Source organism: Pan paniscus, chromosome 18 (assembly GCF_029289425.2).
Source record: "Pan paniscus chromosome 18, NHGRI_mPanPan1-v2.0_pri, whole genome shotgun sequence".
NCBI classification, from domain to species: domain Eukaryota; kingdom Metazoa; phylum Chordata; class Mammalia; order Primates; family Hominidae; genus Pan; species Pan paniscus.
In genome coordinates this window covers 56,332,565-56,403,549 of record NC_073267.2, presented here as the reverse complement: position 1 = coordinate 56,403,549, position 70,985 = coordinate 56,332,565, and the positions used below count along the sequence as shown (strand labels likewise).

Here is a 70,985-nt window from a genome sequence, read left to right as displayed (position 1 = left end):
GTGTACATCTTCTCTTATAAAGTGTCTGTTCAAACCTTTCCCCTATTTTTTTTAAACTGTTTTGTTTTGTTTTTCTAAGTGATAAGGTTTCACTCTGTTGCCCAGGCTGGAGTTTAGTGGCACGATCACAGCTCACTGCAGCCTCGAACTCTTGGACTCAAGTGATTCTCCCGCCTCAGCCTCCCGAGTAGCTGGGACTGTAGGTGCACAACACTGTCAGGGGAGTTCAAACTAGAGCGACTCCATCTTGAATGGGGGCTGGGTAACAGGAGGCTGAGACTTGCTGGCTGCATTCCCAAGAGGTTAGGCATTCTTAGTTGCAGGACGAGACAGGAGGTCGGCAAGACTGGTATCACAAGACATAGGTCATAAGGGCTCTACTGATAAGACAGCATGCGGGGAAGAAGCCGGCCAAAACCCACCAAAACCAAGATGGTGACAGAAGTGGCCTCTGGTCATCCTCACTGCTCATTATACCCTAATTATAATACATTAGCATGTAAGAGGCGCTTCCACCAGTGCCGTGACAGTTTATAAAAGCCATAGCAACAACAGGAAGTTACCCTATATGGTAACTAACAGGAAGTTACCCTATAAAAAGGGGAGGAACCCCCAGCTCTGGGAAATCCCCACTCCTTTCCTGGAAAACTCATGAATAATCGACCCCTTGTCTAGCATGTAATCAAGAAATAGGCCAGGCGCAGTGGCTCATGCCTGTAATCCCAGCAGTTTGGGAGGTCAAGGCAGGTGGATCACTTCAGGACAGAAGTTCAAGACCAGACTGGGCAACATGGTGGAACCCCGTCTTTACTAAAAATACAAAAATTAGCCTGGCATGGTGGTGTGCACCTGTAATCCCAGCTACTCAGGAGGCTGAGGCACAAGAATCATTTTAACCTGAGAGGTGGAGGCTACCAGTGAGCTGATATTGCACCACTGCCCTAGAGCCTAGGAGACGGAGCGAGACACTGACTCAAAAAAAAAAAAAAATCAAGAAATAACCATAAAAATAGCCAACCTGCAGCTCTCTGGGCTGCATTACCCGTGGAGTAGCCATTCATTTGTTTCCTTACTTCTCTAATAACCTTGCTTTCACTTTACTCTGTGGACTTGCCCTGAATTCTTTCTTGCATGAGATCTAAGAACCCTCTCTCAGGGTCTGCATTGGAACCCATTTGGTAAGATCACCACCACACCTGGTTAATCTTTAAAGTTTTCTCTAGAGATGAGGTCTTGCTATATTGCTCAGGCTGGTCTTGAACTCCTGGGTTCAAGCAATCCTCCTGCCTTGGCCTCTGAAAGTGCTGGGATTACAGGTTTGCAACACTGCGCCTGGCTCTACAGTTGTTTTTCTTATTGTTACAGAGTTGTTGAAGTTCTTTATGTATTCTGTATACAAGTTCTTTATCAAATTGATGTTCTAAATATGTTTTCTCCCAGTCCGTGGCTTGTCTTTTCATTTTCTTGGTGTCTTTTAAAGATCAGAAATTCCTTTTTTTTTTTTAAGATGGAGTTTCGCTCTCGTCACCCAGGCTGGAGTGCGATGGCCTGATCTCGCCTCACTGCAACCTCCGCCTCCCAGGCTCAAGTGATTCTCCTGCCTCAGCCTCCCGAGTGGCTGGGATTACAGGCATCTGCCACCACACCCAGCTAATTTTTATATTTTTAGTAGAGATGGGGTTTCACCACATTGGCTAGGCTAGTCTCTTGAACTGCTGATCTCAAGTGATCTGCCCTCCTTGACCTCCCAAAGTGCTGGGATTACAGGCGTAAGCCACTGTGCCTGGCCAGAAATTCTTAATTTTGATAAACTTGTGAATGCTGTCAGAATCAAAATGGAGTCACTAATGTTTGGGAAAAAAAAAAATCCCTGAGAAACAGGGCATGGTGGCTCCTGCCTATTACTCCAGCTACTCAGGAGGCTGAGGTAGAGGATTATTTGAGGCTAGTAATTCAAGAGCAGCCTGGGCAGGATAGCAAGACCCTTGTTTCTGAAAAAAATTTAAAAAATATTTTTAAGTAAAAAAGAAAAACCCTGACAAATGGAGCTAGGGAAAGTCACAAAGAGAGGGTTTTATGTTGGTATGCCTGATAACAAAAACTATCACAGAAGACAGCAAAAACCACAACCTTGCACAAAAGCCATCACGTTTTACACAAAAAATACTTCTGCAAGGATGTCTACCTAGCAGCTGCCTGTCCAACCTCAGACTGGCATCACCCTTGTTATTGATATTTGTAGCCAGGGATAATTATTTCAAAACAAGTAATCCTCCACATTTTTTCCTTTAAAAGCTTTTGACTTTCTTTACCTTCCTGCATAGGTACATAGTTTACTGTGGCCTGTGTATTCCTATGGCAATGCTCTATTCCCAGACCAGTATCTTTTCGTTCAGAGAGCCTCTCTCTGTTTGTCGTTTTGGTTAAGTCCAATTTATTGATGTTTTCATTTATGATTTGTGCCTTTTTTTTTTTTTGAGACAGAGTCTCACTCTGTCACCCAGGCTGGAGTGCAGTGGCACAATCTCAGCACACTGCAACCTCCACCTCCCAGGTTCAAGCAATTCTCCTTCCTCAGCTGAGATTACAGGTGCACGCTACCACGCCTGGCTAATTTTTGCATTTTTGGTAGAAACAGGGTTTCATCATATCGGCCAGGCTGGTCTCAAACTCCTGACCTCGCGATCCACCCGCCTTGGCCTCCCAAAGTGCTAGTATGACAGGCGTGAGTCACCGAGCCCAGCCAATTTGTGCCTTTTTATCCTAAAAAATATTTGCATGTCTCTGGCTGGGCATGGTGGCTCACGCCTATAATCCCAGCACTTTGGGAGGCCAAGGCAGGTGGGTCTCTCGAGGTCAGGAGTTCAAGACCAGCCTGGCCAACATGGTGAAACCCCATCTCTACTAAAAATATAAAAATTAACCAGACATGGTGGCTCACACCTGTAATCCCAGCTACTTGGGAGGCTGAAACAGAAGAATCACTTGAACCCAGGCAGCAGAAGTTGCAGTGAGCTGAGATGGTGCCACTGCACTCCAGCCTGGGCGACAGAGTGATTCTGTCTCAAAAAAAAAAGAAAGAAATATTTGTGGATCTCAAAGTTGCAAAGATATTCTCTTAGGTTTTCTTCTAGAAGCTTTACAATTTTAGCTCTTAAATTTTAGGTCTGCAATCCATCTAAAATATAGCATATATAGAGGTAGGCATTGAGGCTTATTTTTTCCCCATATGGATGCTTTAGCATCCAAGTGTTTTAGCACCATTTATTGAAGAGACTTTCCTTCTCCATTGTGTTTACTTTGGCATACTCGTCAATATAAGTGTGTGAAAGATATATGCGTGTGTGTGATTGCATGCAACACATGTATGTGGTCTATTTTATGCCAAAGTGATAAATGCATGGGAGTCTATTTCTGGACTCTATTCTGTTCCATTATTTGTCTGCCCTTTCAGCAGTACCAGACTGTCTTGATTACTATGGTTTTATTTATTTTATTTTTGAGACAGGGTCTCACTCTGTCACCCAGGCTGGAGTGCTGTAGCACGATCTCAGCTCATTGCAGCCTCTGCCTCCCAGACTAAAGTGATCCTCTCACCTCAGTCTCCCAAGTAGCTGGGGCTACAGGCGCATGCTACCACACCTGGCTAATTTTTCTGTCTTTTGTAGAGACGGGGGTTTCGCTATGTTGCCCAGGCTGGTCTCAAACTGCTGGGCTCAAAGGATTCACCAGCCTTGGCGTTCCAAAGTGCTGGGGTTACAGGCATGACCCACCAAGCCTGGCTGATGATTACTATAGTTTTAGAACAGGCATATGGTTTTTTGTTTGTTTGTTTGTTTTTGTTTTTGAGACGGAGTCTTGCTGTGTCACCCAGGCTGGAGTGCAGTGGCATGATCTCAGCTCACTGCAACCTCCGCCCCTAGGTTCAAGTGATTCTCACGCCTCAGCCTCCCAAGTAGCTGAGATTACAAGCACCCACCACCAGGCCTGGCTAATTTTCATACTTTTAGTAGAGACAGACTTTCGCCATGTTGTCCAGACTGGTCTCAAACTTCTGACCTCAGGTGATCAACTCACCTTGGCCTCCCAAAGTGCTGGAATTACAGCAATGAGCCACCGCACCTGGCCTAGAACAGGCATATGTATATTGAATGCTGACGATACCAAAATGCTCTCTCAAAAAGTTGTATAAATTTGGCCGGGCATGGTGGCTCACATCTGTAATCCCAGCACTTTGGGAGGCCAAGGTGTGTGGATCACCTGAGGTCAGGAGTTCGTGACCAGCCTTGCCAACATGATGAAACCCTGTAAATTAGCCAGGTGTGGTGGTGGGCACCTGTAATCCCAGTTACTTGGGAGGATGAGGCAGGAGAACCGCTTGAACCTGGGAGGTGGAGGCTGCAGTACCTGGGAGGTGGAGGTTGCAGTGAGCCGAGACTGCGCCATCACACTCCAGCCTGGCCAACAAGAGTGAAACTGTCTCAAAAAAAAAAAAAAAAAAAAAGTTGTATAAAGTCACACTACTACTAACAGTGTATCAGTGTTGGCTTCCCCTCTCTTACCAGCATGGGGTATTATCAACCTTATAAATCATGGGACCAGGTCTTAGTCACTGCTATGTCCCCATCACTTAACCCTGTGCCTGGTGCACAGCTGCTAAGCCAGTGTTTGATGAATGAATAACATGAGGCTTTAGCATATCTATAAATATGCCAACACTCATTCAGATGCCCTGGTAGGTAACAAAGATAAGGCCATTAAATTAAACTCCAGGCAGCCAGGTGCAGTGGTTCACGTGCCCAGCCGCTCACACTTATATACCATATTTCCTCGAATGAGTGGGGTTTTGACACCCAATGTATATCATGATGCTGGCCCGAAAGACTGGGGGCATTTTGCTTTAAAGCTTTAGTTTAGAAATGGCAAACAGCAGCTTAACTTAACCATAAAAGGACAAAGCCCCATAAAGGTCTTTTGGGGGAGGACTTTACCTTGTGTAAATGCCAAGGAGTCCAAATGGTCCTAGTTCCTAACTGGAGCCAACATGTCAATATAGATCTGCACCAAAAACAAATGTCCATGGCACCAGTCTTCATTAGGTAGGCCCAATTAATTTATTTTTGGGTTTCTTTTTTCATTTGGTTTAAAGATGTGGTCTTGCTCTGTTACCCAGGCTAGAGTACAGTGGTGTGATCATAGCTTACTGCAGCCTTCAACTCTTGGGCTCAAACCATCTTCCTGCCTCAGGAAGTAGTCTCTGGTAGCTAGGACTACAAGTATGCACCACCATGCCCGGCTAATTATTTTATTTTTGTAGAGACTTGGTCTCACTATGTTGCCCAGTCTTGTCTCAAACTCCTGGCCTCGAGTGATCCTCCCACCTCAGTCACCCAAAGCATTGAGATTACAGGCATGAGCCACTGCGTATGGCCAGTAGGTTCAATTTAAGAACACGATTTTTGCTATTATAGTGTAACTGGATCCAATGCACTTTTCATTTCAGGAACTGTGACCAAAAAAAAAAAAAAGGCAGACCGGGCAAGATGGCTCATGCTTGAATCCTAGCACTTTGGAAGACACAGGCAGGAGGATTGCTTGAGCCCAGGAGTTCAAGACTAGCCTGGGCAACATGGTGACACCCTGTCTCTACAGAAAATTTAAAAATTAGCCAAGCGTGGTGACATGAGCCTGTAGACCCAGATACTCGGAAGGCTGAGGTGGGTTAGTTACTTAAGCCCAGGAAGTCAAGGCTGCAGTGAGCTATGATTGCAGCCTGGGGGACACAGCAAGATCCTGTCTCCAAAAAAAATAAAAAATAACTAAATAACTAAATAAAAAAAATAACTAACCTGTGTACTTGTCTTACCGGAAAGGGGTCCCTCCCGATCCAGGCCTCAAGAGAGGGTTCTTGAATCTCCTGCAAGAAAGAATTAAAGGTGAATCCACAGAGTAATGTGAAAGCAAGTTTATTAGGAAAGTAAAAAATAAGAGAATGGCTACTCCATAGTCAGAGCAGCCCCAGGGCTGCTGGTTGGCTATTTTTATGAATATTTCTTGATTACATGCTAGACAAAGGGTGGATTATTCAAGAGTTTTCTGGGAAAGGGGTGACAATTCCCAGAACTGAGGGTTGTTCCCCATTTTAGACTGTATAGGGTCACTTCTTGATGTTGCCATGGCATTTGTAACTGTCACGGCACTGGTGGGAGTGTTAGCATGTTAATACATTATAATTAGCATATAATGAGCAGCAAGGACCACCAGAAGTCATTTTCATGGCCATGTTGGTTTTGGTGGGTTTTAGCCATTTTTTTCTTTTTTTTTCAGACAGAGTCTTGCTCTATCACCCAGACTAGAGTGAAGTGGCATGATCTCTGCTCATTGCATCCTCCGCCTCCTGGGTTCAAGCGATTTTCCTGCCTCAGCCTCCTGAGTAGCTGGGATTACAGGTGCCCGCCACCACACCCGGCTAATTTTTTTTTTTTTTTTTTTTTTGTATTTTTAGTAGAGATGGGGTTTCACCATGTTGCCCAGGCTGGTTTTGAACTCCTGATCTCAAGTGATCTGCCCGCCTTGGCCTCCCAAACTGCTAGGATTACAGGTGTAAGTCACCGCACTCGGCCCTTAGCCACTTCTTTATTGCATCCTGTTTTATCAGCGGGGTCTTTGTGTCCTGTACCTTGTGCTGACCTCCTATCTCATCCTGTGACTTAGAATGCCTCACCTCCTGGGAACTCAGCCCAGTAGGTCTCAGCCTTCTTCTACCCAGTCCCTATTCAAGATAGAGTCACTCTGCTTCAAATGCCTCTGACACTCTGGCTAGCAGAATACGTTCATGTGTTGGAAATGTTGGGAAATGGCCCTAGCTGCCTCTAAATGTCATTTTCACAATGTATTTGGCATACTAAGGGCATATTTTTTCCTTCAATTCGAACATATATTGAACACTTATATCAGCACTGCTCTAAACCAAAGATAATCAGCTAAAGTGCTCAACAAACATATTTGCTTGCTAGGAACTATGCTAAGTTACACACACACACACACACACACACACACACACACACACACACGCATTTTTTTCTCCCATTTAATTCTCATATTTATTCTATTTGTGTTTCTTTATGTTGAGACAGAGTCTTGCTCTGTCCCCCAGACTGGAGTGCATGCAGTGGCACCATCTTGTCTCACTGCAACCTCTGCTTCCCCGGCTTAAAGGATCCTCCCACCTCAGCCTCCCAAGTAGCTGGGACTATAGGCATGTGCCACCATGCCTGGATAATTTTTGTATTTTTTGGAGAGACAGGGTCTCACTATGTTGCCCAGGTTGGTCTCAAACTCCTGGACTCAAACAGTCTTCCCGCCTTAGCTTCCTAAAGTGCTGGGATTACAGGCATGAGCCACGTGCCCAGCCACTCACACTTATTCTATTACCCAATGAGTGGGTATTAGCCCCGTTTTACAGTGTTAACACTGAGTAATCCTACAGCTGGTAAGGGGTAGAGCCAAGGTGCATGCCATGGTCCACCTACCCTGGACGCTGCTCTCGGGACAGTCCCTTTGGTGTTCTGCCTCCCAGACCATATTGAAGAAGAGGTGTCATGCCCTGGTAGGGAACACTGGCCTGGAAGAGTTCATGGTGTTACAGGTAGTTAGGGCTGAGTGGCGCAGCAGAGGGCTCTCTCCCACCCATTAGGAATGTCGAGTGATAACATTGCCTCTCTAAAAGGGATAAACTGGGAGCCCATGCCAGGGAGAGGCCATTTCCTGATGATCCACACCTGTTGCCCTAAAGTGTTAATTGAATGCAGGCACCAGGGAGAGGCAACTTCCCGGGCACATGCATTAAGATGCACCGCATTAAGTGGCGGGCGGGGCACAGTGGCTCACGTCTATAATCCCAGCACTTTGGGAGGCCAAGGCAGACGGATCACGAGGTCAAAAGATCGAGACCATCCTGGCCAACATAGTAAGACCCCGTCTCTACTAAAAATACAAAAATTAGCTGGGCGTGCTGGCACCTTCCACCACTAACAATGGAACTGCTAAGAATGGCCCGCAATGATCCTAAATACAAGGGTGGGAGAGAGAAGTACCCTCTTTATGTAAGTACGTTCCTTATACGGCATTATTTTATTTTATTATTATTTTTTGAGACGGAGTCTCACTCTGTTACCCAGGCTGGAGTGCAATGGTGCAATCTCGGCTCACTGCAACCTCTGCCTCCCGGGTTCAAGCAATTCTCCTGCCTCAGCGTCCCGAGTAGCTGGGACTACAGGCGCGTGCCACCACAGCCGGCTGATTTTTTGTGTTAATAGTAGAGACGGGGTTTCACTGTGTTAGTCAGGATGGTCTCGATCTCCTGACCTCGTGATCCGCCCACCTCAGCCTTCCAAAGTGCTGGGATTACGCACATGAGCCACCGCACCCGGCCGGTATTATTTTAGAAACCAAGAACTGTACACAACCTAAATGCTGGAGGTGCCATGAATGACAGTCATCCATGGAATGGCTGAGGCAGCCATAGAAACTGCCCACCAGGCTTTTTTTTTTTTTTTTTTTGATGGAGTTTTGTTCTGTCACCCAGGCTGGAGTGCAATGGCGTGATCTCGGCTCATTGCAGCCTCTGCCTCCCGGGTTAAAGCAATTCTTCTCCCTCAGCCTCCCAACTAGCTGGGATTACAGGTGGCTGCCACCACACCCAGCTAATTTTTGTTTTTCATCAGGCATTTTTATTAACATGTTGTAACATTCAAGGGGAAACAGGACCCAGAACTATGCACCCCCGTCAACCACATAAAAATATTCTCAGGAAAAGAACAGTAAAGAAATATTCCCAGAATGTTAGACTTGATTAACTCTGGTTAGAGGATCACAGTGGGTTTCACATTTTCCTTATTTTCTGGTTTTTCCATATAAACATGTTTACTTTGATAAAATATTTTTTGAGAATTTCACACTTTTATGTAATATACAGTTTTATGGTCTGACTTTGTTCTAAACATTACTGGGATTCTGGGTTGCTTTTTGTTTTTGCTTTTAAGAGATAGGGTCTCTCTTAAAAGCAGTAGCATGATCTCGACTCACTGCAGCCTCAACCTCCCGGGCTCAAGTGATACTCCCACCTGAGTCTCAGAGTAGCTGGGACTACAGACATGTGCCACCACACCTAATTTTTGTGTTTTTGTAGAGACAGGGTTTTGCCATATTGCCCAGACTGGTCTTGAACTCTGGGCTCAAGCAATCCACCAGCCTCAGCATCCTGAAGTTCTGGGATTACAGGCATAAGTGGATTGGGTTTTATTTTTGTTGCTGTTGAGACGAAATTTTGTTCTTGTCGCCCAGGCTGGAGTGCAATGGTGCAATCTCGGCTCACTACAACCTCTGCGTCCCAGGTTCAAGTGATTCTCCTGCCTCAGCCTCCCGAGTAGCTGGGATTACAGGTGCCTGCCACCACGCCCAGCTGATTTTTTGTATTTTTAGTAGAGCCGGGTTTTCACTATGTTAGCCAGGCTGGTCTCAAACTCCTGAGTTTTTAAAAGAGAGATAGTCGATGTTTTTATTAAGCTGCGTATGAATCCATTTTTAAAGTTTTGGCTGGGCGTGGTGGCTCATGCCTGTAATCCCAGCACTTTGGGAGTCCGAGGCGGGCGGTTCACAAGGTCAGGAGATCGAGACCATCCTGGCTAACACGGTGAAACCCTGTCTCTACTAAAAATACCAAATAATTAGCCGGCGTGGTGGCGGGCGCCTGTAGTCCCAGCTACTGGGGAGGCTGAGAATAGCGTGAACCCGGGAGGCGGAGCTTGCAGTGAGCTGAGATCGCGCCACTGCACTCCAGCCTGGGAAACAGAGTGAGACTCCATCTCAAAAAAAAAAAAAAGTTTTAAAATTTAGTATCTTCAAAAGGACTTTGAGGGATGCCCCCAATATTTGCATTCAGAGCAAAGGCAGATGAAATTGGAGAGAGCCAAAAGGTCAGTATGTCTTTTTTTAAAGTGGAAAATAAAATCTCTCTCTGACTCTCCAGCTGACCTGTGCTTCCTAAGGAAGAGAGCTGATGGATGGCTGGCAGTAAGGTTCATCTTCCTTCTTCTTGGAGTTCTCCCCACTTGGGGGGCAGAGTGACAGGATATCAGCAGACAGCACTGAGAAGTGGTCAGGTGCCCACCAGTGGAAAACAGCATCATCCCCTCCCTTCTACGCATCACCCACTTTTTTTTTTTTTTTTTTGAGACAAGGTTTGGCTCAGTCACCCAGGTTGGAGTGCAGTGACATAATCTTGGCTCAATTCCACCTCCGCCAACACCCCACTTTTTTTTAAGAGACTGGGTCCTGCTCTGTGGCTCAGGTTGACGTGCAGTGGTGCTGTCACGATTCCCTGCAGCCTTGAACTCCTGGGCATCAAGCAATCCTCTGGCCTTGGCCTCCTGAGTAGCTGGGACCATGGACATGTGTAACCATGCCTGGGTAATTTTTAAAAATAGTTTTTGTAGAGGTGGGTTCTCACTGTTGCCCAGGATGGTTTTGAACTCCCAGCCTCAAACAAACCTCCTGCCTCCGCCTCCCAAAGTGCTGGGATTACAGGTGTGAGCCAGCATGCTCAGCCCCTCAACCCACCCTGAACTCACCCCTCCCTCCTCTATCCCTCTGAAAAGGCCCTGTGGTACATAGGTTTTGCTGGGGCAGCACCACATCCAACTCCCTTTCCTATGGGGAGCAGCGTCTCCTCTTCAATGTTATGGCCCCAATGGGCTCCACCTCCTCCTGCTGTGTGAACAGGGCCACCCAAGCTCCTTATTCTCATGGGTCAGAGGCGGGCTCAGAGAAAGGCACATGGGCCCAGGCAGCCAATCAGGATCCTCCCTTGGGATTTTTTCAAGTGGAGTTGGACGAGACAGACTGCATTTAACAGAGTGAACTTGAAAACCGAAGCAGGCTTCCCTCCCAGGTGCGCGAGGCCATACTTCCTCTTTCTGCTGACGCTACTCTGAGTGGATTTCTATCACTTCCAACTGAAGTAATTTTTTCTTTCTATATTTTCCAAATTTTAAGAGACTGAGTCGGCCAGGCACGGTGGCTCACGCCTGTAATCCCAACACTGTGGGAGGCCGAGGTGGGCGGATCGCCTGAGGTCAGGAGTTTGAGACCAGCCTGACCAACATGGAGAAACCCTGTCTCTACTAAAAATACAAAACTAGCTGGGCATGGTGGAGCATGCCTGTAATCCCAGCTACTTGGGAGGCTGAGGCAGGAGAATCACTTGAACCCAGGAGGCAGAGGTTGCGGTGAGCCGATAACACACCACTGCACTCCAGCCTGGGCAACAAGACTCCATCTCAAAAAAAATAAAGAAGAGACTGGGTCTCGCTGTGTCACTCAGGCTAGCATGCAGTGGCATGATCAAGGCTCACTATAGCCTCAACCTCCTGGGCTCAAGTGATCCTCCCACCTCAGCCTCTCAAGTAGCTGGGACTATAGGTGTGTGCCCCGACACCTGGCTCATTTTTTCAATTTTTTTTTGTAGAGACAGGGTCTATGTTGCCCAGGCTGGTCTCCAACTACTGGGCCCGTGATCCTTCTGCCTCAGCCTCCTATGCAGACGGGGCCACAGGTGCACACCACCATGCTCAGCTAGTTTTTTGAATTTTTATAGAGATAGCATCTTTTTTGGTTGCCCAGGCTGGTCTCGAACTCCTGGGCTCCAGCAATCCTCCCACTTTGGTCTCCTAAAGTGCTGGGATTATAGGCATGAGCCACTGCGCCTGGCCACCAAATTTTCTTTAGTGAAGACACAGAAATTTGAGTTTTGAGAAAAAGTCCTGAATTCCAAAATCACACATCAAAATCAAACGTCGATATGGGAAATGAACGAACTCCCTCTTATAGACAATTCCCCCTTTGCCCACGGGCCTCCAGTGCTCCCTCGCCCACCCTCCCCAGCCCCGGGGAAGAGGCTGTTTGTTCTTATTTCTCTTCCACCAGGGAGCCACAGTCTGTGTTCATTTTAATCACATTCTATTTCAAAGAATCCATGAAGTTTCTCCACCATAAGTGAACAAAAAAGCAGCACAGGGGTCTTAGGATCAAGCCCTAAGATGACATGGAGGCCGGGCGATGTGGCTCACGCCTGTAATCCCAGCACTTTGGGAGGCTGAAGCAGGCGGATCACCGGAGGTTGAGAGTTCGAGATCAGCCTGGCTAACATGGTGAAACCACGTCTCTACTAAATATATAAAATTAGCTGGGTGTGGTGGCACGCACCTGTAATTCCAGCTACTTGGGAGGCTGAGGCAGGAGAATCGCCTGAACCTGGGAGGGAGAGGTTGCAGTGAGCCGGGATCGTGCCACTGCACTCCAGCCTGAGCCCTGGGTGACAGAGTAAGACTCGGTCTCCAAAAAAAAAAAGAACATGGAAGCTGAGAAGCTGTGCCTGGAGTTCTGTCATGTTTGGGGGAAATGCCCATTATTGTGCTGGGAACATAAATTACAAAGAGTGAAGGTGTAAAGTTAGTAATGTCCTCAATGTTTACATTCAAACTACAATGAAAGTTAAACGCAGTCACCATTTTGGACATTTTATTTATAGAAATTTCCAGCAGAGCCATTGTTAAGTACCTCTGTCAGGAGATACCTGTGAGAACCTAGATGGGAAAACAGCCACAGGTTGATCTGCATCTGTTCCTCCCCAACACTCCACACACACCAGAACAGGAATAGCCAGGCAAGCCTCTGGGTGCCCGGTGATGCACTGTCGGAGGCACAGCCCAGCACGTGCTTCCTCAGCACATGCTACACACACAGATCTGGACGAATGACAGAAACTTCATAGATGTAACTTCCAAGTGCGACCTCAAATGACAACTTTCTCAGGTGGTGCCTGGACAGGAAAGGCACCGGAACAGAATCTGTAGAAAACCAAACCTATCATGATCAGCATTCCTACCCGACGTTAACCTCCTAGACTAGCTGACCTTATTTATTTTGAAAGCAAATCAAGTGTATACAGTCTCTTTTTAAAAAACTGTGTAAACATTGTAAAGTTTTTAGGGGCTGTTTATAATCTGAAGATTTATAAAAAATTACTGGACTTGTTAGGACTATAAATACTAACCCCACCTCCCCCATGAAAAAAGCAATTGTTACAAAAATATAAAAAATATACTAGCTTCTACGATTTAACCTTTTCACCAGAAACCTCACGACTCTGGGACTAATCCTGGTTTATATACCACACAGCAAGCACAAGTGCAATTTTCTCCATTTTTTAAGGAAGGAAAAGTTTTAGAACATTCCCTTTTGTTATTTGAGATTGTGGCTACTTTCTTCATAGGGGCTGTGATGTCGGTGGGTAAGGACAGTTGGGAGTTTCTGTTTCCTCTGCACGGACCCGGTGTGGAAATCACAGCATAGAGGCTGCTGCCTCACTCCTCGGCCTCTTCTGCTTTCTCTCCAGCTTCTCCAATCCCATTTTGGGACATGCGGGGTCCCAGGCTCCTGAGCTTCCCTAACTTCCCACTGGGGAAGGCAGGGAGGATGGGGAAGCTCCCAGTGAGGGAGGCGAGGGCTAAGCCCGTAGCACCGCAGCCTCGAGTGTGGTCGGCCCGCCCAGGGCTGCTAATGGCAGAGAAGCGGCATGCTGCGGGATGGCACCCTCCTGTCCTGGGAGAAGCCTGATGCCACAGGTCAGAGTCTGCAGCCTGGGAGGGGAGCCGGAAGCTAACATGAAGGCAAAACACTCTGCATGAAAGCACGGCAATGAACCTCCAACCACGACTCACTGACTCCTCCACAGCAGCCAAGCTGCCAGGCACTTTTACCACCTAAAAGCTAGGAAATCGACCAGATTCAGCTCGCCACCATTCAAGAAAGGACAGGGCCTTGGCTGCTCGGCAGGTCCCGAGGATTGCCCTTGTGGGGAGGATATTTTCAGCCCTCGTTTCCCCGATGTCGCCAGCAGGGGGCGGTGTGCTCACAGGCTCGGTCAGGCCCCGGGGAGAACAGGCACCGGTCACCCGCGGGATGGGGTCCACACCATTCCAGCGGCACTCTCCACGGAAGTGGGACACTGCTGGGCTGCACCATGTGTCACTGAAATTCAGGGAGACCTCTCAGACGGGGTTCCAGCCTACGCATGTTCAAGGGAACCCCTCATTCCCAAAGCCCGCCGGGCGCACAGAATTCTCAGGCCTGGCTGCGTTGCTGGGAAGCGGAGGCCCAGTTCCTCCTGCAGCCTGGCTCGCACCCACGCCTCACCGTGGGGCCCTCTGACCGTGGCCGCAGCCCCCAGCATCTACCCCAAGCTAGTGCAACATCCTGCCCAGTCCACGCGCTACTGCGCGCTCCCCGCGCCTGCCTCCAGGCCACCGGACGGACCCTTTCTCAGCCCCAGGGGCCTTCCAGGCCCTTCTGTTCAAAGGACCGGATGCTTCACACCGCTAAGGGCTTTATTTCACAGATCATGGTGGTGAGTTTGGATTTCCAGCCCTCACCACGGTTAAGTCACACATTTCCCGACACCTGCTCATTTCTCCAGATCTGAAACATCTCACCCAACACATCCTAGTTGTTGTAAACCCCAAATGAGCTTTCCAGAAGCAAAAACAATAACAGATTCAGAGAACCCTGGTCACACCTGCTGAGCAGGTCCCCTCTACTCTGGTTGCATATAGAATGCTTGTTTGCTCAAAAGAGAGGCGCTCTCAACATCAAGGCACAAAGAAAGACGTCTCCGGGGGCAAAATGATGACGAAGTGACCAGCGGCCTCTGCGAGGCCCGAGGCAGAGTCACGGGGGAGGCGAGTTCAGCCTGGCGGGCATTGGGAGGAAGAGCCGAGGACAAGTCTCCCGCTGGGGCTCAGGCGTCCTCACGCGTACTTCTCCAGGAAGTTGATGTGGAAGTCTTTCACCTTCTGCAGCACCGTTTTCAGCTTCTCCACTGGAGGGAGGATAGTCATCCTGGCAGGAGAGATAACAGTGTCAGCCTGGCTGCTCTGCAAGATGGGAGAGGAACGAATCCAGCGGCTAAACTGCTTCTAGGAATGGAAGAGGGAGGTCTGCCTGGTCTGCTTCGACAGCTCCAGCCCGGACAGCGCCCAGCACTTGGACCACTTTCCCCTTCATTCACATGTTGGTTTTTTCACCCAAGTAATACACGTGAACAAAAGCAATAAACTGGAGCAGCATTTAGGCTAAGACATATCCACCCATTACTGCAGAAGGCCTGCATCACTTTTTTTTTTTTGAGATGGAATTTTGCTCTTGTTGCCCAGGCTGGAGTGCAATTGCGCGATCACTGCAACCTCCACCTCCCAGGTTCAAACAATTGTCCTGCCTCAGCCTCCCGAGTAGCTGGGATTACAGATGCCTGCCACCACGCCCAGCTAATTTTTGTATTTTTAGAAGAGACGGGGATTCACCATGTTGACCAGGCTGGTCTCGAACTCCTGACCTCATGATCTGCTCACCTTGGCCTACCAAAGTGCTGGGATTACAGGCATGAGCCACTGCACCTGGCCACATTTTTTTTTTTTTGGAGACAGGGTCTCACTCTGCCGCCCCAGCTTGAATGCAGTACAGTGATCATAGCTCACTGCAGCCTCAAACTCTTGGGCTCAGGCGATCCTCCCATCTCAGCCTCCCGAGTAGCTAGGATTACGGGCATGCGCCAACATCCCTGGCTAGTTTTTAAACAATTTTTGTAGAGACAGGGTCTTGCTATGTTGCCCAGGCTGGTCTTAAACTCCTGGACTCAAGCCATCCTGAATTTGGCCTCCCAAAGCGTGTGAGCCACTGCACTCAGCCCTCTGGAACATTTTGACCACTGATCAGAACTTTCTCTAGAGTATGACTCGGGCTTTCCTAGAGTTTCAGAGAGAGATTTCACTCCTACCTGAGGGGCCTTTTTTATCTCTAGTCAGTCTGACAGTGAGACACCCTCCAGTCACAACTCTGCTCCAAAGGAATTTCCAAGTTGCCACAGTAACTAACACCTCCCTCTGGTGCACCAAAATGCTCCCTGGCCTTCCCGGCAGCCCTCTTGCTTAAATCACTTTCTCATCAAGCCATCAACCACTGAGATGAGCCTGACCAGGGGTGGGAAGGCCAACCGGACAAGGTTTGTCCATCAAGGGACACGACCCACGACCTTGCCTAAGTCAAGACTTGGCTCCGGGTGCTAACAGCTCATGCCATTTCTTTTTTTTAGCATCTGCCGCAGGAGACTTCTGAGAGCAACAACATGTGCGGGGAAGATGTTGTCCTGAAGAGAACTGGCCTCAGTGGAAAACCTCTGCTCCAGCCAGCTCAGCTCTGGGCACCGGCATTCCCATCCATGCAGGGCCAGAACGGGGTATGCCCTGGGCGTGAGTGGAGCAAATTCCACTGCAGTTCCTCGGCAGGCTCCGGGATCACAGGCAGCGCCATGGCCCAGGGTGCCGCCAGGAGCTACTAAGCACATGCCAGCACCACTCCAGGCACTGGCAGCTGTGTGCTGCCATCGCAGAGTTGAAAACGGACAGCGAAATAAGAAAACACCCTACTAGGAACATTTCAGACAGCGATGGGACAGATGGCGGAGGGGAGAGACAGAATAGTCAAGGAAGACCCTTCAGGGAATATAACCCTGAGCAGACAACCACCCAGATTTTCTTAATCCCTGGGCAGGGTCTGAGCTTGGCTCTGCAGCAGGACAGAGTAGGGGTGACTCGAGGGAGGACAGGGTCTCCGCACCTCTCTCTTCGAAGTAGTCCTCTGCTCCATGTCAAGAAGTCCACATTTCCCTGGACAAGACCCGGACCAGCCCCTAGTGCGGAGAGGAAGTCATACCTGAAGTGGTAAGTGCCTTCCCTCTGCCCAAAGCCACTGCCGGGCACGACACAGATGCCAGTCTCCTCCAGGAGCTTCATGCAGTAGAACATGTCTGGAGCCATTTGATGGGCCTATGGGAGCAGACAGAGCTCATGATCATTCCTGGCTTTGCAAACACACCATTCAACCCTCAAAGCCAAATGTAATCTAAATGGCAGGTCTCTCTCCCACGGCAGTGCCCTTCTCCCCTTCCGCTCCTAGAGGACCAGGGCCAGACGCTGGGATACTGCAGGTGGCTGGTGCCGGGCACAGACACCTGAAAACTACTGCAGGACAGCCAGGTGTAGATAGTGGTGCTCCTGCCCGTCATCGGGCAGTGCCCATCCCCAGGCAGCCACTCAACAGGCATCAGCAGTGGCTTCCTGCAGGTCAAGCTGCATAATCCTCTGAAAATGGGGCCCTGGGGTCTGCACACAATTTTCATGGAACGAGCTTCTCTGAGGCACTCTCAACACTGCTTCCCACACACTGGTTTGCATGACCACCTGGGGAGCCTCTTAACTACAGATTCTCAGGTTCTATCATCAGGGATTCTTTTTTTTTTTTTTTTGCAACAGAGTCTCCCTCTGTCACCCAGGCTGGAGTGCAGTGGTATGATCTCGGCTCACCACTACTTCCGCCTCCTGGGTTCAAGCATTCTCCTGCCTCAGCCTCCTGAGTAACTGGAATTACAGGCACGTGCCACCACACCTGGCTAATTTTTGTATTTTTAGTAGAGATGGGGTTTCACCATGTTGGCCAGGCTGGTCTCGAACTCCTGACCTCAAGGGATCTGCCTGCCTCAGCTTCCCAAAATGCTGGGATTACAGGCGTGAGCCACCACGCTCGGACTACACCAGGGATTTTTTTTTTTTTTTTTTTTTTTTTTTTTTTTTTTTGAGACAGTCTCTGTCGCCCAGGATGGAGTGCAATGGCGTGATCTCGGCTCAGTACAACCTCCAGCTCCCGGGTTTAAGCGATTCTCCCTGCCTCAGCCTCCAGAGTAGCTGGGATTACACTGCGGGCCACCATGCCCAGCTAATTTTTTTTATATTTTTAGAGATGGGGGTTTCACCGTGTTGGCCAAGCTGGTCTTAAACTCCTGATCTCAGGTGATCCACCTACCTTGGGCTCCCAAAGGTGATTACAGGCATGAGCCACCACACCTGGCCCAGGGATTCTTTTTTTTTTTTAATTTATTTAAGAGAAGAGATCTTGCTCTCGCCCAGGCTGGAGTGCAGCAGCATGATCACAGTTCACTGTAGCCGCAACCTCCCAGGCTCAGGCGATCCTCCCACCTCAGCATCCCAAGGAGCTGGGACCACAGGCATGCACCACCCAGCTAAGTTTTAAATTTTTTGTAGAGAGGGTTTCACTATGTTGCCTAGGCTGGTCTCAAACTCCTGGGCTCAAATGATCCTCCCACTTCAGCCTCCCAAAGTGCTGAGACCACAGGTGTGAGCCACTGCACCCAGCCTAACACTAGGAATTCTGATTCTGTAGGTCTAGGATGGGGCCTAGACTTGGGTGTTTAACAAGGTACTCAGGAGGCCGAGGCGGGCAGATCACGAGGTCAGGAGATCGACACCATCCTGGCTAACACGGTGAAACCCCGTCTCTACTAAAAATACAAAAAATTATCCGGGTGTTATGGCAGGCGCCTGTAGTCCCAGCTACTTGGGAGGCTGAGGCAGGAGAATGGAGCGAACCCGGGAGGCCGAGCTTGCAGTGAGCCACGATCGCACCACTGCACTCCAGCCTGGGTGACAGAGCAAGACTCCGTCTCAGAAAAAAAAACAAAAAACAAAAAAACAAGCCAGGCAGTGGCTCACGCCTGCAATTCCAGCACTTTGGGAGGCTGAAATGGGAGGTTCCCTTGAGGCCCAGGAGTTTGCAACCAGCCCGGGAAACAAAGTAAGACCCCATCTCTCTCTATAAAAATGTAATTAAAACAAAACAAACAAGCCAGGCACAGTGGCTCAAGCCTGTAATCCCAGCTCTTAGGGAGGCAGAGGCAGGAGGATGGCTTGAGCCCAGGAGTTTGAGACCTGCCTGGGCAATCTAGCGAGACCCGTTCTCCACAAAAAGGAAAAAAAAAAAGGCCCTAGGTGATCGGTGCACACACTGAAGTTTGGGAAGCGCTGCTCCAGAATGCAGTGGCTGGGTGGAGGTGGTAGCTCCTGCTGCTTCCCCTGCAGGCATCTCACCCGGGCACCGCCCTTGGGAGCAGCAGCATTCACAGAGTCCAGATCAGCTCCTTTCCCCTGGGGCCCACCTCATGTTTGCCCATCAACACAGCACACGGCTGGGCCTCCAAGAACCTGTCATCTTTACACGGTCAACACCCTCTGGCTGAGAGGTGCGTACAGTTCCGAGCCTCCAGGGCCAGCACTTCTGCTCCCCAAGATAAGCAGGGGCCCCCAACCCAACATCTCAGGTGAACCTGGTAAGAGAGAGCCAGCCCAGCCCATGCCCGAGACCTGAGCAGCCTCCACAGCTTTGGCAGGAATGAAGATCCGAGGGAAGGCGTACATGGCCCCCTGCAAGGGGTTGCAGTGAATTCCTGGGACTTGGTTAAACAGGTCTTCCGTCAGCTTTGCTTTTCTGGCCAGATTACCCAGGACTGACTCCTTCTCCTGATGAGAGATGGAAACAGCACAGCAGTCAGTATCTCTGGATAAAGATTCACTCCAGCCACTGATCTTTCCTGCAGCACTTGCGGAAATTCCAGATGATGACTTTGCTCCAGCTTTGAACACATGTCCCCTCTGACCCAGGCGTTGACTCGGATTTGCTCTGCCTGGGTCACATGCCCCATGCACACCATACAGACGGAGTGGGTGGGGTGGTCTGTTCCTTCGACACTGGGGTATCAGACAGACTGACCAAAGAAGAGCTTGTGTGAGCCTGAGCACAGCAAAACAGGGAGGTGGGTGGAACACATCTCCCGGCACAAATTCTTCCACAGCGCTCACCCTGGGAGGCTGCCACGTGCCCTGGGGTGTGGGGCACACAGACACCAGGGAGTTCTAGGCCAAAGGGTAGAGCCCAGCAGCCTGTGTCATGGGTTCTATTCTCGTACCAGGATGTCTTTCCAGAAAATGAGAAAAACCAGTTGTTGCCTGTCAGTCTGTATGGACTTGGCTCTGGACGGAATTCCTCAGAACATGCTTCTAGGACACATGCCCATTCTTCTGCAGATGGGCCCCACCAGTGCGCATCTGGGGGGACCAGCGCGCCCCACCCTCTGTCTGTGTGGTGTGCATGCAGCACAGGATCCAGGCAGAGCAAGTCAAGGTCAGTGACTGGGCCTGAGCTGGGCGTATGTCCACGGCTGGAGCACAGTCACCGTCCAGGGCTTCCACAGGTGCCGCCGGCCAAGTGGCGTGGAAGGTGTGGGCTGAAGATGGAGGCATAAGCACTATGTGGCCTGTCCACGTGGGGAGCATGGTTCAGCCTGGAATCACAACACGGGCCACAACACAGATGGACCTGGAGGACATCATGATAAGGAAAATAAGCCAGTCACAAAAAGACAAGTAAGACATGACTCTGCTTTTTTTGTTTTTAAATGGAGTCTTGCTCTGTCACCCAGGCTGGAGTGCCATGGCGCAATCTCAGCCCACTGCAACCTCCGCCTCCCGGGTTCAAGTGATTCTCCTGCCTCAGCCTCCCGAGTAGTTGGGATAACAGGCATGTATCATCCCGGCTGATTTTTGTGTTTTTAGTAGAGATGAGGTTTGACCATGTTGGCCGGGCTGGTCTCAAACTCCTGACCTCAGGTGATCCGCCTGCCACAACCTCCCAAAGTGCTGGGATTACAGGCATGAGCCACTACGCCCGGCCAACATAACTCCATTTATATAAGGAACCTCAAGGAGGTGAGTGCAGAGAGAAGGGGGTAGAAGGGTGGCTGCTGGGGCTAAGGGGAGGGCAGGGTAGGGTGTTAGTGGGTAACAGGTAGAGCTCAGTGTGGGATCATGGAACGGCTCTGGAGATGGACGGCAGTGATGGCCGCACAACAGTGTGAATGTCCTGAATGCCAGAAAACCGAGCACTTTATAAAGGTTAAAAAGGTCGACTTTATGTGTATTTTACCACAATTTTTAAAAAAAGAAGTGAGACTGGACCAGTTGGGAGCTGACTTCTAGGTTACTTGACCCATAAATTCCTTTGTTTGAACTGGTCAAAGCTGTCAGAGCTGGAGGACCCTGTCAAGCTGTGAGGACACAGGTTGGCAGAGGCAGGTGGGGGCCTGGGATCGATGCTGCGCCCCTCCACCTCCTCGTCTTCTTTTCAGTTTCATGAGTCCCCCCAGTGTGTTATCGGGACACAGCTCCCTTCCCTCTTCGACACTCGCCATGAGGAAGAGGAAGGGTTCACCTGCCCACACACACTCACAGTCCTCCTACTTCCAAACAATGCCCAGCTGCACTTCCAGACTTCAACTCATAGGGGTGGTTCAGGCTCTGAAGAGCCATGAGTGCACCTGCAGGCCACACCCTCAGGAGGCTGCTGTCTGGCCATCTGGAGACAGGCTGGCCACTGGCCCAGCAGGAACTCTCGTGACCCCGGCCACAGGGGTGCAGACGCATCACAGTGGACTCACTCGGCTGAATTGCTCAAAGGACTCCTCTCCTGCCACCGGGGGGTTCACGACAATGTCCATGGCGGCCTGCCCAGACACTGGGGGGCACAGGCGCACCGACAGCAGCTTCACCAGCTGGCCCTTGATCTCAGGGTGCAGGTTGATCACCTCCATGTAGCCTCCTCTGTAACCACACCTGGAGGGCCAAAGAGAGGGAGAGGACCACCAGTTATAGAAAGACCTCAACAAAGTGCCATTTGGACAGCCAGAATCGAAAGCATTCCCACACCCAACACCAAATGGCCAGGTGTGGCTGAGTTCTTGCCAATGGAAGGTGAACAACAGTGATGATTGTGTACAAATTCCTATTTTTTTCTAAGAGACAGGATCTTTTTCTGTCACCCAGGCTGGAGTGCAGTGGCATGATCATAGCTCACTGCAGCCTCCACCACCTAGGCTCAAGCAATAGTCCCACCTCGGCCTCACAAATAGCTGGGACTGTAGGTGTGTGCCACACCTGTGTGTAGGTGGACCTTTAGGTGTGTGCCACCACACCTGGCTAATTTTTTTACTTTTTATGTATGTAGAGATAGGGTTTTGCTATGTTGCCCAGTCTGGTCTTGAACTCCTGGCCTCAAGCGATCCTCCCACCTCAGCTTCCCAAAGTGCTGGGATTACAGGCGTGAGTCACCGTGCCAAGTTCTGTAATTTATAGCCAAATTATAAATCAAATCATATGAAAATAAGCTGAGGACACATGATGAGTTTTAAAAAAAAATCTTTCCAGACCAAATCAGCAACATACATCTCCTTCTCTGGTGTGTGGCTGCAAACGTTCACACTAACGACCACAGGAACGCAGGTGCCTGGAGGCAGGAACCTGGTCACCTTCCTCCATGCATCCCCCACCCCCAGCCTCAGAGCACCTGCCACAATGAGATGCTTAGTAACATGCTTTTGGGGGAGCCGGGTGAAGTGGCTCAGTCCTGTAATCACAGCACTTTGGGAGGCCGAGGTGGACGGATCACTTGAGGTCAGGAGTTCAAGACTAGCCTGGCCAACATGGTGAAACCCGTCTCTACTAAAAACACAAAAATTAGCTTGGCATGGTGGTGCATGCCTGTAATCCTAGCTACTTGGGAGGCTGAGGCAGGAGAACTGCTTGAACCAAGACCGGGAGGCAGAGGTTGCAGTGAACTAAGATCGCGCCACTGCACTCCAGCCTGGGCTCCAGAGCGAGATTACATCTCAAAAAAACAAAACAAAAATCAAAAAAACCATGCTTTTGGGATCACACTGCTGAACGGAACTGACAAAGATTCCCATCTGATCCCTGGACTGGACGTTTCAAGGTGGGAAGATAAATTCTAACATCTCAGAAAAGTGTCCGGTAACAAAAATGGAAAGAAAGAACTTTCTGCTTAATCCTTTGCTGATGAGCAGAGAATCAAAATGAGTAAAGCAGTCAGACCCTAATTCATCCAGATCTGAGAACACCGGGCACGACTCAGGATCCCAACATCAGGGCACTGACTGGTAGTGTAATCAATAACTGAGATGGGGCAATGGATAAGTGTGTGGTAAACATGCTTGAGTTTGAAAACTGAGTTCACCGAGAACAGATTTGTTTAGGAAAGGAGGAGCTACAGAGCAAAAGGAAGTCAAGCAAGGAGCCAGAACTGCTACAGGGTAGACCAGAAAGACCAGCCTGTTAGCCTGCGCCCAGATCAAAGAAGCCCAAGAACAGTTTGGCAGCCATCCCAAGGGGACTGCTCCCTTGACCTGGCGGAAGTATTCCTTTGAGCTTCACGCTTACACTGTTCCAGCCTAACAACCAAGAGCCCTCCCCATGCCGACACCTGGCACAGAATAGGACCCCACCACGTTGGGAACACATGCCCTTTGCTGCAAACCCACTGGTCTCTCCTCAGTCTCTGTGGCTTCCTCCTCTTTCCCCTAACCTCCCAGCAGTGGGGGCCCAGGCCCAGGCCTCACTCCATGTAAGTATGAGATGTGTCCAGGCTTAGAGCTCCAACAATCTTACAATTCACACCCGGACATCTCCCAAACTTAAACCACCCACCAGAGGTCAGCCTGCCTGGAGACTTACACATCTCTCTCCACCTGGACGCCAAGCTGGCATGTTTCAGTTTAACAGGTCCAAAACCAAACTCCTGCTCTTTCCCCTTAAACCTGCTTCACCCTCAGCCTTCCTCATCTGTTGACTGCAACACCATCCTTCCTGTTGTTTGAACAAACAACTAAGGATTCATCATGCAGTGGCGTCATCAGCTCACCGCAGCCTGGAACTCCTGGGCTTAAGTGATCCTCCCATCTCAGCCTCCTGAGTAGCTGGAAGCGCGCACCACCAAACCTGGCTGAGTTTTAAAACATTTTTTTGTAGAGAAGGGGTCTTGCTATATTATCCAGGCTGATCTCAAACTCCTGGCCTCGAGTGATCCTCCCACCTCGGCCTCCCAAAGTTCTTGGATCACAGGCGTGAGCCACTGCACCTGGCCAGGATTCATCTTTGACTCTTCTCTCCCACACCTGTCTTTTCCACCCACAATTCCTATCAACTCCACCTTCAAATACATCCAGGATCCTCTCCCCATCTCTGTCTGGTGCACGATATCTCACCTGTGAGACTGTAACAGCCTCCTGGCCTCTGTCCCCATCCCCCATCACACAGCAGCCAGAAGGAGCAACACACCAGCTAAGCAAGGCCACACCCCCTCCAACAGCTCCTATCTCATGCTGAACACAAGTGAAAAATACAATCAGCAAAGTGGACCAGGTGACCTGGCCTCCTATAATTCTCAGGTCTCCACTCCTGCCACTGCCCCCGTGCCCCCTCCTTTCCAGCTCCTGGCTGTTCCGCCAACATGGCAGGTGTGTTCCGCCAGCACAGCAGGTGTGCTGCTACCACCGGGTCTTTGCCCAGGCTGCTCCCGCTGCCTGCAATGCTCTTCCCCCAGATATCTGCACAGTTCCCCACCACACTCCTTCGGGGTTTAACTCAGAAGCCAACTCCTCAGTGAGGCTGCACCACTTCAGCCTTCGACCCCACCCCTACCTCTCTCCTAATGACTGTTCTCCGTGGGACGCACGATTTACTCATTTGCCTACAGCTCTCCCCCCTCACTAGAACCCACACTTTGTGCCGGCAGGAGGGTGTTCGCTGCGGCATCCGCGGTGCTGAGATCAGTGCCGGACTCATCGTAAGTGCTCAGTAAACATTAGCTGAATGAACGGACACAGGATTACAGCTGACCCTTTAGCCTCTGAGGTCACACAGTGCCTAAGGCAGCCCTGCACCCAGAGCACAGCCAGTCAGCCTAACAGCATCTGTTTGTCTGTTCTATCTGCCCTCCCTGACCTCTCAGACATCAGTCAACCTCAGAACAACAGTGACAGAGAAAACACCAGGTGTCGCAAGCTGCCATGTAGTCCTGTTTCCACTCCATTTGTCCGTTGTCAGGCTTCTCTGAGCACGCCCTTATTTGAGCCCCTGTACCAGGGCTGTTCTCACACCACGGCTCTCCCACTGGGGAGATGCAGCAGAAGCGACAGATAAGGGCAGCCTTCTCTCCATCCAAGTGGGTGGACCACGGGGCAGGGCAGAGGAGCCGGCAGCGTGAGGATCTGGCAGGCCCAGCAGTGGCAGAGGGAAGGGAGGCCCACGTACTCGCCCATGTAGCCCTTGGAGGTGGAGTGGAAGGAGGCGAGCTCCACGTTGCTGGAGTACTCGGGCCCCATCTCGTACAGCACCTTCTTGAAGGAGTGGAATCTGCAATCTGGAGAGTACACGTTGTCCTGGTACACCTGCGGGGGCACGGCAGGGACGGTCACCAAAGGGCCCTCAAAGAGGCTGCTGCCCAGTGTGGCCAAGGCAAGGGAAGGCACAGGTGCTGTGGGCCATGAGGCCCAGCCGGCCCAGCCTCCTGTGCCATTCCAGGGATGAGCCAAGTGTGCCTGAAGGAACTTTCTGGAATAAGCAAGGAGGCAAGGCCTCAGGCTGGATGCTGAGACAGCTCAGGAGCTCACTTGATTTCTCTCACACTCGTCCCCACCCAATCCCCAGACTTCCCTTCCACCCCATCTGACCAGTGATGGTGCCGAGACCCCCATCCTCCCAAGCAGACTCTCCTCCTAAAGCACGGTGCTTCCTTGCTTTACCAACACTGGTGACGACGGCATTAGTGCCCCTTTCCTCTGACCTCCTATTTGAAGAGCTAACCCTGTTGGGTTTCCTTTGCAACACTTAACCTCCCACCCGAGTGGAATCATTGTGTTCTTCCACCCACTTTTCCCTGCCAGAGCAGCACTTATACCCGTTTGGTTCTTTCCAGTCCTCAGAGTCCAGCACTCACAGCTGGCAGACACCCACCCTGGCCTTTGAGGTTAATTCCCCATCTATTTTGGAGATCAGAGAAACTGAGCCTTTCTGGGGCCCTGGGGATCAGTCGGAGGGTCAAGCTGGCTCCATTGCCAAGCCAGGCCCTGTCCTCCTCGTCCTCCTCTTCCCAGACCCAGAAGGAAGTTCTGTATACCAGGTTGTGAGGAAAACCATGGGTCTCTCTGCTGCCCTTTCTCTCCTTTAGAAATGAAGATATCAGGCCCATCTACTATTAAGGCAACAATTTGATGGGTAAGCTGTGTGTGTATGTATGTGTGTGTGTCTATGTACGTGTGTCTGTGTGTGTCTGTATGTACATATGTATGTGTGTATGTCTGTGTGTGTATGCGTGTGTGTGTGTCTGCATTTATGTGTGTAGCATGTGTGGGGGGGTGACAAGGAGCAAAGAAATGAAGGCAGCGGGCTAGAAGCTGCAGCTGGCCGGAAACCATGCAGAAATGAAGAGGAAATAAAAAGAGGATTTGCTGGAACCTCAGTTTCTTTCTTACAAAACAGAAAAAGAATGAGCAGACCTTGGTTCCAGAACTGGAGTTCAAGAAGCAACAGGTACCGGGTTAAGATCCCTTCCTGAGATGTAAGCGAATTAAATGAGACAGTAGATACAGAAGCGCTGGGAGGCACAGAACTGCAGCTTTATGAGGAGTGGGCGTCAGTCATTTCTGCCACTGGGAACCCACCCTCCTTTGTTGGGTAGGAGCCCCCTCAATTGGCCCTCAAGGAATAACCCTCCTTGGTTCTCTATCTGGAGGTTTGGGAGAAGAAAGCAGAGGGCCCACCCTATGCTCTGGGCCTGGCCAATCTGCATACTGGAACCCCTACATCACAGTGATTGGTTCAGCAATGGGCGTGTGACTCAGGCTGAACCAATGAAGCTCAATTCTGAGACTTGCTGCAAACACCAGGGCAAAAAGCCCTCTTTCTAGGCTGGGAATCTCTAGGCTGAGAAGATAACAGGCTTGTGTATGAGGCCAACACAGAGGGGTAGAAAAGGGAAAGAGGACCTGAAAGATAAGGTCCAAGCCCCTGGATCCAGCTGCGTACCTGTGACCCCACTGGCATTTTTTTCTTTTTCCTTTTTCTTTTGGAGCTTAAGTGATTTGGGCTGAATTTCTGAAATTTACAACCAAGAGTACAAACCAATAAAGGGGTAAATTAAGTCACAGTCCCACAAGTTGTAACACTAAATATCCTCACCCTAGGCCAGAATCATTCCTCCAACACCAAGACAGTTCTCTCTGGCTGCAGAACAATGGGGGCTGGGTCCCTCCCTCCAGAAGAGAAAGCTAGTGCCCACTCCCTCCGAGTGGGGACATTCTTACCTCATCAGCCAGGAGAAAGAGCTTCTCTTCCCAGGCAAAGTGGATCACATCTTCTATGCACTTTCTGCTTTGTACCTGGCCTATAAAATCCCCAAGAAAACCAAAATGTCGGTTGTAATGCTGTTTAAATTGTCCCCAGGTCAGAAGCCCATCCAGAATCACTCAGTGCCCTGTGTTCCCTTGAGACCCATAGAACACCCTCCCCCCAGAGGCCCCCCTCCCCAGCTGCCATGCATGATGGTGTAGTCGGCCTCCAGGGACGCCCAGAAGAGCAGCCTGTGTGTCTGACTCTCCTCAGCCAGTTATGCGAGGGAGAAGGGGTTCTCACCTGGCTCTCTTATTTTTTTTTTTAAATTTTTTTGAGACGGAGTCTCGCTCTGTCACCCAGGCTGGAGTGCAGTGGCACAATCTCGGCTCACTGCAAGCTCCGCCTCCCGAGTTCATGCCATTCTCCTGCCTCAGCCTCCCGAGTAGCTGGGATTACAGGCATGCGCCACCATGCCTGGTCAATTTTGTATTTTTAGTAGAGACGGGGTTTCTCCATGTTGATCAGGCTGGTCTTGAACTCCCAACCTCAGGTGATCCGCCCGCCTCGGCCTCCCAAAGTGCTGGAATTACAGGTGTGAGCCACCACGCCCGGCCCGGCTCTTATTTTTATGAAGGCTTTGTGTGTAGGTGTGGTGTGGTATTTGTAGGTGTGGTGGGGTGTGTGCACGCATACACTCACATGTGCATGTGTCTGTGTGTGGTGTGTTGGCATGGTGGGGTGTGTGTGTGTGTAGGTGTGGTGTGTGTGTGTGTCTGTGTGGTGTGTGTAGTTGTAGTGTGGTGTGGGGTGTGTGTGTGTATGTGTGTGTGTAGGTGTGATGGGGGTGTGTGTGTAGGTGTGGTGGGGTATATGAGTCTGTGTGTGGGGTGTGTGTATGTGGTGTGTGTGGGTATCGGTGTGGTGAGGTGTGTGTGAGTCTGTAGTGTGTGTGTGGGTGTGGTGGGGGTATGAGTGTGTGTGTGGTGTGTGTATAGGTGTGTTGAGGTGTGTCTGTGTGTGGTGTGTAATGTGTGCAGGTGTGGTGGGGTATGTGTGTCTGTATTTGGTGTGTGTGTAGGTGTGGTGGGGTGTGTGTCTGTATATGTTGCGTGTGTAGGTGTGGTGGGGTGTAAGAGTGTTTGTGTCTGTGGTGTGTGTGTAGGTGTGTTGGGGTGTCTGTGTATGGTGTGTAATGTGTGTGCAGGTGTGGTGGGGTGTGTGTGTATTTGGTGTGTGTGTAGGTGTGGTGGGGTGTGTGTCTATGTGGTATTTGTGTAGGTGTGGTGGTGTGTGTGTGTGCACACATGTGCAGTGTGGGTGTCTGTGTGCAGTGTTTGTAGTATGTGTCTATGTGTGGTGTGCGTCTCTGTGGTGTGTGTGTATGTGGTGTGTGTGTGTATGTGGTGTGTGTGTGGTATGTCTGTGCTGCAGAACAGAAAGGCATGGAAGCATCATAAGGAGCAGGGAGAAAAGGCCTGCTACAATGGCTCACGCCTGTAATCCCAGCGGCTTCGGGAGGCCAGGGTGGGAGGACCGCTTGAGCCCAGGAGTTCCAGACCAGCATGGGCAACACAGCAACACCTCAACTCTACAATAAAAATTATCCAGGTGTGGTGGCTTATGGCTGTAGTCCCAGCTACTTGGGAGGCTGAGGCTGGAGGATCGCTTGAGCTCAGGAGTTTGAGGCTGCAGTGAGCTATGACTGTGCCACTGCACTCCAGCCAGGGTGACAGAGCAAGACCCTGTCTCAAAAATAAAACAAAGAGCAGGAAAATACAACTGCAGGAGTTAAATCTATCAGCTTGTGCCCTCCCCCCATTACTGCACACCAGCAGCAGATGGTGAAGAGACTCGCATTGGCTGTGGCCACCGGGTGAAGAGTTAGCTCCTTTCTCCCCAGAGAGGCACCCATGAGCTCCACAAGGCAGGGACAAGGCCTCTCCCCGCTCATCGTCTGCCCTGGAAGACAGCACTCAACAGATGCTCAAAAAATAACTGCAGAATAAATGCTAAGTGAATGGGCCTGGGCACCAGCTTTGGTGTCTCCTGTCAGCTGCTACCATGCATCACTAAAGATGAGCACGCTGCAGGACTTAACGCTAACAGAGAACACTTACAACACATTTTATTATTTCTCTTTAATTTTTGAGATGGAGTCTCACTCTGTCACCCAGGCTGGAGTGCAGTGGCACAATCTCAGCTCACTGCAACCTCTGCCTCCTGGGTTCAAGTGATTCTCTTGCCTCAGCCTCCCGAATAGCTGGCACTACAGGCGTAAGCCACCATGCCCAGCTAACTTTTTTATTTTTTTGTAGAGAAGAGGTTTTACCATGTACCCAGGCTGGTCTTGAACTCCTGACCCCAAGTGATCCACCCGCCTCGGCCTCCCAAAGTGCTGAGATTACAGGCGTGAGCCACCGCACCCAGCCCCCATTTTAGAGAAATGAGTGCAAACAGCAAGATAGTGATCCATCCGTTCACACGAAATGCCATGGGTACAGGTGAGGGAAGGAGTAAACGCAACGAGGTAGAAATGGGACCTTCCCTCGGTATTTCCTGAGACCTGCTTTGAGTGTGGCACCGGGAATATCTGATGTGCTCACAATATCCTCTGGAAAACCACCACTATAATCAGGCTTGCTAACTTCTTAACAAGGGCTATGTTTGTTTACTATATGCCTGTGTATATTACATATATATCTAAGTGTGTGTACATATGTGTCTATACATGCATGTATGTATATTCTTTACAGTGTCTTGCTCTGTCACTCTTGCTGGAGTGCAGTTACATGATACTAGCTCACTGCAGCCTCAAACTCCTGGGCTCAGGCCATCCACCAACCTCAGCTTCCCAAAGTGCTGGGATTACAGGCATGAGCCTCTGTACCCAGCCTATTATTGTATGTGTGTGTACATATATATATACATACATATATATATATGCAAAACAGTATATAGAGTATCTTACCTTTTTGTTAATAATACCTATATTCTGGTCTATGGAAAAATATAAAAAATATGCCTGGAAAAAACATACACACGTACCTTGTAAGACTGTGGCATGATTCCATTAGAATTTCTATCTTGAACTAGCTAAGCAATGAACCAATTCCTTTACTAACGGACCAACTTTTCTTCTGCCAAGAAAGCACCAACTAGCCTTCCTATTTAAAAAGCTCAGGGTTCTGGGATGCCAGGAGGGTGGCAGGCCCCAGTTTCTATAAGAAACCAGCCACTATTCTCACAGACAGAGAAGGGCTGGTTTCTGAGGACAGCAAAACCTGCCTGTAATTCCTCCTGGTCTTGCCCTTCCATGCTTGTGATGCCACAAACTTTATCCTGTTGGAATGCAAACCAGGATTTGAGCACCAGAAAAGCTGTGTTCACTAAATGCTAAAGGAAACACAAGTGACTAAGCAAGAACCAGAGCCTTAAAAAGACTTCAGCCCAGTAAAGGAAATGAGACCCAGTGTGTGCAAATAATACTGCTGTTACACACAGCGTGAGGATAAGGGCAGAACTTACTTCTCTCCAGCGCCTCAGAGCATGCCCGCTGAGCCAGTGAACAGATAAGTGCATAAACAGTGGTGCAGAAGGGAATGTCATAAATGGCATTAGAGAAGCCAGGGCACAGCTGGGGGAGACATGAGACATGGCTTTGATACAGGCCCCAAAGGCTGGAGAGGGGTCTCCCAAGTACCTTTCGAGGCTGGGCCAAATTAATTCCCCAAAAGCTGATGGGAACATCTGTAGCTGGTGACTGAGCATCCTCCTTTGAGTGACAGATCACAACTGTTCACGTAGTTTGGATGTTTGTCCCCACCCAAATCTCACGTTGAAATGTAATCCCCATGTTGGAGGTGGGTCTAGTGGGAGGTGTTTGGGTCAAGGGGGCAGACCCTGAAAGTCTGCGGCATCCCCTGCCCCGCCCTGATTCTCTCTCTTGTTCCTGCTCTTGCCATGCGATGTGCGTGCTCCCCCTTCACCTTCCGCTTTGACTGGAAGCTTCCTGAGGCATCCCCAGAAGCTGATACCACCATGCTTCCTGTACAGTCTGCAGAACTGTGAGCCAATCAAGCCTCTTTTCTTGAAAATTACCCAGTCTCAGGTATTTCTTTATAGCAATGCAAGAATGGCCTAATACCACTGTCCTATGGGGAACTCCAGCGGGAGGCCTGGGACACAGAGCTGCCAATCAGAGTCCCAGGGATTTGACTGGTTCAGGAATGGGCAGGTGACCCAATTTGGGAATGGTGAAACTCTGGAAGAGGCTCTGCTGTAAGGTAGCTCAGCTGATGGCAATGGCTGAAAGTGCTGAAGCCACTCCAAGGATGGATTCTTCCTGAGGACTGCAACCCAGAGGAAGGTACAGCTGAGGAGGGTACCGAGGCTCCTGTGACACGGACTCTGACTCAGGCGCACTGCTTCAACCCTGCACTCCACAGTTCCACCCTCCAATCCCTTCAGTCTCAAGTTGGGTTTCTGTCTTGAAACCAAAAGGGTCCTGGTTTAAGAACCCAGTCCACTCTGACACCTTTAAGCCACCCTGGTCACAGTGTGTGGTCCAGACAAGACATATGGTCATCACAGGTGGGTTTCTATTTTCCAGAGACCCTCTTCTCACAGCTGACTGACTCTCACACAGTGAAGACCCCGGGAGCAAGGCCAGGTCCTGCCCACTCATAAAGTTATTCTTTATAAAAATTACTTATGTCAATATATCAGATTAATAGAAAATGACCTCTTTACTCAGAGCAGGAGACTTCTCTGGTACAATGACTTCTTCTCACTCAGGTGAAAAGATTTATGTAGACACCTGGCCAAGAATGTGTTGACTCTGTGATGTGGACTAGGTACAGTGTCTTTCCCAAGATGTTGCAGAACTTGCTACCCCAAGTGTGGTCCTGGGCCCGGCATCAGTATCACCTGGGAATTTGTTAGAGATGCAAACTCTCAAACCATACCCCGGCCCAATTACATCCAAGTGTCTGAAGTGGGGCCCCGCAGCTTGGGCACCATGTTTCTGAGGCAGTGGGTCTCAGCCTCGGCAGCACAGGCTACCGATATCTCACAGATCCTAGGGTGTGGCCTCAATTTTGACATTTTTCAAAGTTCCCTTTGTGATTCTAATGTACAACCAGGATTGAGAAGCCAGCTCTATGTTATTTTCCTACTGAATCTTTATCCCCCACACTCCCAGGAGCTGGGGTAAACAAGCCAGTGGTATCGCCAGCTGCACCCATTTTCTGCACTCAGGAATTCAAGGGGTGTTTTCAGCTGACTGAAGCATCATTTGATGTTCCCGAGAAACAGATTCCACAACCAACTCCAATGCATTTTGGCCCTGACCCAATTTATCTCAACAAAGGAGGAGAGAGGAGCCCTTGTTCCCTGTGTCCAAATAGCACTGGGGGCATATGAAGGCAGCGGCCCAGAAAGATCAAAACAGGCAGGACTGCAGACTTTTTTTTAAAGAAAAATATGCAAAATTGGGGGTGCTTTTCAACTTCTGGAAATTAGTGGTTTTTTTGGTTTAGTTGCTTTTGTTTTGAATATGACATTTTCCTCTCAGGCCTTAAAGGTACACAGCAATGCTGTATCAAAGAAAAACCAACACACACACCAGCATTCTCAAATCCGGTTCAGAAAAATAAGGAAGAGTGACGGTAAAATGAGGCCTATGATTAATGGTAAGTTTGTGAGTAAATAATCTCAAGGAGGCAAGTCTTTGCAAATGAAGAACAGGGGAAAAAAACACCCAAAAAACCAGTCTTAAAAATAACAATACAACCCTGGCTGGGTGCAGTGGCTCATGCCTATAATCCCAGTGCTTTGGGAGGATCACTTGAGGCCAGGAGTTAAGACCAGCCTGGGACACACAGCAAGACCTTGTCTCTACAAAAATAAAAAATTAAAATATTAGCTGGGCGTGGTGGTGCTGCCTGTAGTCTGAGCTACTCAGGAGGCTGAGACAGGAAGATCTCCAGGAGTTCAAGGCTGCAGTGAGTTATGATCATACCACTTGCACTTCAGCCAGGCCTGGAGCCACAGAGTAAGACCCAATCTCTATAAAATAATAATTATTATTCAAACTGCCCAAGAAAATGTCTGCATTTACTCACTTTTTAGACAAGGTCTCATTCTATTGCCCAGGCTGGAGTGCAGTGGCATAATCTTGGCTCACTGCAACCTCTGCCTCCTGGGTTCAAGCGATCCTTCCACCTCAGCTTCCCTAGTAGCTGGGACCGCATGTACCACCACACCTAAGTTTTTTTGTTTTTTTTTTTTGAGACAGAGTCTCGCTCTGTCACCCAGGCTGGAGTGCAGTGGCGTGATCTCAGCTCACTGCAACCTCTGCCTCTGGAGTTCAAGCAAATCTCATGCTTCAGCCTCCTGAGCAGCTGGGACTACAGGCGCACACCACCATGCCCTGCTAATTTTTGTGTTTTTAGTAGAGACAGGGTTTCGCCATGTTGGCCAGGCTGGTCTCCAATTTCTGACCTCAAGTGATCCATCTGCCTCGGCCTCCCAAAGTGCTGGGATTACAGGCATGGGCCACCGCACCTGGCCTACTCACCTCTTGAGGTGGCCTGTGGCAAATTTTATGGCTTTAGGTTAGCAAATCTGGAAGGGAAACTAGGGGCAGAGAGACCCTCCAATTATTTAACTCTGGTTTCTAGACAGCCAGTCTATCAGCCACCCCCACCCTCTACGAAACTGGCGAGGAAGTAAAGTGCAGACCTGTGGGGTTCCCAGGGTTGATTATGCAGAGCACCTTAGGGTCACAGTGGTCTTTGGCCTCCTGCACCGCCCGCCGGAGCTCATTCACATTCAGCGCCCAGCAGTTCTCCTCGTCCAGGTAGTAATTCACCTGGATGGCGTCGAGCTCAGAGATGACAGCTGAATAGAGGGGATATTGTGGGATGGGGATCATCACACCTGTCCGTGACTTGCCGCCCCCGGAGACGAGGATCTTCAGGATCGTCTGCAACAGAGAATTCACATCTAGAAAGCCAGCACTACTTCCCATCCCTGACCCAGCCTTTCACCCGTGGCCCCACTGCATGCCTCCAGTCCAACTCTGTGCAAGTCGCTTTACTTCCCCGAGTCTCAGTTTCCTCATCTGTAAAATGAGGGCAGCTGCGAGGAGTAAGCAAAATACAACATTCTAAAGTTCTCAGCACAGTGCAGAACGTGTAGTTAATGACTCAGTACTTAGGCTGGGCACGGTGGCTCACGCCTAAAATCCTAGCACTTTGGGAGACTGAGGCAGCCAAATCGCTTGAGGCCAAGAGTTCGAGACCAGCCTGGGCAACACAGTGAGACCTCCACCTCCCTACTTAAAAATTTAAAAATATTATTTTTCTTTTAAAAATATATATTTTTAAAAAGACTCAATACTTGTATTTTTAATACTTCTAAAATAGTTCCCACACTAGCCCTGTCTCAGAATTATTCTGACCCTGCTCCTGTAATCCTGATTCCCTATGTCAGGGGTGGGGCCCAGGAATGTGTGTTATCAGTATTAGTGCCCAAGGTTGGAAAGACCCCACCCCACACCCACCCCAACAGGGGACTCTTAAAATGGGATAAAATACCCATCTACTGCCACCAGGTGGCTCTTTGACCTGTTTTCCAAGCTGAGCAGGATGCTTGTTGAAGATTTCTGAGAAACCAGGCCATGGGATTCCTTTGGGGTATTGGTGGATGTGCCAGTAATTCATTGAATTAATTAGACAAAACCCTCTGCAGGGAGAGTCTCCACCTTAAACACGGGCATAGGTCCTTTTTCAGACTCAGTTCCTTGCTACAAAAATGCCTCGAGATTTTAAAGTACAATGACTTGATTCTTTCCGCTGAATCTTGTGGACACGCCCCCTTCCCTCCTCCAGGACCTCTTCCCACACTGGGCATTTCTGGGATTCAAGAGAGGCCTTGACAGCAGAAGGCAATGGAAGATGATGTGATTGGTAGCTGGAGCTCCAATGTTAGAGTCCCAAATGTCACAAGAACTGACTCTAGGCAGGTAGACCACTTAATGTCTCCGGGCCTCCATTTCCCATGGGCTCCAATAAGAGCTTAATGTGTAAGAAAAGCTTTGGGAAAGGAAAAAAGCACTCAACAAACAAGAGCCTTACAGGTCAGGAAACAAAGCCCCATTAAAGGAAGGGTTCAGACAGCACATGGCTCCCTGAGAATAGATGAGTTGACAGCACCCAGCACCATTCCAGGCCCTGGGAGGCGTGTGCAGAAAGGGACAGGCAGGCAACCAGTCCCCCACCCCAGGACTGCAGACTCCACCAGTCCCCCAAGCCCAGGACTGCAGGCTCCATCAGTCCCCCAAACACAGGACTGCAGGCTCCACCAGTCCCCCAAACACAGGACTGCAGGCTCCACCAGTCCCCCAAACACAGGACTGCAGGCTCCACCAGTCCCCCACCGGGACTGCAGGCTCCACCAGTCCCCCTCCAGGACTGTAGTCCACCACTTCCCCAAGCCCAGGACTGCAGGCTCCACCAGTCCCCCAAACACAGGACTGCAGGCTCCACTGGTCTCCCAAGCCCAGGACTGCAGGCTCCACCGGTCTCCCAAACCCAGGACTGAAACCTCTACCGGTCCCCCAAACCCAGGACTGCAGGCTCTACCAGTCCCCCAAGCCCAGGACTGAAACCTCCACCGGTCCCCCAAGCCCAGGACTGCAGGCTCCACCAGTCCCCCAAGCCCAGGACTGTAGACTCCACTGCAAGTAACTCCACTGCACTCCAGACTGCAAGTAACCACTGGCCCCAGCCCTCCCCGACCCCATCAGTAGCTGACCCCAGCCCGAGACACCTCCTTTTGCCTCCTGTGCCCCTCCCAGCCAAAATTAAAACTTAGGAACAGAAATCTAACTGCTCCACCTCCTTCTCCTTCAAACCCTTCAGTGGCTCCCTGTTGTTCTTAGCGCAATGACCCAAATCCTCAGCATGGCCTCTAAGGCCCTGTACTGGTGCCAGCTGCCTTGCCAGCCCACGCCTGGTAACTCCGACCCTTGCTGTGCACTCATCCCCCAGCATCTCCAGTTCCCAGCGCTCAGACTCCTGCCAGCTCTAGGCCTCTGCACACAGTGACCTTCAGCTCAGAGCACACCCCCTCTCCCAGTTCACTCCTGTGTGTCCCTCAGGTCGGTGTCTACTCGGCCTTCCTTGGAGACTTCCTGCCCCCGCTCCACCAGGTCGGAGTTCCCACTGCTCCTTCCCATAACACCCTGCCCTTCTCTACTGCAGAAGAGAAACTAAAAGCTTGTGATGTGCATTTATTTTTGTGATATCAGCTGGCCCCAGCACCTGGCACAGGAGGAACACCAGTACGTGCAGAACCACAGAAAGGCCAGTGGCTACCCTCGGGTGTCCCCCGGCTTCTCTGCAGCTGGACCTGCTGGCGTGCACTCCGGACAGAAATCGAGGCTGCAGTAGCGTCCAGGCTCATGAAGACTAAAAGAGGCAAAGACTGCAGGCTGCCAGGGCAGGGGGACCAGAGGGTGGCCACCCGTGCTGCCACCCTCCCTGCTAGCCTGACTCCCTGCTAGCCAATTCCAATGCTGGGCCCTAACAGGCAAGGCTGCTCTTCATGTGGGTAAACACCGGATAACAACGAGCCACCCTCACACGTACAGAAATGCCGTCACTAGCTCCCGTGGTCAGGTAGATGTTGTCGGGGTCCGCAGGCACACCGCCATCCCTCCTGGTGATGTAGGCAGCCACGTCTTCACGGATGCAGTTGACACCCTGGCTAGCACTGTAGGACCCTGTAAGACAGCAGGCAAGACAGTAACAGAGGCAGGATGTCTGGCTCCACAGGGTCAATATAATTAACATCCATATAATTAGAGGGATGCCTGTTTGGGGTGAGGGTCTCGGGTGGGGCCCAACTCCCATTGCTTTGGAACTGCGGCAAACTGCTTAACCACCTGTCTTGGCTTCATCCACCCACCCCTCTATCCATCCACCCATCTACTCATCCACCCACACATCCATCCACTCATCCACTCACTCACCCAGTACTGACTGAGTACCTACTATGCGTTACACATTATTCTAGGCCCTGGCTTCTACTCAGTCAAATGGTGTCCACAACTGTTCCACCCACCCTCCTCGGATTTATATGTGATCTGTGACAATGTCAGTCACTAGAGCTGGGATTCCCATGCCTTTACCATGGTTGCCTACACATGGTTCCATAGGACTTGAGAGAGTGGGCCAACACTTAGGCTCCAAAATAGCACCCCCTGGGCTGGGCACAGTAATCCCAGCATTTTGGGAGGCCAGGCAGGAGGATGACTTGAGCCCAGGAGTTTGAGACAAGCCTGGTCAATGTGGTGAAACCTCAGCTCTACAAAAAATACAAAATCAGCCAGGTGTGGTGGCATGCGCCTATAGTCCCAGCTACTTGGAGGCTGAGCTGGGAGGATCGCTTGAGCTCAGGAGGTAGAGGCTGCGGTGAGCTATGATGACACCACTGCACTCCAGCCTGGAGTGAAACCCTATCTCAAAAAAATAAATAAAAATAAAAACAAAAACCCCACATTAGCACCACTGGCCAGCCCCAGGCACCCAGGGCTCTGACCAGCATCAACCACAGATCCCTGGGACTGCAAGGTGTCCTCCAGCCTCCAGTCCCATGTGAACATACCCTCCCGCTGCCATTTAGGGTTGAAAGCCATTTATACTAAGTTCAAAAACAGGTAAAACTAACGAATGGTCCTGGAAGCTGAGCAGTGGTTAACTGCTCTGGGGTGGGGGTATTGACTAGAAAGACCCACGAGAGAGTGTACAGGGGGTTGGAAGCTCCGTATCCAGAGCCTGGTGGGGAGACATCAATGTGTGCATGTGTGAAAGGTATTCCAGCTGTACGTTAACATTTTTACCTCCATAAAAAAGATTTTTTTAAATGTCAGGCCGCTATTTAGGTTTTTGAAAATAAAATGGAAAGATGTATTTGTACAGGTGCAAGATCTCTCTGGAAGAAGACTCAAACTGCTGAGGTGAATTCCCTGTGGAAGTGCATGGGGGCTGGGGGTCAGATGTGGAAGGCAGATGTTTCATTGTATATTCTTTTAGATCTTTTGAATTTTACACCGCATTTAAAGAAAACCAGACTATTCCTTCTGTGGTTACTGCAAAAACCACCCCCAGGAGGCAGGATGGCGACTGGAAGTAGCAGATTCTCCTCTGGGGCCTCAGCATGCATCAGTCCAGGCCTGGCATCGAGGAGGAACACAGTCAAATGCTCTGAACTGGGGTCGGGCGCAGTGGTTCACGCCTCTACTCCCAGCACTTTGGGAGGTTGAGGCAGGCAGATCACGTGAGGTCAGGAGTTCGAGACCAGCCTGGCCAACATGGTGAAACCCCATCTCTAAAAAAAATCAGCCAGGTATGGTGGCAGGTGCCTATAATCCCAGCTACTCAGGAGACTGAGAAAGGAGAATCACTTGAACCAGGGAGGTGGAGGTTGCAGTGAGCCAAGATTGCGCCACTGTACTCCAGCCTGGGCGACAGATTGAGACGGTCTTTAAAAAAAAAAAAAAAGCCCTGAACTGGAATCCCCTAGCTCTGCCTCAGCCTCTCTGCGCAGCATTGGGCTCTGCACAGCTGTAAAAGGAACAGCCAAACCAATGCTCTAAGGTGCCAACTGGCAAATGTTAACTTGTGTCACTCTGGGTGGTGGGCATGGGCTTCTGTCATGTTATTTTGAGTATTCTAATACATTTGGAGTATTTTGTAAGTTTAAAAAAGGGTAGGTGCAGATGCTGGTGTTAGAGCCCTCCCCCAATAGGTGATTTAGTTGCTATTTCTGAGCTTCTGTAAGAGAGACCTTCTAGGACTCCTTGCTTCCCTTCACCCCTTTTCAATGCCCCACCTTCTCCTCCTCAAGGCCTCCCATTCTTCCTGCCTCTAAGAGCATCCACTTCCCTGAACACCCAGGCCTTCGCCCATTAGCAAGCCCTCTGCTTCTCTGAATGTTACTTCTGCGGGTCACAGACTTTCTACCCTTCCAAGGAGGCTCCTGGGTTTCTTTTTCTTCAGATCTCATGTTATGCTCCAAACCACACTGATCCTTCTAGGCTCATTTCTAGTCTGTCTCCAGGAGGCCTGCCCTAAAGATTCTGCTCCACCTCCAGCCAATCTCTCAGCCTATAATTTCTCCAGTTACTTTATTATTTATTAGTTTATTTAAGAGACAGGGTCTCACTTTGTTGCTCAGGCTGGTGTGCAGCGGCACGATCATAGCTCACTGCAGCCTTGAACTCCTGGGCTCAAGCAATTCTCCCACCTCAGCCTCCCAAAGTGCTAGGATTACAGGTGTAAGCCACTGTGCTGGCCCCTCCAGTTATTTTGTACAGAAGCAGCCCTGCCCTCCCCACGCTGACTCTTGACTCTTGGTTCCTCCAGGGCAGGGGCTGTTACCCGTTTCTTCTGTGCATTTCTCTCAGAGCACCTTGCCCACTGCGGGCTGCGCTCCACTACACCCTGCTGAGGACCCACTGCCAAACTCCCACCTCATCGAACACCACTGCCCTAGGGCCCCTTCATTCAGTCACATGGAGGTCCCAACTTTAGGGCCTTTGCACACACTGTTCGCTGGTCCGGCATGCATTTGCAGGTTCTTACTCATCCTCCCCATGAGCGTGAATGCCACGTTTCCCCTTAAGCTCTTCCTCTCCATTAGAGCCCCTCGTTATAATCCTGCAGCTCTCTCCAAGATCTCATGAGAACTAGTGATTACACATTCGTATATATTCTTTTTCATGTTTGTTTCTCCCAAATCTGATAGCTTTGTGAGCACAGAAGCTCCACCCACCTTGCTCACCAGTGTCTTTGGTGTCTAGAACACAGCCTGGTACGTACTCAGGGAGGGGCTAGACAAGGGCACACAGCTCCTGCCCCACCCCAGGCAGGTGCTAGGTTTTACCTCAACCCCATTGAGATCCAGGACAAACCTGAGAACCAAATTGCTCGTCAAACAGAACATAAATGAAGTTGCTGGGTGTGGTGGCTTATGCCTGTAATCCCAACTACTCTGGAGGCTGAGGCAGGATGATTGCTTGAGCCCAGGAGTTCAAGAGTAGCCTGGACAACAGTGAGACCCTATGTCTACAAAAAATGTAAAAGTTGGCTGAGTGTGGTGGTGTGTGCCTGTAGTCCCAGCTACTTGGGAGGCTGATACAGGAAGATTGCTTGAGCCCAGGAGGTCAAGGTTACAGTGAGCTATGATTGCACCACTGCACTCCAGCCTGGGTGACAGGGCAAGACCCTATCTCTTAAAAAGGAAAAAAAGAAAAAAAAAAAAAAAAACATGAAGCCCTGCTAAGAAATAAAATTTTTTTTTTTCTTTTGGAGGGGACAGAGTTTCACTCTCATCACCCAGGCTGGAGTGCAATGGCATGATCTCAGCTCACTGCAACCTCCACCTCCTGGGTTCAAGCAATTCTCCTGTCTCAGTCTCCCAAGTAGCTGGGATTACAGGCACCCGCCATAATGCCTGGCTAATTTTTGTATTTTTAGTAGAGACAGGGTTTCACCAAGTTGGCCAGGCTGATCTCTAACTCCTGACCTCAGGTGATCAACCTGCCTTGGCCTCCCAAAGTACTGGGATTACAGGTGTGAGCCACCACGCCCGGCCCAAGAAATAATTTTAAAGGGTAGGATAAAAACACATCCTGAGTGGCCAGGCGCGGTGGCTCACGCCTGTAATCCCAGCACTTTGGGAGGCTAAGGTGGGCAGATCATGAGGTTAGGAGTTCAAGACCAGCCTGGCCAATATGGTGAAATCTCATCTCTACTAAAAATACAAAAATTACCCAGGCGTGGTGGCACGTGCCTGTAGTACCAGCTACTCAGGAGGCTGAGGCAGAAGAATCGCTTGAACCCGGGAGGCAGAGGATGCAGTGAACCAAGATCGTGCCACCGCACTTCCAGCCTGGGCAACAGAGTGACACTCTGTTTCAAAAAAATAAATAAATAAAATCTCTGGATGAACTTCAAGACTTTGTATACATATTTAATAATCTCCCTGTGGGTCAGGGTGGCCATGGAGCATAGTGACATGCTCCATTTCTTTTTACTCCTATGGGCAGAAAAGTGCTCAGGCTGCCCAGAGCGTAGGTGACAGACAGCGACACCACTATGTCCCTGTCACGCGAAGGACCACACTGTCCTGCCCCCTGGAATGGGCAGGGCTTGTCTACAGCTAACAAGGGGCTTTAGCACACATGAACCTTCCTTGCAAGCCCAGGAGGTGGGTACAAAGTACTTCCTGGCTGAAGGATGAGAGAGACTCCAAGGACTCCTACCTCACCTGTGTTTATGAGGTCCTGGAACAGGGCTCAGGGTGGGTCCCAAAAACCATGAGGGCCAACTGGTCTTTTGCTGTAATACCCGACGAGGGAACTCACAGGGACACAGTCTCTCAGCCCCACTACCCCAGCTCTGGCTCACACGAAGTTGCAAAAACCTGTTGATGAGGCTTAGCACGTGGAACAAAAATCCGTACCTGGTCCCCAGACACTCGCATCAGACACACAAAAGGCACATTCCCCTCCCCCTGCCTCTCAGTTGGGGGCTTCCAGGAGTTTTAGGCCCATGGCCATGGGGTCTTTGGGAAACACCTTTGCCCTTGGGGCCAGGCAGAGGGTGCAGGGGGGAAAGGAGCCCGGAAGCCGGGCCTCTGGGCTGCAGGGCTGCTTTCTGCCAGCCTGTGGTTTAGGTCTTGGCACACAAGGCCCCAGCCCACACCCCATCCAGGCTGGCAGGTGGGAAAGCAAGGGGCAGCTGGCCCCCTCCTGAGAGAGACAGTGTCCAGACTCAGAGGGAGGGCAGGGGGGCCACAGCCAGGAGGGTAAGCACAGGGCCGTCAATAAGGGACGGAGCAGAAAAAGTTGGCAGGGGTGGCGGGAGATGGAGACAACAAGGGGGGCCACTCCCCTGCTGAGCAAGCCACCGGAATCTGTCCCCACCCTCAGCTCCACTTTCGGGAACATCAGGGCTCATATCCTAGGAAGACTCTAAGAACAACAGCAGTTTTCCTCAGGGCGAAGGAAGCCGGATTCCCAGCGTGGGTGCTGCATGAAGGAACCAGCAGAAATAAACAGAGGAAAGAAAATGACAGAATAAAAAGCTGGAGGCCCAGAGGCTGGAACTCCATCACCGCAGGGGAGGGAGAGAATCATCTTCACATCTACAGGGGCCAAGTTCCAGGTCCACTCTGTGGAGCCTGGTGCCACGTCAGGATGCAGACATTGGGGCATGGGTCCCTGAAAGGATGAGTGAGGGCCGGCTTGAGGGGAACACCATGAAGTACCAGGGGGTACTGGCACCATCAGACTGAAGAAAGCCAGAGAAAGGGGCCGGAGGGGTCCCAAGGTGCTTCCCTTCCCCAGCAATTGGCTGCCATCTCCAAGACAGTGCAGAGACATGTTCAGAGCTGGAGGCCACAGAGAGGCAAGAATGCTGAACAAAACTGAGCACTGCGTTTCTACCTGGCCTCCAGCTGCTGGGTGAAACCTGCTGTGACGAAGGCAGGCTCAGCTGCTGTCCAATGAGGCTGGCTCCCAGGAGGAGCACCCACACCCGGCATGATGCAGGCACTTGCACCTAAAGGTGGCACCGGCACCGCCTGCTTAATAAACGAGGCCAGCAAGGTGTGAGTGGGAAGAGGACGCTATTTTTTGTTTACTCTGTGTGCTGTCAGCCACCCACACACGTTCACACACCCATTCGCATGCAGGACCCTCCGCTTGAGGCTGGGGCCGCCTGGGAACACTCATTCATTTCACGCCTAGGGGCCTGGCAAGTTGGGGCCTCACCCAGGCTGTTCCCGCCACAAGCCTGCAGGATCCGCCGGGCACGTTTCTTAGCATCTTCTGGGAAGCTGGGGCTGTCCAGCAGGTTTGGGTAGGTGCATAGTGCCATCACCTGGGGGAACAAGACACAGGCTGAGCTCCCAGCACCCCCACTCCTAGAGCTCCAGGAGGAGCACAGAGGCCACTGGGAGGATGACAGCTCCCAGGGATGGGGCTGACGCAAGCCTCTCTGCGAGGACTCAGCCTGTGGGAGCTTGGGAGTGGGAGGGGAAGACGCTGGGCTCTCTGCAGCAGAAGGGGAGAAGTTGAGAGTTGGGATGCACTATGACCTGGGCTGCTGGAAGAGGAGCCAACGATCAGAATGAGGCTGCTACTTTGCCCCTGGCCCAAGCTCTTCCGCTAGGGACAGTGGGCTCACACACCCAAGGCACAATCAGGGGTTTGCAAAGCAGGGGGCAGGCGATGCCCAGCTGGGTGGAGCATGGCTGCAGAACCCCCTACTCCCAGCCTGAGCTCCCTCAACGCCCTAGGCCCCCTCCCCCTGCATTCCTCATCACCCCCTTTCCTCCCTAGATGAAAACTGGACCAGCTTTCTCTTCTCTGTAACAGAGAACATCACCCCAACCCCACAAATTAAGAGGATTAAGCAAGCAAATGTGTACAAAAGTGCTGGTAACCCCAGCTCGCCCGGCAAGTTGAGGCTGGCACTGAGGAGCCAAGCCAGGTGCACTGAGGGGGTCAGGACTTGTGGCTCTGACACCAGTGGGGTGACTTCAGCGAGCGCCTGGCTTCATGGAGCCCAGCTTCTCTTCATCTGCACAATGGGCACTGAGCTGGCCTGCCCACCTCCCAGGGGCACCTGCGCAGGTCAGAGGAGATGTGTGAAGGCTGGAGGCAGCTGGCACCAGGCTGGAGAGGCTGGGCCTGCCATGCACAGTGGCAGGGCTGGACCTGGGAACACGTCTCCAGCAAATAAGGCTGAGTAAGGCCTGTTCTGAAGCCTGCCGCAACTTAAACCCAGGCCCATGAGGGGACCTCTCCTGAGAGGCCACTCTCACTAGGCCCTCCCCTTCAAAGCTCACGCTCCAGGGAAGTCAGGGCCCTCTGGCCTCCTCCCACCTCATTTCCCTGGCAGAGCCACTCTGTGTGGTCTGATTCATTTCCCCTTCCTGGGCCCAGCATGGGGACTCTAACATCCAGGGCTGCTGGCCTGCTCCAAGGGTCAGCAGCAGTGGCCGTGGGAGGGAGGCCCAGTGAGCGCCCCTCAGACCAGGGCCAGCCTCAGCTCCTCTCTCTCACTGCCTTGTGACAACTCCCTCAGGGGCTGTGGGCTGAGCCCTCCCAGCCCCTCCCCAGCCCTCTGCCCCAGAGAACAAGGCAGGGAACAGGGAACTGGTGTTCTCGGGGCTCAACCTCCCTGATGGCCCTAGCCCATGAACCTTAACCACACACAGCACTGCATTTTGATCCAAAATGGGCCTCAATCCCAGTGTGGCTCAGGAGGTTGAGGCAGGAAAGGATTACTTGGGTCCAGGAATTCGAGACCAGCCTGGGCAACACAGCAAGACCCTGTCTCTACCAAAAATTTTAAAAATTAGCTGGGTGTGGTGGCATACACCTGTAGTCCCAGATACTCAGGAGGCTGAGGCAGGAGGATTGCTTCAGCCCAGGAGTTTGAGGTTACAGAGAGCAGTGATCATGACAATCGCACTCCAGCCTGGGCAACAGAGCAAGACTCTGTCTCTAAAAAAAAAAAAAAAAAATATATATATATATATATATGTGTATATATATATACATATATATATGTGTGTGTGTATATATATGTGTATATATATGTGTGTATATATATACGTGTGTGTGTGTGTATATATATATATATATAAATATATAAATATAAATAAAACAGGCCAGGTATGGTGGCTCACGCCTGTAATCGCAGCACTTTGGGAGGCCGAGGCAGGCGGATCATTTGAAGTTAGGAGTTTGAAACCAGCCTGGCCAACATGGAGAAACCCCATCTCTACCAAAAATACAAAAATTAGCCAGGCGTGGTGGTGCATGCCTGTAATCCCAGCTACTCAGGAGGCTGAGGCAGGAAAGTTGCTTGAACCCAGGAGGTGGAGGTTGCTGTGAGCCGAGAGCATACCATTGTACTGCAACCTGGGCAACAAAACAAAAACAAACCTGGGCGACAAAACAAAAACAAAAACGAAACCTAAATAAAACAAAACAGGCCTCAGTCCTTCTAGAAAAAGCTGTCACACACTGGGTCTCCCGCCTCTGTTCTGCCCTGGGGCATCTCCCACCCCACCGCCTCCAGCCCACCAATCCCATAATCCCACAATCCTGGCCCAGGCAGCACTCTCGAGGTTAGTGCTCAGACTGAAACATGGAAGCCGCCTTCTCCTGGAGCCTGAGGAGGGAGCTGGGTGCAGAGGCAGCCAGGGGTGCAGCGGCTCACAGTGGCCGTCCCCAATCTGGAGCTCCTGTGCTGGGTCCCAGGAGGCCTCTGCACTCATCGCCTCACCAAGGCCCGGCAATCTCCCGAGGCGGCGCTCTGCCAACTTCCACCTGCCCAAAGCCACCCAACTGGTATGCAGCAGAGCCCACACTCACACCCAGGAGGGTCTCAAGTGGGAAGCCACATCCTGCCCCCACCATGACACCTCCTGCTGCCCCCCGACGCCTCCTCCCAGCCCAGCCAGCCTTTCCCTGTCCCCTGGGCTGCCGCCTACCCCACCACTGCCTTTGCCCACCAAGTTCCTAACTCAGCTCCCAGGACCCCGCCATGTGGAAGAGTCTCCCTGGGAGGCTCCTACACCAGAGCAACCCCAAAACAGGTCTGGGAATTTTCAACAACCTCAGAAAGGCAGGAAGGAGGCTAAGGGAGACAGCCAGAGGGTATCAGGCTGGGAGGGCCTGGACATCGAGGGGGCAGAGGACTGCCCCTATGACGGCCCGCCCAGCCCAGGGCCCTGCCCTCCTGCAGCCTCTGCTCCTGGGGGCGGCTCACCTGCCGGAGGAAGGTGATTGGCTGCTGCCCCATAGCCTGGGCGTCCCCGATGTTGGCTCGGATGACCTCTGTGAATGGCTTTTTGATACCCTGGGCAGAGAGAAAGCAACAGGTGGTTACTTAGAAACTCTTAAACCCTGGATTCCAGAGGCCAGGCAAGGTTCCCGCAGGATATTAATAAACAGCCCTATTTTGAGCCTTACCAAGTATCTGACTTGGTGCCAGGCCTTTGACATGCCTGGTCTCATTTAACCTTCACAGCCACCCCATGAGGAAGAACTAGTATTAATCCCATTTGACAGATGAGGAAATCAAGGCTCTTAAAGGGTAGAAACTTCCTCAAGGTCACATAATTTTATTTTTTTGAGACAGAGGCTTGCTCTCTTGCCCAAGATGGAGTACAGTAGTGCCATCTCAGCTCACTGCAACCTCTACCTCCTGGGTTCAAGCAATTCTCGTGCCTCAGCCTCCCGAGTAGCTGGGATTACAGACGTGCACCACCACGCCCGGCTAATTTTTGTATTTAGTAGAGACAGGATTTCAACGTGTTGGCCAGGCTGGTCTCCAACTCATGTGATCCACCCACCCCAGCCTCCCAAAGTGCTAGGATTACAGGCGTGAGCCATTGCGCCCGACCAACATAATTTTATTACTTATTGTTACTATTTTGTAGAGACAGGGTCTCACTCTGTCACTCAGGCTGAAGTGCAGTGGTGTGATCATGGTTCACTGCATCCCCGACCTTCTGGGCTCAGGCGATCCTCCGCCTTGGCCTCCCAAAGTGTTGGGGTTACAGGGGTGAACCACTGTGCCCAGCCACATAACTGATTAATGTAAGTGCTGGGAATGAATATAAGTACAGGAAGACGGATTCCAAGGTCACTCTTCTTAACCACTATGCTCCTCCTCTGCCTCCCACTTTCCAGAAGGGCTGGAAGAGCTTTTCTGGCTGCCCAAGCATCCCGAACAGCTGCTGCTCCGCTGCCTGACTGCCACCACACAGGGAAGTCTAAAAGGCAGCTCCGGGCCAGATGTGTGGGAGGGAGGCAGGGGTCAGCAGCAGAACATGCCAAATGTCAGGCACACAGGGTCCCAGACTCCTCTGCATCCTGCCCCAGGCGCAGCTCTACCGCAATGGTCTAAATGACTAGCTAGGGACACTGAGGACACCCTCCCCATCGGAAGACATGGATCAGCAGGGAATCCTCAGGGTCATTTTCTTGCAACCCATTCTTTGCAGAATGAAAAATCTGGGCTGATTTTCACATTAAAAAAAAAAAAGCATCAGGGATTAAAAAGACTGACTGAAGAGCAAATCGAGGCCACTGCCTGAGCAATGTGTGTAGCACAGAAGAGAGATCACAGAGAGAAGTCCAAGACCCTTGTGACATCACTGGGGAGGTGACAGAAGGACACCATGGCTGCTGCAAAGGCGAAAGCAGAGCTTGACATAGAGAATTACAGGGACCTGGAAACGTGGGAATCCTGCACATTTCCCTGATAAACCCAATCAGCCACTGGGAGAAATGCAGTCAACAACAGGTTCAAGGACTTCCCGGGGCAGCTGAAAGGATTACCTGAAACAAACAGTGTGAAAGCCCTTAGCAGAGCACAAATATCATCTTACAAAAGCCGGCCCAGGAACAAGGTCACCAGGGTCACAGTGGGAGGAAAAACGGGCTCAGCAAGGTGGTGGCCACAGCCCGGGTGGGAGGGCCTGGCCTTTGTCCTGTCTCCAGCTGCCCCTTCCCCAAAGGTACCCCAAATACAAATTTTACAGATATAACTCTGTGCTTGTGACACTTGTCTTTTCTCCTTTTCATGCAATGTGTGAATAAAAGCAACTTTAGAAGACATGGCCTTTTCAAAATCAGTAATGTACACCTTAAGTAAAAACCAGTGGCTGGACGTGGTGGCTCACACCTGTAATTCCAGCACTTTGGGAGGCCAAGGCAGGAGGATCCCTTGAGGCCAGGAGTTCAACAACAGCCTGGGCAACACTTTCAAGTTGCCCAAGACCTTGTCTCTACAAAAAATTAAAATTAGTCAGGCATGGTGGCACATGCCTATAGCCCCAGCTACTGGGGAGGCTGAAGTGGGAGTATCACACTTGAGCCCAGGAGTTCAAGGTTGCAGTGAGCTATGATTATGTCACTACTCTGCAGCCTGGGCATCAGAGTGAGACCCTTTTTTTTGTTGTTTTTTTTTTTGAGACAGGGTTTCCCTCTGTCACCCAGGCTGGAGTGCAATGGTGTGATCTCGGTTCACTGCAACCTCCACCTCCCGGGTTCAAGCATTTCTCATGCCTCAGCCTCCCAAGTGGCTGGGACTACAGATAAGCGTCACCACACCCGGCTAATTTTTGTATTTTTAATGGAGATTGGATTTCATCATGTTTCCCAAGCTGGTCTTGAACTCCTGAGCACAAATGATCGGCCCACCTCAGCCTCCCAAAGTGCTGTGATTACAAGTGTGAGTCACCTCGCCTGGCCTGACCCTGTCTCCTAAAAACAACAACAACAAACCAGCGGGCTTGAGAGACAAAAGCAGCCGCTAAACATGTTTTTCTGGCCCTAGTGTGCCACCCCTAAGCCCTAAGCGAGGAGGCATGGGGGACTGAAGAAGATGCCCCGGAAGTGGCTCTGGACCATCATAAACAGGGCGTAAGTCCTACAAGCTATGTTTCTCGGGGAAGGGGGTCCTCTAAGCCCCTTGTGGCCCATCTGCTGAGTTCTTCAGTGTCTGGCCAACATGGATAAGGATTCTCAGTGGCGGCCAGGTGCGGTGGCTCATGCCTGTAATCCCAGCACTTTGGGAGGCTGAGGCGAGCGGATCACGAGGTCAGCAGATCGAGACCATCCTGGCTAACACAGTGAAACCCCGTCTCTACTAAAAATACAAAAAATTAGCCAGGCGTGGGGGCGGGCGCCTGTAGTCCCAGCTACTCGGGAGGCTGAGGCAGGAGAATGGCATGAAGCTGGGAGGCGGGGCTTGCAGTGAGCCGAGATTGCGCCACTGCACTCCAGCCTGGGCGACAGAGCGAGACTCTGTCTCAAAAAAAAAAAAAAAAAAAGATTCCCAGTGGCATCCAGACGCAGCCACTGTGTCTGGAGAGCCAGGGCAGCACTGCCCACTGCATGGGGGTACAGGCACTCTGGAGAGGCTCTGGCTGCAGGGGTGTGCAGCCCCCACGCTCATCCCACAGCCAGGATCCCAAAAGGTTGAGGGTGTGGGCAGTTACCCAAGCCTCTGTGTGCAAAGGGACGGGCCCGATCCACTGCTTGGCACTGGCCTGGGCTCCTGGCATGGGGTCCTTGCTCAGCCTGACTGAATTGTTGCAGACCCCAGGCCTAGCTCGCTGAACCTGGGTGATTTCTGGGGTGTGGATACAGCCCATTCTTCACAGGGAGTAAATCTGTCACAGTTGTGAGGCCCAGGAACCAACACACAGCTGTGGGCCCTGGGCCAGCCCAACACAGGGAGAGAATAACGCCTGGAACAGAGCCCTGAATGTTCCTTTCCCGTGCCCTCCCCCGCACTGCTCGACCAATGCAGGGCCGCTGCCACGAAGCCTGGGAACACAGCACCTCCATTCTTGGGTCTTGGTGCCTGCAGATCCCGGACACTTTGCTATGATGGATGAGCTGGGGGTCAGGACACTGGCTACCCTGAATGGGTGAAGAAACCAGCCCACCCAGCCAAGGGCCACCATGCAGAAGAAACTGTTCTGAGCACACTCCTGCATCCGGGAACTCAAGGTCTACATGGGACGGGAAATACCAAGAGCCCTGGGGTAGACTCCCAGAGTGACTGGTCCAGAGCCCACAGGCACAGCACCCATGGGAACCTCGCCCCTGCCCTGCCCTCAGGGCCCTGCCAGCTCAGAGGGACTAAGGAGCCGCAGCATCCTGATTCCTCTCACGGCATTCTAGAGCTACCTTCGAATCCACCTGCACATATCCCTCCCAGAGCCACCTCCCCTGTGCGGCACAGATGCACGGAAGGTCCTTCCCAGGGAGGGCTCCCCTCCCGCCGCTTTGGCTCAAGCAGGGATCAGGGGAGGGCACCAACCCCCCAGCTCTAGGGACGGCATATTTCATAGGGTGTTAGCAGGGAGAATAACTGTCCTCCCCAACCCACAGGCCTCACACCAGCATGAGGGTCAGAGGCGGATGGATATTCTAACAAGGCACAGCAAAGGAAACAATCAACAAAAAGGCGGCCCACGGAAGGGAACACCGTCAGCCTCCGCATCCGTGGCTCCAGCATCTGCGGACTCAACCAACCGTGGATCAAAAATATTCAGGAAAGGGCCGGGCACGGTGATTCAAGCCTGTATTCCCAGCACTTTGGGAGGCTGAGGCGGGTAGATCACGAGGTAAGCAGATCGAGACCATCCTGGCTAACACGGTGAAACCCCGTCTCTACTAAAAATACAAAAAAATTTGCCAGGCGTGGTGGCACGCGCCTGTAGTCCCAGCTATTTGGGAGGCTGAGGTAGGAGAATGGTGTGAACCCGGGAGGCGGGGCCTGCAGTGAGCCGAGATTGCGCCACTGTACTCCAGCCTGGGTGACAGAGCAAGACTCCGTCTCAAAAAAAAAAAAAAAAAATTCAGGAAAAACCCTGCACCTGTACTAAACACAAACATACAGACTTTTCTTGTCATTGTTCCCTAAACAATAGAGTTGAACCATTATTTACACAATATGTACTATGTATTATATGTAATCTATACAGGCTGTAAAGATGATTTAATTATACGGGAGGATGTGCATAGGTCATATGCAAATACTACGCCATTTATATGAGCATCCTTGGATTTAGGTATCCAAGGGAAGGCCTCCTTGGATACTGAGAGACAACTGTATTTGTAAACAAAATATCTGATAATGGGATCCTTATATCAAATATCAAATATATGCAAATAAGGAATTCATACAACTCAAGAAAAAAAACTGATTAAACCTGATGTAAAAATGAACAAAGGATGTGAAGAGTCTTTCCACAAAAGACACACAAATCGTCAACAGATAAATGAAAAAGATGCAAAACATCTAATCAAACACAATTCAAAGCCACAATGAGATATCATCTCATACTTGTTAGCATGGTTATTATAAAAAGTTCAAAGATCAGTGTTGGTGAGGGTGTGGGGAAAGGGAACCCTGCACACCACTGGTGGGAATGTAAATTGGTATAGCCATTATGGAAAACAGTATGGAGGTTCCTTGAAAAATTAAAAATAGAACTACCCTAGGATCCAGCAGTCCCACTGCTAGGTAGAGATCTGAAGGAAATGAAATCATTGTCTTGAAGAGATGTCCGCACGCCCTTGTTCACTGCAGCACTATTCCTAAGAGCCAAGATATGGAACCAACCTAAGTGTCCATCAGTAGATGAATGGATAAAGATATGGTACATATACACAATGGACTATTATTCAGCCATTTAAAAAATAAGAAAATCCAGCCATTTGCAAAAATATGGATGAAGCTGGAGGACACTATGTGAAGTGAAAAAAGCCAGACACAGAAAGACAAACACTGTATGATCTCACTCATATGTGGAATCTAAAAAAGTTAAACTAGTCTAAAAAAGTTGAACTAATAAAAGCAGAGGTGATAGCTGCCAGCAGCGGGGTTGGGGGAGTGCGTATGCGGCAATGTTGGTCAAAGGGTACAAACTTTCAGTTGTAAGATGACACATTTTGCAAGTTGTAACTTATTTGTGGGAGCTAAAAAATTTTAAAAACTGAACTCGTGAAGATGGAGCATAGAAGGATGGTTCCCAGAGTCTGGGAAGGGCAGTAGGGGTGGGTGGGGAGAAGTGGGGATGGTTAATGGGTACCAAAAAGTAGAAGGAATTATCTAGTATTTGACACCACAACAGGGTGACTATAGTCAATAATAATTGTACATTGAAAAAAAAAAGCTAAAAGAGTATATATAATTGGATTGTTTGTAAGACAAGGACAAATGCTGGAGGGGATGGATACCTCATTTACCCTGATGTGATTATTACACACTACATGCCTGTACCAAAATATCTCATGTACCTCATAAATAATACATCTACTGCCCGGGCGCGGTGGCTCACGCCTGTAATCCCAGCACTTTGGGAGGCCGAGACAGGCAGATCACAAGGTCAGGAGATATTAGCCAGGCATGGTGGTGTGTGCCTGTCATCCCAGCTACTCGGGAGGCTGAGGCAGAGTAATCCCTTGAAGTCAGGAGGCGGAGATTGCAGTGAGCTGAGATTGCGCCACTACACTCCAGCCTGGGCAACAAGAGCGAAACTCCATCTCAAAAAAAAAAAATTAGCCTGGTGTGGTGGCAGGTGCCTGTAATCCCAGCTACTCAGGAAGCTGAGGCAAGAGAATCACCTGAACCCGGGAGACGGAGGTTGCAGTGAGCCAAGATTGCACCATTGCACTCTAGCCTGGGCAACAGAGCGAGACTCCGTCTCAAAAAAATAGTAATTTTAAAAAATACGAATAAGTTATGGGGATCTAATGTACAGCATGGTGACTATAATTAATAATACTGTATTTTTCGGCCATGCACAGTGGCTCATGCCTGTAATCCCAGCACTTTAGGAGGCCACGGCGGGTGGATCACCTGAGGTTGGGAGGTCGAGACCCGCCTGACCAACATGGAGAAACCCCATCTCTACTAAAAATACAAAATTAGCTGGGTGTGGTGGCGCATGCCTGTAATCCCAGCTACTTGGGAGGCTGAGGCAGGAGAATTGCTTGAACCCGGGAAGCAGAGGTTGGGGTGAGCCGAGATCACACCATTGCACTCCAGCCTGGGCAACAAGAGCGAAACTCCATCTCAAAAAACAAAACAAACAACAACAAAAAAAGCCAAAACAAAAAACCTGTATTTTTTACTTGGAATTTGCTGAGAACAGGACTTAAGTGTCTCAGGCGCACATTCACAGATGGTGACTGTGGTAAAGGATGGAGTATTAATAATTGACTGTGATAATCATTTCCATGTCATATTACATATAGAATGTATATAAATGTTAAACCACCACACTGTGTCCCTTGAATATATACAATTTTTCTTTGTCAATTATATTTGTCTCCCCCTCAATAAAAATGGGGAGAAAAAAACAGGCACAAGGCTGTTTCCTTATGCAAGGGATGGCTCTGGTCACTTCACATGGCCTGTGGGCAGAAAGGATGGCAGAGAACTTTCCTCCAATTCAACAAATACTGGTCACCCATGCCCCAGTGACAGCCATGAGTAGCACAGATGAGACCGCCGCCCTCCTGAGCCCAGGCTGGTGAAGAATAAGAAGGGGGTGCAGGGAAGGAGAATGGCAGGGTGTGGGAGAGAGGACCCGCAGGTCCCAGGCCTAGGAGCACAATGTGAAAATGCTCCCGGGCTCCTGATCCCAAAAAGGGCACTGACTGGGGCTAGGGCGGGCAGAAAGCTCCAGCAAGAGGCCCCAAAGACAAACACCAACTAGACCCCACAGTCCCAGAAAACAGGTCCATTTCATAGCTGAGGCTCAGCACAAGATCTGGTCCCAAAACAGAAAGACAAGTGAAACCAGAAGAAACCAGAGCTGCAGCTACACACATCTGTGACTGAGAGTGCAGGCAAGAGCCTCCAGGGCTGAGCTGCCAGATCACTGAGGCAGGGAAGACAGGGTGTAGGCCCCTGAACTCTGGGCATCCGTGGGGTGGTCAACTATAGAAGCCCAGATTCCAAGGCAGAAGCAGGGGTGAAAGCTGAATAAACTCCAGACAGGATAGTGCGAGTTGCTCAAGACAGCAAGGCAGAGGTCCAGGAGGAAAGAGCAAGCCCCACAGAACACTTCCCAGACCCAGAGCCTCAGGAAGTGGGAAAGACAAGCGACCTTCAGCACTTCTTATCCCCAGACCACTCTCATTAGCTTGAGAAGGAAAACTTGGCAGGTCTAATTAGCTTCACAGCTGTTCAAAGCATTATCATTAACATCTCAAACTAGTCTTTCAGAGAAATAAACTGGTCACATTTTGCAGAAGAGTAAACCAAGGCTGAATGACTTGTCTAAGGCCCATAGCACACAAAGGCAGAGCCCAGCATATGTGTGGTGACTGACTTGGGCAGGCTGGGTAGGCAGAGGGTTCATCCTATTGGAAGCCTGCACTACAAATTTTAAAGTAGCATCTAGGCCAAGCACAATGGCTCACACAGGTAATCCTGGCGCTTTGGGAGGCTGAGGTGGGAGGATCACCCGAGGCTAGCAGTCTGAGACCAGCCTGGACAACATAAGCGAGATCCCATCTCTACAAAAAAGGAAATTAGCCAGCATGGTGGCACACACCTGTGGTCCTAGCTTCTGAAGAGGCTGAGGCAGGAGGATCACTTGAGCCCAGGAATTTGAGGCCACAGTGAGCTATAACTGCACCACTGCACTCCAGCCTAGGAGAAAGAACAAGGCTCTGTCTCTTTAAAAAAAAAAAAAAAAAAAATTAACAGCCTGGGCAACATGGCAAACCCTGTCTCTACAAAAAAAATGCAAAAATTAGCCAGACGTGGTGGCATACGCCTTGTGGTCCCAGCTACTCAAGAGGCTGAGGTGTAAGGATCGCTTGAGCCCAGGAAGTTGAGGCTGCAGTGAGCTGAGATTGCGCCACTGCACTCCTGCCTGGGTGACAGAGCTATGGAATCCTTTCGCCAGGTGCTCTGCAAACAGTATGGGCTGTTTGGCTGAACAGCTATAATTAACAATTAGTATTATTATTTAATAATAATTACAAAGGAAAAAGTAGCTGGGTGTGGTGGCTCATACCTACCCACCCAGCACTTTGGGAGGCCAAGGTGGGAGGATTACTTGAAGCCAGAAGTCTGAGACCACCCTGGGCAACATAAGAAGACCTAGTCTCTATAAAAAATTTAAAAATTAGCCGGGCATGGTGGTGCACACCTGTAGTCCAAGCTGCTCAGGAGACTGAGGTAGGAGGATGGCTTGAGCCCAGGAGTTCAAGGCTGCAGTGAGTCATGATTGTGCCACTGCATTCCAGCCTAGGCAATAGAGCGAGACCCTGTCTTTAAAAAAATAAAGTAGCATCTGGCCGGGCGCGGTGGCTCACGCTTGTAATCCCAGCACTTTGGGAGGCTGAGGCAGACAGATCACAAAGTCAGGAGTTCAAGACCAGCCTGGCCAACACAGTGAAACCCAATCTCTACTAAAAATACAAAAAATTTAGCTGGGTGTGGCGGCGGGCACCTGTAATCCCAGCTACTCGGGAGGCTGAGGAAGGAGGATCGCTTCAACCCGGGAGGCGGAGGTTGCAGTGAGATGAGATCGCATCACTGCACTCCAGCCTGGGTGACAGAATTAGACGCAGTCTCAATAAATAAATAAAGTAGCATCTAAATGCCACAGAAAACAACGACTGAGATTCACCACATGTGCTTGGCACACACAGGGTTTCCAATCTTAGTTCTTAGCTAACTATAGCCACGTGCCTTAGCACCCTCTGCTTTTACCTTTGTTTGGATGCAACACACACTGATGTAACCAGTAATTGTCAGTCTTCCCCTCAGTTCTGAATGTCTGCCCTGACTGTTGCCTTACAACTAGAAGCAAAGCCATTCCTGTCTCCACTTGTACCAATCCCCAACCCCCATCCCCCAATAAAGCAAGGGAAAAAGTAGGTTGAGGAAGAACTGTCAGATCTTTTCAAAACTCCTTTTAATTGCAGCTTATTTTTAAGTGCTGCTCGCAGTGAACACCAGGATCTGAAAAGCTAAGATAGGTTCTCCCCTTTGGAGCTGCTGTCAGGGAGAAGCAGGGCCCCTCTAAGAGCACAGAGCTGGGGCTGCAGGAGAATGGCCCCTTTCACAGCCCTTAGCCGACCTCCCCGCCTCCTTCAGGCTCCACTACCAGAGAAGCAAAAAGGATAGGGACTCAGCTTGGCCAGCCACCCAAAGTCAAACACCGGAGCCACATGTCCAGCCAAACGGCCCACATTGTTTGCAGAACACCTGGTGAAAGAATTCCATAGACAGCATGAAGGCCTTGGTACCACCAAGAGTCACGAGTCACCCTGAGTCCCCAAGGACAGTTTTGAATGGACAAGGAGGTATAAAACTGAGGGCAGGGGGAACCCTGGCCCAGCCAGGCCCAGCCAGGCCACATCTGTTTATACTCTAGGGAACCTGAGGCCCAGGATTCACCCCAAGTCACCCTACTCCCTACAAATCCTAGCCCATCCCATCTCTAACCAATCAGTTTTTGTTTGTTTTTTGAGACAGAGTCTCGCTCTGAGCTCTGTTGCCGAGGCTGGAGTGCATCTCGGCTCACTGCCACCTCCACCTTCCGGGTTCAAGCGATTCTCCTGCCTCAGCCTGCCGAGTAGCTGGGGTTACAAGCGTGTACCACCATGCCCGGCTAATTTTTGTGCTTTTAGTAGAGACAGGGTTTCCCCATGTTGGCCAGGCTGGTCTCGAACTCCTGCCTCAGGTGATCCACCCACTTTGGCTTCCCAAAGCGCTGAGATTACAGGCATGAGCCACCGTGGCCGGCCTCTAACCAACCAGTTTTGATCACGACAGTTCAAAACAGAAGCAGAAAAACCAAAGCTGCACAAGGAGAAGGCAAGCCAGAAATAAAAAGAAAGGACTGGGGAAATGTGGCTCTCGCAAGAAGGGCACTGTTTAAGCTGGCAAGGGGAAGCAAGGCTGTCTCCCAAGAAGGAAGGGTTTCAATGAGGCTATCTAAGCTGGTCTGGCCAGCACCCACAGCCGGGGAACTGAGACTCACAGTGAGAAGAGAATGAGAAGGGATGCGCTTGAATGAAACTACCACAGAATGTAGGTGGCCAAAAAAACTCAACTAACTCAGGAGTAGGATATGGGGGTGTGGAGCTTCTGTCTCAGAAATCAGAGATGTCCCTGGCCCAGTGACCAAGAAATTTGCCCACCTGCAATCATCAATACATACCCCTGCTGGAAACCCTTCCTGGTTCCCACCTCCAGCCAAAACGCACCATGACGTCCTAATCCCAGCACACAAGACTCCAGTCCACCTTTTCTGTCTCATTCACCTCCCACATCCCTCTGTTAGTGTTCCACTACAGCACCAGCCCCCTTCCCCAAATGCCCAGAACTCCCCAACTTCCTGCGGTTGCTCACAGCACTGCTCCCACTTGGAATGCTCTCACGTATTCTGCCTGCTAAAAAATCCCAACACATTCTTAAAGAATCGGGGGAAGGGGACTCAGGCTCAGAGAACAACGTGGCAGTCAGATTCCTCAAGGCAAAGACAGTGCCCTTCTGTCCTCATCATCCTCAAGCCTCATGGAGCCAGCACAGGAGTTGCTATTTAGCAAAAGGCAGAGGTAATTCCTGGAACCCCTGCCAGCTCAGGAACCAGAGAAATCAGCTGTAACGTGATAAACCAGGAACGCGTTAATCCCAGCTGTGTTTTAGCAGGGAGGCTGTTGCGTCAAGGAGGGCCAGCTCCAGCCTGCCAGACATCAACAGCCCATGTTCTCTGCCCAGCCCACCTCTGGGCCAGGGAGGCACAGAAACAAAGCCAGCCTCCTCCCGGCCAGCTTTAAACTTAGCCCTGCAAGGAGTCCGCAGGAGACTGGACTCTGACTTGTCCAGCTCACTGTTTTGAGTCAGCAGAACTGAGTGTCTCAACAAGGTCTCAGGAGGCCCAGGAGCTCATTAAAACCCCCAAGTCCCCACTGGAATGGGACCAAGTGTCATGATCCCCCTGAAGCTTACTGCCATGCATTCATGGGACACTAGTGACCCGGGTGAGGGCAAGATCAAGGAACCCTCCTTCCCACTTCTATTCTCAGTCAGACTCTCTCTAGCAAGCAACTAGGTGATTATTAGCTTCTTACAAATCTTAGGAGTATTTACTTTTTAAGATAACCCCTCCTGGCTCTGCCTCCTGAATTCCACCCAGGCTATAACTCTCTCCTAGGTCCTAGGGACCCCTCTATCACCCACCCCAGACATCCTGGTTGTGGGGAGGCAGAAATCCTTCCTGGCTGTGGGCTCACCTTACATGAAGCTATAAACTCAAGCCAAGATCCTAGCCAGCCGGCCGACCACCAAGATGAAGAAAGTTCCAGGGCCCCCTTACCAAAGCCCGACAGGCCCAACTCTCTGGTTCCCCACCTCGGTGACTGTCCCCAGACCACAGAAGTGGCTGGTCGGCCAAGGCTCCAGAGGGGCCTAAAGGAAGGAATTCTGCCGACTCTCTTCCGGGAATCAGGATTGGCAAAGACCCTAAAGGCCAAAGACACGGAGAAAGAGACTGGGGAACAGACCCAGCTTTCCGCAGAGCCCCCCCCACCCGGTCTCCCCTCCTACCTAAAATGGTTTCCCTCCCACCGCCCCCATCCCAACCCTCTTCCGTTTTACTTTTTTCCAAGAACTTATCACTGAGACTCTATTGCTTCTTTCTTCATTCGCTTATGTTCCTCCCCCACTGGACCTTGGTTCCACGAGGGTAGGGCAGACACACAACGTGCGGTGCCTGGCAGCACGGCCCGCTCAACAATTGACGAATTCAATTCAACAAGTGAACCGTATTGCAAGGCCTCACTGAGTGCCGGGTGCTGGGCACCAGTAAGTGAACGGGCGGGAGGGGGCATTCTCTCGTTTTAGCCAGGCTTGGCTGACTGAGGAGCTGGCCATGGGGGTGGACGTCGTGGGAAGGACCCCAGCTGGGGCTGCTGCGGTTTTTCGCTTGCTCTGCGGCCCCAGCCTCCCCGGGGCCCAGCGCGCGCTCACCCGCTGCAGCTCGAGCTCGATCTCGCCGGCCTTGAGCACGATGGGTCCCCGCACGGCGTACTCCACCGCCTTCACCTGCGGGTTCATGGACTCCAGCGTGAGGATGCGCTCGCGCCGGCTGCGCTCGGGCCGCACCTTGAGCACCGCCGAGGCCTCGGCGGCCGCGCTGCTCTGGCTGCGGCCCCAGGAGCTGGGGGTCCGGGGACCACAGCCCCGCCGGACCAGCGCCGCCGCCCGCTGCATCGCGCGCTTGCGGAGGGAAACCCTGGCACAAAAAGAGAAAAAGAACAAACACGTCGCGCACTGCCCAGGCGTGCAGCACTCCCCCACACAAGCCCAGCCAAGGGCTCTTTCAGCGAGCGGTGCCAGCCTGGCTTCGGCGCTGGTGCCCATCCCCCGGCGACCCGGACCCTCCACGGCGCCGCTGAAGCACCAACGCACACCCAACCGGCTTTCGCAAAGGCTGCGCCCAAGGCATGCATGCAACGTGCCTGTCGCCCCTGGTAGGCCCTCGCCGCACTCGGTTAGCTCGCGCGCCTGGAGCAGCTACCCGGCCCCGGCGCCCACAGCCGCATCCCCGCGCCCGGCGCCCGCGCCGCCCAGCCCCTGCGCTCGCACACCCACCACCGTCGGGGCCGCCCCGGGCCTGTGCGCTGCCTCCTGGGCCCTGTAGTTCCCCTGGCTGCTCCGGAGCGGCTGCGGAGAGCGACGCGAACTACAAGTCCCACAGCGCCCCGCGCCGGGCCGGACCGGGACCGGACAGTAGGCGGGAGCGTTCGTCCGAACGTGGCCGGGGCTGGGCGGGCTCTTTGTCCCAGTTGAGGGGCTGGAGAGCCTGGAGGGGCGGGGCAGGGGCCGTGCTCTCTGTCGCGTCTGCGAAGCTAGAGCTGTTGGCAGCCTGTCCCCAGTGGCGCGTCCGCCCCCCTACCGCCCTCACTGCCCACACCTGCGAGGAAGCAGGCTGCTGGATGGTGCAGTCATCGCCCCGAGTTTCATCATCCAAGGGCACACGGTGCCTGCGGCTGCCCACCAGAGCTGGCAGGAAGGCGGGTGAGGAGTCTGGGACTTGGCCACGCCGCCCTGACTCCCGAACGCCAGCTTCCTTCTCAGCAAAACGGGGATCTGCCCACGGCCTCTGAGGGTTGTTGTGAGACTTCAAGGACCATCTGCCAAGCGGTCAGGTTTTCCCGACCACTCCATCTGACCCCCGACCTCCATCACTTCCGTTTTATTTTCTGCCTACCATCTGAAATTATCTTCGGTTACTTTTTACTGGCTTATGGTTTACCTCCCCCGACTAACCGTGCGAGCTCCAGAGGGGCAGGGGCAGTGTCTTTCTTGTTCATGGCATTCGCAGCACCTCTAACAGTTCCCGCCACAGAGGAGCCACTCAGTAAATATTTGTTGAAGAATGAATGCCCAGCACAAGGGGGCTATTATGTTTGGTAACGGTGTCTGCTGGCGAAAGGCTCCCTGGCTTGCCCAGAGCAAGAGCAGGGCAAGACTAGGAGGTGGCGTAGGGTGGCGCAAAGGGAGTTCTGGAAGACTCGGGGTCTAATGGAGACACCAAAATCTACAAAATCAAAAATACAAATACAGAATCTACAAAATCCCGTCTAGGTCCCAGATTCTCCATGTGCAAAATGAGTTAAATACCCTCTAAGGTCCTTCCCCTTGGAAATTCTGTGAGTCTGGGTGTTTTCAACCAGAAAAACAGCCCAGAGCTCCCACATCCCAACACACACACACTCACATTAGGTTTATGAAAGTTGGGGCAGCAGTGTAGGGGAGAAGGTAGACCTGAGTCGGAATATCCACAGTTGCATACAGCCGTGCACTGCTTAACTGAGTTTGTACTACCTTGTCTTCGTAAAGCCTAGTTTCCCCATGCGTAAAGTCAGGGTAACACCTACCTCATACTGTGATTAAATACATTGGTTGCCAATAAAAGAGGAAAGGAGGTGGGGAGAACAACAGAAACCGAAGATATCTTTGAGTATTCCTATGTCTGCAAACTGGCTTGGTCCACCAAAGGCGCTGGAAAGTTATTTGGGCTCTCATGTACTGGTTCCACCCCCGCACCTTTGTCTACACTAGGTCTTGATGGCCAGGTATTCAGTCTCCAGGTAAAAGTCTTCCCCAGTGAGCTTAGCTCCTCCTTCAGTGTCGTCGTTATCAACTGCCCAGTTGAGACACAAACATAACCCTCCACCTCCAAAACACGCTTGACCTTGACTTGCATGTGATGTCCATGCAGTCCCTTGCTGTCCACCCACGTGTCAGTGTACTATGCTCTTCTGTTATCTCTGTCTCTGATCAGTAGGGACAGGGGAGGAGGGGCTTAGAGAGGTGATCACAAATCTATTTCCACAACTGAGAACAACAAGCATACAGCCTTCTTATGTGTGCTTCCACGTCATCACTGTGAAAAACAAGTCGAGTGCCTAATATGCCCTCTGCCAACCCGTCTCTCTGAGATTGCATGAGGAAAAAAGCTTCACTGATTTCTTGTGAACCACTGTACAATTTGCAAAGCACTTTCTTACCCAAAAGCACAGGCAGTATTATTCCCACTTTATAGATGAGGCTCAGAGAGGTTAGGTGACTTGTTCAGGTGGTACAGCTAAAAGGAGAGCAGGAATTGTGATTTCTAACCCAGTGCTACAGCCCATGCATGCAGGGACCAGTCATGTGTAGCTCGCTGGGTTTGGAAATCCAAGCTTGCTGTTACAATGCACAGAGCCTTTGAAAAATTTCTGGGTGGTGGTTGTGATGACGATGGTGGCAATAGCATGAACTTTGCTTTTATTTTTTATTTTTGTACACAGCTAACCCAGTCCAAAAGCTTGCGTGTGTGTGTGTTCATTTTGTTTTGTTGTTCTCATCTGATTTTTTTATTTTATTTTTATTTTTTGAGACAGAGTCTTGTTTCTGTCACCAAGGCTGGAATGCAGTGGCATGATCTCATCTCATTGCAACCTCTGCCTCCTGGGTTCAAGCGATTCTTCTGCCTCCGCCTCCTGAGTAGCTGAGACTACAGGCATGCATCACCATGCCTAGCTAATTTTTTTTGAGGGTAGAGGGGGGCGTATTTTTAGTAGAGAGAAGGTTTCCCAATATTGGCCAGGCTGGTCTCGAACTCCTGACCTCAAGTGATCCACCCACCTTAGCCTCCCAAAATGCTGGGATTACAGGGGTGAGTCACCTCACCCGGCCTAGTGATTTGCTTTTATTTTGCCCTCTAGACCAGGTGGGGATGAATAGGATCTGGCTCCTAAATATTAAAGCTAAAACCTGATTGAAATGATCATTAAAGCCCTCCCTATAAGCTAAATGAGAGCTTCAAATACACAGCAAGTTCCTATCAACCCACATAGCTGGAGAGTCATATGTTTGCAAGACATAATACCCGTCTTTATTCCATAATTTAACAAATTCTTCTTGGGCACTTACCCTGTGCCAGGCATGAGGCTGAGTTCTGGGACTACAAAGAGTCAAGCTGACTGTTCCTACCTGTGTAGAACATACAGTTTCTTAGGGAAGGCGGAGGTCATCACACGTGATTACAAACTGTGATAACCCCTCGGGATAAAAAGGATGGAGTTTTCTGAGAGTTCAGAGGTCTGCGCAAAGATTTCCCAAATGAGGTGGCCCATGAGCTGCTCCCACCCCAGCCCTGGAAGGTTGATAAGAGACATTACTCCTGGCCAGTGTGGAGATGCGCCTAGCCTGGGATTGCTGTGGCACCCTAAGTGAAGAGGCAGGTACTCAGCATATAAGAATCCAGCCGTTTCCATAGTTCCAGGGCTTCCCCAGCAGGTTACCTGAGGCTTTGTCAGGCCTGTTTTTCATTCCCTGCCCATTCCTACTTTCTCCCACTTCCTCTTGCAAGAGTTGATCCCTAATACCCATCTTGCTCCTTACACCCCATCTCAGTGTCAGTGGTGAGATGGACAGCTTCCCGGTCTGGGACCACTGAAGACCCTGAGGAACTCTAAGAAGGCCATAGTGACTGCAGGGCAAACAATTAAGCAAAATGGGAATCAGTGAGGTGAGCTGTGTCAAGACAGGCAGGCCAGGTCCTGAATGTAAGAATTTTGGTCTTCATCCTAAGAAAAAATGGAAGCCTCTGGAAGGCTTAAAGCAGGGGAGTGACATGATCAGATTTCTATTTTAAATTCTGTTGCATGGAGGATGGATTGGAGGTGTGCAAGGGAGGTTGCAGGAGGATTAATTGTGGCTCCAACAAGGTCCAACGTTGGCCTGGACCAGGGTGTGGGGGATGGGAAGTGGCTAGGTTCTTCTGTATCCCCAACACCCAGCGTATTACCTGACACACAGGTCTTCAGTAAAATGTTGAATGGATGTTGAAGTAGATTCTGTACGGTCCATGCTCTCCAGATATCTGCAGTCCAGCAGGAGCTGAGTGGCGTTGGTAAGTATGCTAAGGGCAGCTGCCAAGAATGCAGGCTACCCCGTCCTTGGAGGCAGTGAGGGCTGTTCATAAATAACCACAGAGCAGAACAGAAAGTGAGAGAATCTTTGGAGAAGATCAGGTGGGCACTGTGGGGCTGCAAGGAGGGACAGTTAATCTCCCAGAATGCCAGATCATGCCTGGTCTGGAGGCTTGGGAACTCTTTCAAAGGTAACTCTTAGTCTCTTGCTCTCGAGGGAGCCTGATGGAAGTTAGTGCTCTCAGCCAGTTGTGGTGGCTCACACCTGTAATCCCAGTGCTTTGGGATGCCCAGGCAGGAGGATCACTGAAGCCAGGAGTTGGAGATCAGCCTGGGCAACATAACGAGACCCATCTCTACAAATTAAAAAATGAGCTGGGCGTGGTGGTGTGCACCTATAGTCCTAGCTATACAGGAGGCTGAGGCAGGGGAATCGCTTCTATCCAGAAGTTCTAGGCTGCAGTGGGCATGATTGTGCCACTGCACTTTAGCCTGAGTAACAGAGCAAGAACTTGTCTCCAAAAAAAAAAAAAAAATTAGTGTGTAATTAATCAAATGCCTTGGCTTATGGTCCAGGGTAGTGATTCTAAAGTGTCCAAGGATCACCTGAGTATTTGCTTAAAATGTGGATTCCAGAGTCTTGCCCCAGACTTGCTGATTCTGAAATTCCAGGGGTGGGTTGGCCCAGGAATTTTCCTGTAATTAGGATTCTGATATGCACTAAAGTTTGAGAAATCCAGTTGCAGGACCAGGTGCAGGGTGTGTTTCTTTGGGAAAAATCCAGATCAGGGAGGTCTGAATTCTGATTCCAAATTTGTTAATAATCTCCGGTATGACCTGGAGCCAGTTCTATCCTCACCTTGTAGCCTTTGCTTCTTCTGCAGCACTGCCTACACTTCTGCCCAACTTCTAGTCACTTGCTCTTCTGAGAAGCTTGAAGATGTTACAGCCTCCCCTTCCAACTCAACTGACTCCTCGAGTCACAGCCCCTGCCTCTATTCATTGAGCCTCTGTTTCCTCACCTGCCAGTGAGAGTGACCACAGTACCTGCCTCAAAGTGTTGCTGAGAAAATTAGAGATGATATTTTAAATTTTTATTTTTCTTATGGATGTTTGGGTAGATTAGGAAGTCTGAAAGCATCAACACTCTATTGTTGTGTGTGTGTGTTTGTGTGTGTGTTTTGAGATGGGGTCTCCCTCTGTCATCCAGGCTAAAGTGCAGTGGCATGATCATCTTACTAGATCCTCAAACTCCTGGACTCAAGCCATTAACCCTCCTCAGCCTCCCAAGTAGCTGGGTCTACAGCTGCATGACACCATGCCTGACTGTTGTTAATGGTGGTTATCTTTGAGTGGTGGGATTATTGGTAACTAATTTTTCTTTTTGTTTAATGTACTTTCAACGTTTTAAGAAATTTTTAAAATAATAAATAAATTTTAAAAAAGAAACCTAGAATGGTCATATGATCTAGCAATTCCATTTCTGGGTATATCACGAAAGAATTGAAAGCTGAGACTTGAACAGATAATTATAAACTAATGCTCATTATGGCATTATGGCAACTGCTAAAAGGTGGAAACAACCCAAATGTCCATTGACAGATGAATGGGTGAACAAAATGTGGTATATATACACAAGAAATATTAGTCAGGCCTGATGTGGTGGCTCACACCTGTAATACCAGTACTTTGGGAGGCCGAGGCAGGCTGATCACGAGGTCAGAAGTTCAAGACCAGCCTGGCCAACATGGTGAAACCTCGTCTCTACTAAAAATACAAAAATTAGCCAGGCATGGTAGCACATGCCTGTAATCCCAGCTACTCGGGAGGCTGAGGCAGGAGAATTGCTTGAACTCGGGAGGTGGAGGTTGCAGTGAGCCGAGATTGTGCCACTGCACTCCAGCCTGGGCGACACAGCGAGACTCTGTCTCAAAAAAAAAAAAAAAAAAAGAAATATTAATCAGCCTTAAAAAGGAAGGAAATTGTGACACATGCCACAACACAGATGAAACTTAAAGACATTATGTAAAGTGAAATACACCAGATATAAAAGGATAAGTATGTATGATTCCACTTATTTGAGGTACCCAGAATAGGCAAATACATAGAGACAGAAATTTAAATATAGGTTACCAGCCAGGTGTGGTGACTCACACCTGTAATCCCAGCACTTAGGGAGGCCACAGCAGACAGATCCCTTGAGCCCAGGAGTTTGATATCAGCCTGGGCAAAATAGTAAGAACCTATCTCTACCAAAAATAAAGTAAATAAATAATAAATTAAAATAGAGGTTACCAAGGGCTGGGGGGAGGGGGAATGGGGAATTACTGTTTCTTGTGGTTTTTTTTTGTTTTTTTGTTTTTTTTTTGAGACAGAGTCTCGCTCTGTCGCCCAGGCTGGAGTGCAGTGGCACAATCTGGGCTCACTGCAACCTCCGCCTCCTGGGTTCAAGTGATTCTCCTCCGTCCGAAGTAAATGGGACTACAGGTGCATGCCACCATGCCTGGGTAATTTTTTGTATTTTTAGTGGAGACGGGGTTTCACCATGTTAGCCAGGATGGTCTCCATCTCCTGACCTTGTGATCCGCCTGCCTCAGCCTCCCAAAGTGCTGGTATCACAGGCATGAGCCACCGCACCCTGCTGGGAGTTACTGTTTAATGAGTACATAGTTTCAGTTTGCAACATGAAAACGTTCTGGAGATGAACAGTGGTTATGGTTGCATAATGTGGATGTATATAATGTCACTGAACTGTACACCCCCAAATAGTTAAAATAGAAAATTTTATGTACATCTTACCATATTATAATATGAATAAGGATTTCCTGTGTGATGGAAGATAATTTAAAAAGAGAAAGAGTGTAAATCTTAGAGTGTTTGTGGCCTTATTTCAGAGATGGCGACTGAGCAGTTTCTGGGGGTGTTAGAAGGTATTTGGGTATTTGCTTGGAATCTCCCTCCAACTCCTACATTTTAGTCAGCTTTAATCCTTGCCCTTCGTGTTTTTCTTTTTTTTGAGACGGAGTCTCGCTCTGTCGCCCAGGCTGGAGTGCAGTGGCCCGATCTTGGCTTACTGCAAGCTCCGCCTCCCCGGTTCACGCCATTCTCCTGCCTTAGCCTCCCAAGTAGCTGGGACTACAGGTGCCGCCAACACGCCCAGCTAATTTTTTGTATTTTTAGTAGAGATGGGGTTTCATCGTGTTAGCCAGGATAGTCTTGATCTCCTGACCTCATGATCTGCCCGCCTCAGCCTCCCAAAGTGCTGGGATGACAGGCATAAGCCACCACACCTGGCCCATGTTTTTCTTTCTAAATGAAGGCCTCATTTTTGTTTGTTTGTTTGTTTTTACATAGAGACAAGTTTTTGCCATGTTGCCCAGGCTGGTCTTGAACTCCTGGACTCAAGGGATCCGCCCGCCTTTGCCTCCCAAAGTGCTGGGATTACAGGTGTGAGCCACTGTGCCCGGCCTTCTTTTTTTTTTTTTTTTAATTTAAGTCAGGCTCAAGTTTTTAGGGGATGGTCAGGGAAATTTCGTTGAGATCCTACTTGCTCTGAGTCTCCTTGAAGCAAATCATTGCCTCTAACAAGCAAATATTAGTTTAGGTGAGCTAATAGCCGGGACACATGTATCCCAACGCTCTCACCATGACGTTCAAAGTGGATTAAAGATAAACTTATGATACTAAGCTAAGCTATACACAAACAAGGGACACATTCTTATGTAACTTACAGAGGTTAAAACTGAGTAAAGACATTTTACAAAAGTGGTGTTTACAATTCAGTACTGCATTGATAACATTTCAAAGCACTGGCAGGCACGTTTCGGTCTTGGCAGTGCACTCAACCAAATCCAGGTGGTTTCGGAGAATGAGGAGAGGCTGGAAGAGCTGTAGCGAATGAACAATTGTATAAGCTTCATGAGCAAATAAAACCTTTCATTCAGAGGGTGTTTGTTGTTCCATATTCCTTGATTTCTTGCTTCCTGATCTTTAGGGATCTGAGGACTCTTATTTGCGCCATGGAAGACATATGGAAACAATTTCAGAAACACCCCAAGGGACTAATAGAATCCTTATCTGCAAACTCAGTGATTTCAGCTGTTGAATGTGCTAAAACACAGACAAAATATTAAGCAATGGCTCAAATCAGTATTTCCAAAAGGTTTACTTATCTAGTTTTCCTAGATATTTTCATAAAGCCACAGAATTTTTCAACTAGAGAAGCTCACAAAATAATTTTGGGACCTAGAAACAGGAGAAAAAAATAATCATACAATACCATAAGCCCTATGCTTTGTAGTTCTCATTTATTCTTTTTGTTTTTGTTTTTGTTATTTTTGAGACACAGTCTCACTGTGTCGCTCAGGTTGGAATGCGATGGTGCGATCTCGGCTCATTGCAACCTCTGCCTCCTGGAGTCAGGTGATTCTCCTGCCTCAGCCTCCTGAGTAGTTGGGATTACAGGTGCCCACCATCATGCCCAGCTAATTTTTGTGTTCTTTCAATAGAGACGGGGTTTCACCATGTTGGCCAGGCTGGTCTTGAATTCCTGACCTCGTGATCCACCCGCCTCGGCTGCCCAAAGTGCTGGGATTACAGGCGTGAACCACTGCACCCGACCTCTATTTTTTGTTTTTTTTAGAGGCAGGGTCTTGCTCTGTTGCCCAGGCTGGAGCAGTGACATGATCCTGGCTCCCTGCAGCCTCGAACTCCTGGGCCCAAGCAATTCTCCTATCTCAGCCTCCTGAGTAGCTGGCACTATAGGAGTTTGCCACCATACCTGGCTGATTTTTTATGTTTAATTTTTAGAGACAGGGTCTTGCCATGTTGCCCAGGTTGGTCTCAAACTCCTAGGCTCAAGTGATACTCCCGCCTCAGTCTCCTAAAGTGTGAATTCTAGTTCTTATTCATTCTTCAGAAGAAACGGGCAGAACTATTTACCTAGAGTATTATCTATGATTTGGGTTTAGCACCAGGTAGACCTGGCACAAAGCTTTCTTTTTTTTTTTTTTCCTTCAACTTTTATTTTAAGTTCTGGGGTACATGTGCAGGACGTGCAGGTTTGTTATATAGGTAAACATGTGCCATGGTTTTTTGCTGCACAGATCAACCCATCACCTAGGTGTTAAGCCCAGCATCCATTAGCTATTCCTCCTTATGCTCTCTTTCCATCCCACCCCCAGCTTTATTAATAATATTATATAACATTTATAGGTAATATTTATTAGACTTTTAAAATACATTTTCTTAATAGAAATGGGGTTTTGCCATGTTGCCCAGACTGGTCTCAAACTCCTGAGCTTTAAGCCATCCTCCTGCCTTGGCCTCCCAAAGTGCTGGGATTACATACAGGCATTGAGCCACTGCACCTGGATTTTGGACTTTTTTTTTTTTTTTTTGAGACAGTCGTGCTCTGTTGCCCAGGCTGGAGTGCAATGGCATGATCTTGGTTCACTGCAGCCTCCACCTCCCCAGTTGAAGCGATTCTTTTTTTTGTTTGTTTGTGTTTGAGATGGAGTCTGGCTCTGTCTCCCAGGCTGGAGTGCAGTGGCGCAATCTGGGCTCACTGAAGGCTCCGCCTCCCGGGTTCACGCCATTCTCCTGCCTCAGCCTCCCGAGTAGCTAGGACTACAGGCGCCTGCCACGACGCCTGGCTAATTTTTTTGTATTTTTAGTACAGATGGGGTTTCACCTTGTTAGCCAGGATGGTCTCCATCTCCTGACCTCGTGATCCGCCCGTCTCAGCCTCCCAAAGTGCTGGGATTACAGGCGTGAGCCACCGCGCCCGGCCTGAAGCGATTCTTGTGTCTCAGCCTCCCAAGTAGCTGGGATTACAGGTGCCCTGACACCATGCCTGGCTAATTTTGGTATTTTTAGCAGAGATGGAGTCTCGCCATGTTGGCCAGGCTGGTCTCAAACTCCTGACCTCAAGTGGTCCACCCTCCTCGGCCTCCCAAAGTGCTGGGATTATATACAGGCATTGAGCCACCACACCCAGCCTTATTGGATATTTTTAATGTGCTGGATACTGCCCCAAGTGCTTTACTGCATCATCTCATAGATGCCTTAGAAGAACCCTATGACATACCACCGTTATCGCCATGATACAGATAGGAAAACTGATGCTCAGAGAGGTTGGGCTACTTATCAAGATTACATAGCTAGACTGGGCACAGTGGCTCATGTCTGTAATCCCAGCACTTTGGGAGGCTTGAGCCCAGGAGTTCGAGACCAGCATGGGCAACATAGCAAGACCTCATCTCTACCAAAACATAAAAAAATTAGCCGGACATGGTGGCATACACTTGTGGTCCCAGCTTCTTAGGGGCCTGAGGTGGGAGGATACCCTTGAGCCTGGGAGGCCGAAGCTGCAGTGAGCTGTGATCATGCCACTGTACTTCAGCCTGGGCAACAGAGCAAAAAAAAAAAAAAAAAAAAAAAAAAAATCACATAGCTAGGGTGGCAAAGCTAAGACTTGAACTTAGGACTCCATGGGTTCAGTGCTCAGTCTCACAAGACTGCCCCCACTTCAGACACCAGCCACAAGTGGGGTCCCCAGGGCACCCACACTTCTGCCCAGCTGGTTAAAAATTCGGGAGTTCCCATGACTTACCCCCTGTATTCAGTAATTCACTAGAATTACTCACACAACTCAGGAAAGTGCTATAATCATTATTACAGTTTTGTTTTAAAGAATAAAACAAGAACAGCCAAAGAACAAGGCGTGGGAGGCTGGGAGGGGCACAGAGCTTCCATGCCCTCTCTTGAGCATGCCACCCTCCCACTACATTGATGTGTTCAGCATCCCCTAAGTATAGTTACAAACAGAAATTACAGTAATACTGGTTTTCATATTTGTCTATTTACCTTTGCTATGGAAATTTATATTTTCATGTGGCTTTGAGTTATTGTCTGGTGTCATCGCATTTCAACTTGAAGGATTCCCTTTAGCATTTCTTGTAGGGTGAGTCTAGTGATAACAAATTTCCTCAGCTTTTGTTTATTTAGAAATGTCTATTTTCTCCTTTGTTTTTCATTTTTAATATTATTATTATTTATTTATTTATTTATTTTTGAGACAAAGTCTCACTCTGTCACCCAGTGGTGCGATCTCGGCTCTCCCAAATTCAAGCGATTCTCCTGCTTCAGCCTCCCGATTAGCTGGGATTACAGGCATCTGCTACCACGCCTGGCTAATTTTTTGTATTTTCAGCAGAGACAGGGTTTCATCATGTTGTCCAGGCTGGTCTCGTCCTGACCTCAGGAGATCCGCCCACCTTGGCCTCCCAAAGTGCTGGGATTACAGGCGTGAGCCACTGTATCCGGCCAATTATTATTATTATTTTTTAGAGACGGTGTCTCACCATGTTGTCCAAGCTGGTCTTGAACTCCTGGGCTCAAGTAATCCACCTGCCTCAGTCTCCCAAAATGCTGGGATTACACGTGTGAGTTACTGTGCCCAGTCTCTTCTTTGTTTTTGAAGAACAGTTTTGCTGGATGTAGAATTATCAGTGACAGGTTTTCTCTTTCAGCACCTTACATACAATTGTGTGCCATATAACAATGTTTCAATGACAGAGCATGTATACAATGGTGATCTCATAAGATTATAGTACCATATTTTTACTTTGCCTTTTCTATGTTTAGAAATGTGATGTGGTTTGGCTCTGTTTCCCCACCCAAATCTTATCTTGAATTGTACTCTCATAATT

At 50.2% G+C, this 70,985-nt stretch overlaps 1 protein-coding gene across 2 annotated transcripts; it reads right to left on the bottom strand.

Annotated features, from left to right (window-relative positions):
• Window positions 1–12,562: 12,562 nt before the first annotated feature.
• Window positions 12,563–59,466, bottom strand: GPT2 (glutamic--pyruvic transaminase 2). 2 transcript variants are annotated; one of them, XM_055100071.2, is made up of 12 exons: window positions 59,444–59,466; window positions 58,820–59,084; window positions 46,061–46,150; window positions 43,048–43,156; window positions 36,857–36,990; window positions 33,945–34,188; window positions 27,176–27,255; window positions 25,125–25,261; window positions 21,458–21,632; window positions 19,329–19,484; window positions 16,828–16,940; window positions 12,563–14,958 (listed from the first exon to the last, which is right to left on the bottom strand). In XM_055100071.2, exons 2-12 carry the CDS (start codon window positions 59,060–59,062, stop codon window positions 14,868–14,870), a joined length of 1,572 nt encoding a protein of 523 aa, XP_054956046.1. In that variant the 5' UTR covers window positions 59,063–59,084; window positions 59,444–59,466; the 3' UTR covers window positions 12,563–14,867. The 2 variants fall into 2 exon arrangements, with proteins under 2 accessions (XP_054956046.1, XP_003819840.1); XM_003819792.5 differs by lacking the exon at window positions 59,444–59,466 and adding an exon at window positions 59,311–59,437.
• Window positions 59,467–70,985: the final 11,519 nt, after the last annotated feature.

What these genes read in the sequence shown, in the direction of transcription:
- GPT2 (XM_055100071.2), bottom strand. Translation starts at nt 59,062, where the DNA reads ATGCAGCGGGCGGCGGCGCTGGTCCGGCGGGGCTGTGGTCCCCGGACC. An exon ending in TCGAGCTCGAGCTGCAGCGG is followed by an intron (nt 46,151 to 58,819) that starts GTGAGCGCGCGC and finishes CTCTCTGCCCAG; the next exon opens with GGTATCAAAAAGCCATTCAC. An exon ending in TCCAAGGGCTACATGGGCGA is followed by an intron (nt 21,633 to 25,124) that starts GTACGTGGGCCT and finishes TTGGCCCTCCAG; the next exon opens with GTGTGGTTACAGAGGAGGCT.